This window comes from Ascaphus truei, chromosome 3, assembly GCF_040206685.1.
Source record: "Ascaphus truei isolate aAscTru1 chromosome 3, aAscTru1.hap1, whole genome shotgun sequence".
NCBI lineage: Eukaryota > Metazoa > Chordata > Amphibia > Anura > Ascaphidae > Ascaphus > Ascaphus truei.
The window spans coordinates 180,542,629-180,614,717 of NC_134485.1; positions in this window are offsets into that span (position 1 = coordinate 180,542,629).

Below are 72,089 nucleotides of genomic sequence, written 5' to 3' on the forward strand. Positions count from 1 at the left end.
TTTCTACCTCCGGGTGGTTCAGTAGGTAGTCGTTCAGCTTCCAAGTGTAGGCGGTTAATTTATGAAATGGGGTGGATAGGGTTAATGTGATGGGGGCGTGATCTGACCATGTAATGGGGCCTAAGTCCGAATTTGTGCAGGCTTCCAGAATATATTTGGTAGCAAAAAAATAGTCTATACAAGAGTATGACTGGTGGGGTGCGGAATAGAATGTGTAATCTTTTTGGCCCTGGTGTTAGATTCTCCAGATGTCCATTAAGGATTATTCCTTGGTGATCGTTTTAAATTGTTTCTCCATCCTCTGAGGTGGAGCTCTTTGTTGGCCTGAGGTTCTGTCCTCCGCAGAGTTTATGGCCATATTAAAGTCTCCGCCCACAATCAACGAAGATAGGTAGGTAGGGTCAACCTTTTCTAACACTGCTTTCAGGAATTCCGTTTGATTATCATTTGGCGCGTAGATGTTGATCAGAGCGACCGGCGAGCCAGCCAGTGAGCCATATACCATTAGAAATCTACCCTCTGGTTTTGGTGATATTGAATGGGGTTCCTTGTCGGAGCAGGATCGCTACTCCCCGCTTTTTACTGTTAAATGACGAGAAGAAACCCATAGGGAATACATTGCTAATCAATTTGGGCAGCTCTTGGGATGTAAAGTGCGTCTCTTGGAGGAAGATGATATCTCCCTTGGACTTTTTCATCTCTTGGAGCGCCAGTCGTCTTTTTCTATTATTATTCAGGCCCTTTACGTTTAGTGATACAAGTTTAATTGCGGACTGACTAGCCATTTGGGTGAGAGAGTTTAGTGTCCATCGGGGTCTCACCCTTCCCACCGGGGAGATCCTGGTTCGTTGGTTCAGAGAACCTTTTTAATGCTTCTTGATGGTGCTGTTTGAGTATGGGTGTCAGGCCCGCCCGACGAGGGTTTGGGTGGGAGGAGGCAGGGAAGGTCGAGAGGGGGGGGGGGGGAATAGGCTGCTGGGACAGGGTCAGCAGCAAGAGGCAAAGTGGGACGAGGTCAGCTAAGGACCTCCAATAAGTACGGCCGGGATTGGCTACCGGCATTTGGGCTTAAGGCCCAATGGGGGGGGGGGGGGAATCCGATGGTTCAGGCATGGGCGTGCAGGGAAGGTGCGGACCCTTGTACTTGCTTAGTGTAAGCTCTACCTTAATTTAAGAGGGGGGGGAAGGCGGGGGGGGGGGGGGGAGGGGTCAAAGGGACGCAGGTCCCGAAACGCGTCAGAGTTACTATGTACTCCTTTTGACCACTTAATAAACCTGTTTATATCCGATACTGGTTTGCAGCCCCCATTGTTTGCACGGTTGTGCTCCGCCACTGTACCCTATGGGACTACTCTGCAATTACGTCTGGCGTGACGCACCCACTAATCAAGGACTGAGCTGTGCTTCAAGGGAGTTCCTCACATTGATCGTTTGATTGGTATGTACATTTGTTTTGCTGGGGGTCTATACAGGACCTTTATGGTATATATAGAGATCTGTGTTAGCCATCCAGCGTAACTAGTACACTCCTATGTTTATATCATCCTAATGAGTCTCCTTAGCTCTTATACATGCTCTAATGCCTTGGTTACATATTTTAGTACTCTGAATATGCATGTATGTTCCTAGGACAGCAGAGCCCTGAATATTGGGATAATATCCCTCACCGACTACGGTCAAGCTTATAGGTTTTGGACATGGGGAAGGCGTGGGGAGGGAGGGAAAACTCCTAGCATAGCCATAACATGGAGATCTTTCTGACAATCCTTAAAACCAGTGTAATAAACGTGAGAACAACTCTTAACAAGCTCAGTACATGAAAAGCATTATAACCTCTCTTTTTGTCAGTCGGTCAAGCTTATAGGTTTTGGACCTGGGAAAAGGGGGGAGATGGGGGGGTGGGGAGATAAGAGGGAGGGGGGGGGGAGGGGGAGACCTGGGTTGACAGGTAACACAACAGCACATTGCATTAATGTTTTTAAGTATCATGCTGAACATAAACGGAATACTTCCTACGCTTGCTGGTCGGGGAAGAGGGGGGGGGAGGGATGGGGCTCTTACATTTAGTGAAGTTAATATCCGAGGATCCTTATGACATTTCTATTTGATCTATGTGGCCCGCCGTGTGCCTTCCTCAGAGGGTTTGACAACGTATTTTATTACTGCAGGCAGCATCATTAGTATGGGGCCGTGCGGCCATATCTTCTGCGGCGGAAGGGCAGGCTTATGGGCTTTGGTGCGTGAGGGGTGGAGGGGGAAGGGGGGGAGAGAAAAGGGAGTACATTATATTATAACACATACAACTTTTCTCAACTTCAACATTCATCAACTGAGGAACAGGTTTTTTTTTTTTACATAACTCAACTGTGGCATAGGGACGGCTTAGCACTAGATCCATGTGGCCAGCTAATCTAGACTGCCAGTTACTGTAATAGTGTCACTGCCGCTGCTTCCATTATCGAAGTCATTTGGGCTTCCTGTCTTGTGCAGGGCTCATTAGGCAGCTTCACAGTTAACTAGTATTTCCTAGTCCGGGCGGTGGGGAGGGTAGCAACAGTCGTGCGAACCGAGCCTGGGGTCCATAGTCCTGTACCCGGGCCTTAGACAGATTAAATCCGTTATTTCTTTTTTTAATAGATTGGATAACGATCCAATATTTCTATTGCCGGACACGTCCACATAATGTGGACCATATCGCTTCTCTGCCCACAACCCCTCCAGCACAGATCAGACACCACAGGGTAGATTTGCTTCAGCCGCCATGGCGTGAGGTACCAATGAATACAATTTTATATATATTTTCTTTAGTTGCTGTGCATATGGAAGTTTTTGCAGCAAACTCCCATATATCCTCCCAATCATCCCTGTCAATTTCTATTTTCAAATCCGCTGCCCATTTGAGCATGCAGTCATGATCATGTGAATTGACCAAGGCCTCCAAACTGGCTTTTATTCTAGTTATCAAACCTTTTTGATAACTACCTCCTACATAGTGCTTCAAAACTTGTGAAGGGAGTAAATTCTAATTTTGGGGGACATTTTTGGAAAAAAATTCTGATCTGTAGATATTTAAACATACTAAGGTCTGGTGCCTCATACCTAGTTAGGAACTCTTGGAAACTAGAAAGTTTTCCTTTATGCACTAGGTCGGCAACTACTCTAATATGTTTAGCTTTAATTTGGTCGAATTGTTTATAATCACAGCCTGGGGGGAAATTGGGATTATTAAAAAGCGGAGTGAGTTGCGAAACGGGAGACACAAGATTAAATTTGCCCTTAGACGGAGACCCCGCCCCCAGAGTGAGACGGATGGCAGCTTAAGCCTTGAGCTCCATCCCTCATCCCCGACAATACACTCATAAAGCAAGCAAAACGAACCTTTATCACCCCTAACTACTTTCACAATACCATTAAAACATTAGAGATGGCACCGATGCAGGCAAAAAAGAAGGAGACCTCCGCAAATATCTGGGCCGATCGAGCTCACGGAGCGTGGCAGCAACAATGGCGCCGGATTCAAATGCAGGATCAGAGTCAGAACGCGACGAAGACACAGCGGAGGGACCGGAGCAATTACCTGTCCGCCGCTGTGATTTTGAGAGGTTGTATAGAGACATGAAAGCCCTTATACACCTGGAAATGCAGGACTTAAAAAAGGAGGTGCAGGGGCTCGTGAGTGCACCTGAGCCCTGGAAGAGAAAGTCAGCACCAATACAAAACTGATTAAAAAAGCTGACAAACGATCCACATACTTACAAGTACAACTTTCGGAATTGGCTGACAGACAGGAAGATGCGGAGAACAGGGACCGCAGGAATAACATTAGGGTACGGGGGATCCCTGAAACCGTCACCAATGTGGAGGATTTCATCTCAAGATGGATGGCGGAGTTACTCCCTGACTGCCCACCCAATGAAAGAATAATGGATCGCTGCCATCGTGCCCTAAGAAGCAAACCAGCAGCAACAGAGCAGCCGAGAGATGTAATAGCCCGGCTGCACCATTATCGCACCAGAGATGCTATCCTACAGAAGGCCAGAGTGGCAGAAGCCTGCAGATTCGAGGAGATCACAATGCAACTCTTCCAAGATCTCTCACCGCTTACCCTGGCCAGGAGAAGGAAACTCCAGCCCATCACCCGCACACTGAGGGACAGAGCCATCAGATATAGGTGGACCTTTCCGTTTGGCCTGCTGGTCATCCGCAACGGAAGGGCCATCTCCATGAAGGAGATAGAAGAGGGAGCTGAGTTCCTACAAAAACTAGGGATCAAGGAGAACTCACCCACGAGCCCTAGAGGAGAAAAGCCCAAAGAAACGGATTGGCAAGTGGTGGGGGCTGTGGGCGAAAGCCGGGAAGCTCTCACATGAGCTCGCTTAAAGTCTCGTATCTTGAAGTTACCTCATGGTTAGAGGCTAGTTAGTAAAGTTATATGTTGCTCCTGAACTGTCTCCCCCCTTGATTAACCCCGAGTGTGACGAACAAGGAGCTGGCTGCTTACGTGGCTATAGCCGGACTCAACACTGCACATTATGGGACCCTGCAACCCTCCAAGGCATTCCTGCAAGAAACACCAACTAAAAAGTGGAAAATCGTACCTGCATACATCATGGCGGTGGGCGGTGGAACACAAGCTGCCCATCATGGCGGAAGAGCTCGATGGAGTCCACAAGGCGGCTTTACGGAAGTGCTGCAAGTTTCGGCGGGAGAGCTATGGGAGTGGCGACCTTCCTCGCGGGCTTCAGGTGAGAAAATGGCGTTCCCCGGAACAGCGTCACCGGAAGTGTGCTGGGCGCCATCTTGTAGGAGGCTAAAGAGAGATTACCGCTGACGTCATCTCGGAGCGCCGAACACCATCTAGTCTCGCGAGAAGAGACTCTGACTCATAAACCGGGTAAGGAAGAGGATAAAGTACCAGGAATGCAGCAGAGGGACAACTCTCTACCTGATGGCGGAGGAAGAAGAGAAGGCGTGGACAACATCCTACAGCGATCCGGAAGGAGGGCCCACGAACCACCACACCACCACGTTGCAAGCAAGCAAGGCCCATCATGCAAGCAGCGGAGTAGCAGAGATAATAAACACTGTCCCCAGGCAAATGTAGCTGTGTGCCCATTCATTCCCCTAGGGGCTAATCCCCCCACCCAAAGACACGATACCAAATTGGGGGTGTTGGGAGGGTCATAAAGCCACACTAGCTTATTAAAGTGGCAGTCCCCCTTGAAAAAAAAAGGGGGGGGAGAAAAAAATAATAATAAAAAAAAAAATAATAAAAAAAAGGGGGGAATAAAAACAAATATATAAAGAAAAGACTCGGGACCGAGAAGGGGGGGGGGGGAGGGGGAGAAAAAGTTGCAGTATCTCAGTTAAACTGCCAAAAGAAGGGTTCTGTTTTTCTGTTTGTTCATTTATCTATATTATCTATAATGAAGATGAATCACCTAATGTTGTCGGGGGGAGGGTGGAGTGCCCTCCAGTCTCAACGAGGGCATGAGCCTCCACATGGGCGCGGGGGGTAACTCCGTCCGGCGGCCCATGAAAGTCCTCACTGAACCAGCAACGAGGAGCGGTAGAGGGGGATGGAGGTCCATCCCGGACTACGCTCGTGCTGTACGTTTAGGAGAGGCAGAGAAGGCACTTGGGGAGGACTTGTCTCGCCCTATTGCCGGATGTGCTAATTTTGTGTTTTTATGTTTCGTTACATGTGTTTATCTGTTCCCCCAGTGTACTTTCCCTTGTTCTTCCCGGCTGCAGTCCGAATCCTCGGAAAGAAATAGAAGATTCTCGACGCTGACACCATGGGCTCGGACGGTTGATTACAAACGAGTAAAGGTTTGGAAATACACTCATGAGTAAAGAGATCACTATTATTTCACACAATGTGAAAGGCTTTAACAGTCCAGGGAAGCGCAGGCTAGCTATGGCAGACTATAAGAAAACAGACCCTGACATAATTCTATTACAAGAAACACACTTTTCGAAATCCAGTTCCCCGAAATATATTGACTATAGGTTTAGGAATTGGTTCTCAGCTTCATCCAACAAAAAAAAAGAGGAGTAGCCATTCTACTACATAACCGTTTGCCCTATGCGATTAAAACCATTAAAAAAGACAACAACGGCCGATTTCTGATTATAAGCGGCGAAATAAGAGGTCAGCCGATCACATTGGCAAACGTTTATGCTCCAAGTGAAGGCACAGAGGCTTTCCTGGAAAGGTTCTTCTCCATCCTCCAGAGGATGGCACAGGGATGCGTAATACTAGGGGGTGACTTTAATCAGACACTAGATCCAGTAATGGATAGATGCACCCCGAGCGGTAAAGCTAACTCAAAGGTTAGACAAACCTGGAATAGAGGGCTGAGAACTAATAATCTTTTAGATATATGGCGGGAACAGCACCGCCAGGACAAAGGATTTACATTTTACTCCCACTCGCAAGACAGATATAGTAGGATAGACTACCTCTTTGTATCCAGTAGAATGGTTTCACAGATCTCCCACTCGGGCATCCACGATATTTCGTGGTCAGATCATGCGCCGATAGAGTTGCGGTGCTCCGATTTTATTCTGGACAGACCAGGAGCGAACTGGAAACTTAACGAAGTTTTACTAAAAATCCCCGAAATTGCACAAAATGTGGGGGATAGAATCAGGGAATATTTTCAGGAGAATATGGGAAGTGTGACTTCGCAGGCTACCCTATGGGAAGCCCATAAGGCGACTCTGAGAGGAGAGCTCATAAGGATTGCAAGCAGGCGAAAGAGGGAGAAGGACAAAAAAATCAATCAGTTACAGAAGGAATTGGCAGTCCTCTCAGCTCGACATAAAAATAACAAAGATGGAATGACCCTTAAGGAGTTGCTAGACACCAAAACCAAACTTAATATCTTGCTGACCTCCCGTGCTGAAAAGGAGCTGACATGGTCTATACTGTAGTTTATGACATACGAGAAAGAAACCACAGACGGGTTCATAACCCTGATGACTCATTATGGGAAGTATTTTTGTACTATGAATTATTTATTCCAGGAGAGGTTTATACAACAAATTGGGAACTGCTTAATTTTGGACACTTAACACACACAGGTTCTTATTTCGCAAGGGTACAGGTTGCTCAACCATTTCAGTACATGTCTGTGAAATGTGATCGTGAATTTTTCATCAGCACTAGAAGATGTGTTGATAGAGGTTATTTAATTTGTGATGACATTATACAGCACATGCCTTGCAATGATCAAATGCAAGGTAGCAACTGCCCGATAACTGCAACACCCATTCAAACTCCTTTTACATTAATTCACAGCTTAGATAATGGGAGTTACATAGTATTATCTACAGAAGAGGATTGCGATATTCCTCCTTTTCAGGCATCACTTGTCACGGTTAATGTATACAGTGTTATGGTACTACACTTATTCCACCTCTGTTACATCAGACACTCACATCTGGAGTACATTTCCAGGTACCAGCTATCACACTGATCCTTCCTCACATGACAGCCTATTTGGCACATTTAAAGAAAATGAAGGTTACTATAGGGTTCACACATGATATAGTACATACCCTTTGACAGAGAGTTCACAGTGAATTACTACGTGTTGATTTACACCCGGGTGATTTTCCCCAGTGGTTGACTACACTAGGTGAATCATTGAAAACTTTTTGGCCAATGACAGGTAATTTTTTGACAAAAATAGGCACTAGCCTACAAACTACTGGTAAAAGTATTTTTAGTGGACTAGGAAATGCGTTTGGAATCCTAGGTTATTTGAAACCACTATTGTTTTTTATTTTAGGGATAATAATCCTTGTTATTTTGCTTTGTATTTTCTCTTTTCTTCCGAAGAAGAAGAGGCGTTCAGCTTAATCACATTTTGCTTTCTAGCATATATTCTTATATTTTTACCTAGATACTAATATACTGTTTTAAGCACACAGGTCAAATCTAACCTGCTGCAGTATGCTTTGTTGCAAGGACACAGACGAAAAGAAAGATACTTCACAAATCTTGCGTCTACCACGGTCCTATCAAACTTCCATGAGGATGTACTTACTGTAGATGAACTGGTTTTACCACATCGGAAACCACGCAAAGTGCATGCAGTTCACAACACGATGAGAGACTTTATGTATCAGAACTCTCTTGCTTCCTCAGGACAGTTTTCAGTTTTAACACCTAATGGGACATTGCTACCGCGTAGCTTGCTAATGTTATGTAATTTTTGGCAAGTGAAATCTTTGCTATCTCTTGGTGATCAACCCAACTTCAAGTGTAGAGACATTCACCGTCAAATATTTCAAATGTCTTTTTATACAATTGAAGAAGGTCATATCAGCATTGTTAGCCACGGGTCATATAATTGTACCACTTTGTTTGCATGTTCAGGTAATAAACATCAACATTGTTTTGGGGCCCGTTGGGATACTACGCTTTTAAGTATGTATGAACGTCAACATCAACCCGCTTTACAATTGGGTGATTTTTACAAATTGATACCTTCCCATCGTGGAATAACTTGTGCACATATGCGCAGTTGTGGGTGTTTTGGCGATCAATCACATACTCCTGTGAGTTCAAGCTCATCAACATCAGAGAGCGGTGACACTGTCTTCCAAAAGTACACATAATGAATATTTTCTGCTTTGATAGTTTTTCTGCATTTGCAAACATATGATAATTATGTGTAGGAGAGGGTGTTATGGATTACAGGTATTTTCTGGCATATAACGCATAATGAATACAGGTCACAGGTACATATATACATAGTATCATTATAAGGCCTTGTATAGCTTAGAGTATACTGTTAAAATCCTGGTTTTTCTTGTCTTAGAAATAATAGCTTGTTTTGCTCAGAAGTGGCAGGATATTGGGACAGGTTACATAGACATAAAAGGGGAACTAACACCGGTAAACAGGCCGTGGTTTAAAGGTAACTTACGACATATATCATACGTCACTAACTGTAAATTCTGATGGTAAACATCATACGTCACAAACCACAGAGCATGGACACATGACACGTGTCACACGTACGCAGCAAACAATGAACACTATAATAGGTTTGCACGACTCCATGTTAAACCAGAACCGAACTTAGGTGTGAAGTCACACAGATGAGACTTGAGCTGGGACTGGCTGACCTATCGTAATATCTTTTGGTTTGTGAGTATTGACAATGCATATACTGTATAGTTATAATCTCTGCATAGTTAGGAATGGATTGGTAACATACTGTAACTGCTAGCCATCAGCTTATAAGAAGCTTGTTGTGATATTTCTGATATTTCTGAATATTGTTGTGATACAATAAATGATAAACCTTATCTTATACAAACTCTAAGTGACCTTTCTTTATAATAATCTCACAATACTCTCTGTCATGATAATGTCATGAGATATTGGGTATTTTTAATCCCTCTGGTGCTTGAGGGGTTAATGAGCTACATTTTTAAGGAAAATACAAAATGCTGAGTCTGAAACAGGTCAGAACTGTTTCTTTGAACTGCTCTGAATTTCAAAGGGATTTACTTGGGGAGGGGGGTCCGTGTGGATGGCCCACTCAAGGTGTCAATTGAATTAATCAAGGTCTACAGACAGGGTTGGGGGAGAACAGCTTCAAGGTATTTTGTAGAAGGGGTGGGCTCATGAAGGGGCCCTAAAAAAGAATTGTACTTAAGTCTGGGGGAGGTTGTTACAAGTCAGATCTGTCCAGGGGCATGCTTGGAAAAGCATAGCAGACCTCTTTTTCTGAACCAGTGCCTCTCTGGGAAAAATCCATAGCATGTGGTAACGTACTGTATAGGATTTTCTGTTTTACCCCTTTTATTTTAAGAAGCTGCTCTGCCTTATATTGTAATTGTATGTTTATTTTGTAATACCTTTTCTGTAATTCAAGCACTGTATTTTTATATATATTAAACCATTTAATAAGTAATGCTTTGGGCTCTGAATGAACTTTGTGCACGCTGGAGAGAATAACTTGCTAAATTCAGGCACATGTTACTACAACTGATTGTGTGTTAGAGTGCATAGTGTTTCCTATAATAAACAGGGACCTGAGGCCCTGGCGGATATTTTAGTCTAAGATCTTTTATCATATCTGCATAACCTCAGGTGGTGGCAGTGGATGGTTATGATGTGCAATTGAGTAGGGGGTTAATGCTAACTCGCTGGTTCTTTGCAGAGGAGAAAGGGGGGTTGCTAGAGAAGCCTTTGTGTATTAACCCTGGGTGCATATCTAAAGTCACGTGCTCACTTGTGTGCTGTTCGTGGCGGTGGTATATTGGGACGGTTTGAGGAGAGATATAACCCATTTGAGGGACCCCTGAGTGGGTGAAGAGTGGGTACGCTTGCGAGCGTCGGTATTAACCCTTGTCCCGTATGCAGGTCGTGTGCTAGCAGTGGGTCTTACGTGACAAATGGTGGCATAGCGGTGGGATAACAATTTGTAATTTTGTTAATATCAGAGCTTTTTAGTGGTTTGCGTTTACGCCTGTGGGATAAACGAAACATTAAAAAGTGACTGACCTGTGTGAGTCTTGCGAGAGATCACAGCTCAGTACCCCAAAGCTATTACTCAGTGCTATTTTTATAAAACATACAAGCAGACAGTTTCGTCCCCCCCCCCTCTTGTTTTTCTTTTGCTATCTTTTTATTTTGAGTAAAGTGTAGTGACTATGGCTACTTTATACCGACGCCAGACAAAAGAGGCACTGATGGCTCTGTGTGAGGAGCGTGATCTCCAATGTCTGGGTAAAAATAAAGAAGAGCTCGTACAAATCTTGCTGGAGAAAGATACTGAGCAAGATGCTACACTGGGCCAGGACGACCACAGCAGCGGAACGGAGGGTGGCTTAGCCCTGGAAATTGCCCATGGGTCAAGGAACCCAGGACTATCATATTCTGAGGACTCCAGCAGTTCTCAGCCTGCCAGTGTCTTGGATGTGTACTTGCAAACTACTCTCAAGTACCTAGGACCAGCAGATGACGCAACACGATTGCAGCTCATCCTCCAGTTCCAAGAACGCGAAGCAGAAAGAGAAAGGCAAGCTGCAGAAAGAGAAAGACAAGCTGCAGAACGTGACACAGCGAGATATGCTGCAGAATGTGACGCAGCGAGATATGCTGCAGAACGTGACGCAGCGAGATATGCTGCAGAACGGGAGGATGCGAGATATGCTGCAGAACGTGACGCAGAAAGAGAAAGACAAGCTGCAGAACGTGACGCAGCGAGATATGCTGCAGAACGGGAGGATGCGAGATACGCGGCGGACCTAAGACACCAGCTGGAACTTGCCAAGCTCCAGAGGGAATCGCCAGCCCCCAGCAGCGGAGATTCCAGCCCGTCCAGGCCACGGATGGAGCATTTCCCAAGCCTGGCGAAAGATGGGGATCTGGACACTTTCCTGCGGGGGTTTGAAAAAACCTGCAGGCAGCATCAGTTGCCGCGTGCCCGGTGGGCGGCATATCTTACACCCACCCTGAATGAAAGAGCCATGAATGTCGTCGCAGATTTGCCGGAGCACCTGGACCAAGATTACGAGGCCATCAAAGCTGCATTGCTGCACCGTTTCAACGTCACCCCTGAAACCCACAGGCAAAAGTTCAGGGCCCTTCAGCACGAGGGTCCCGGCGGCTTTTCTGAGCTGGTGGGGCGTCTGACATCTCTGTGCAAGCAGTGGGTTGGAGGGCTGGAAGTGGAAAGCTTTGAGGGGTTATTGGATCTTGTGGTTCATGAGCAATTTTTAACCCTTTGCCCACTTGAAGTGAGAAAGTGGGTTAAGGACCGAGATCCTAAGTCAGCCACCGAGGCTGGCAAGCTTGCAGATTCATATGTGGCTAACCGGAATCCAGCGGTTAACAAGGGGGTCCCGGGATGGAAGAGGGGTGAATCCTGTGAAACCCCACAACGACCGCCCTTTAAGCCTCCTGGGGCTTCATCTGGGGGGGGGATCCGCCCACCTGGGCAGGGAGATACCCGCCAGTGTTTTACCTGTCAAAAGCAGGGGCACATCAGCCTCGACTGCCCAGACCGGATGAAGCCCGCCGCGGCCTCTGGAGAGGATCACCCCTCGGGAGTACGCCTAGGGGCTTGTGTGGTATCTGGGTCGCGAGAAAACAGAGGTGCCCACTTGCAATCAGTCCTGGTGGGTCAGAAACTCACCCAAGGACTGAGAGACTCTGGCGCTACCCTTACCCTGAGTGCGGCCAGGACTGGTGCGGCCTGAGGAAATCATTCCTGGGAGGGTTCTGCATATGGGGGTGGCGGGAGGAGGCCGCCACGTTTTGCCGGTGGCAAAGGTATACTTGAATTGGGGTGCTGGGCAGGGTGTACGCGAGGTGGGAGTAATGAATGATATTCCTGCTAATGTGTTGCTAGGTAATGATCTTGGAAAGATGGTTACCTACTATGAGACCGCTGAGACCCAACCAGATCAGGTACTCGCCGAACAGTTCCAGGTACTAACGCACACTGGGGACTGGGGAAGGGTGACTGACAGGTGTCGCACCAGAGTGGGGGGGGTGTGGGAGCCTCCCTGTACAATCCCTCCACACCAACCAGACCGTCCACCAGGGAAATGGAGAGAGAGGCTTGGAGAGACATATAAAGCAAGACTACGAGGCACAGGGACCGTCCGCCGAGGGAAGAGAGAGCGAGTCTGGGAGAGGTATATACAGCAAGGCCCCGAGGCACAGGGACAGTCAGCCGAGGGAAGAGAGAACCAAGCTGGGGAAGCGATGTACAGCAGGCCAACGAGGCACAGGGACCGTCCGCAGAGGGACGAGGGAGCAAGGCGGGGAGAGAGATATAACGCAGGACAGCGAGGCACAGGGACAGCCTGCAGAGGGAAAAGGGAGCGAGGCTGGGAGAGATATATCTACCACAAGAGAAAGCAAGACAGCAAGGCACAAGGACAGTCCACAGAGGGAAGAGAGGGTGAGGCTGGGAGAGATATCTACAGCAAGAAAAAGCAAGGCGAGGCACAGGGCCAGGCCGCAGAGGGAAGAGAGAGCGAGGCGGGGGGAGATATATCCAGCAAGAAAGAGCAAGACAGCGAGGCACAGGGTCAGGCCGCAGAGGGAAGAGAGAGCGAGGCGGGGGGAGATATATCCAGCAAGAAAGAGCAAGACAGCGAGGTAGAGGAACCCAGAGGAAAGGGTGAAGGTTTTATTTGTTTGAACGCGGGACTAGCGTGTAAGCCAGACCCTTCGCTCATTTTAAGGAGGGAGATGTCATGATAATGTCATGAGATATTGGGTATTTTTAATCCCTCTGGTGCTTGAGGGGTTAATGAGCTACATTTTTAAGGAAAATACAAAATGCTGAGTCTGAAACAGGTCAGAACTGTTTCTTTGAACTGCTCTGAATTTCAAAGGGATTTACTTGGGGAGGGGGGTCCGTGTGGATGGCCCACTCAAGGTGTCAATTGAATTAATCAAGGTCTACAGACAGGGTTGGGGGAGAACAGCTTCAAGGTATTTTGTAGAAGGGGTGGGCTCATGAAGGGGCCCTAAAAAAGAATTGTACTTAAGTCTGGGGGAGGTTGTTACAAGTCAGATCTGTCCAGGGGCATGCTTGGAAAAGCATAGCAGACCTCTTTTTCTGAACCAGTGCCTCTCTGGGAAAAATCCATAGCATGTGGTAACGTACTGTATAGGATTTTCTGTTTTACCCCTTTTATTTTAAGAAGCTGCTCTGCCTTATATTGTAATTGTATGTTTATTTTGTAATACCTTTTCTGTAATTCAAGCACTGTATTTTTATATATATTAAACCATTTAATAAGTAATGCTTTGGGCTCTGAATGAACTTTGTGCACGCTGGAGAGAATAACTTGCTAAATTCAGGCACATGTTACTACAACTGATTGTGTGTTAGAGTGCATAGTGTTTCCTATAATAAACAGGGACCTGAGGCCCTGGCGGATATTTTAGTCTAAGATCTTTTATCATATCTGCATAACCTCAGGTGGTGGCAGTGGATGGTTATGATGTGCAATTGAGTAGGGGGTTAATGCTAACTCGCTGGTTCTTTGCAGAGGAGAAAGGGGGGTTGCTAGAGAAGCCTTTGTGTATTAACCCTGGGTGCATATCTAAAGTCACGTGCTCACTTGTGTGCTGTTCGTGGCGGTGGTATATTGGGACGGTTTGAGGAGAGATATAACCCATTTGAGGGACCCCTGAGTGGGTGAAGAGTGGGTACGCTTGCGAGCGTCGGTATTAACCCTTGTCCCGTATGCAGGTCGTGTGCTAGCAGTGGGTCTTACGTGACACTCTCCATAATATTATTAATATGTGAGAGTGTGGCCGAGACTTTGCAAGTACGACATTGTGGTCGGTGCTCTCTGCTTAGTGCAGGACATAACTCACCATAAGGCGATACTTGAAAAAGAAAGGCAGGCTGAGCCCAGATTAACTTCCCGTGCTGAAAAGGAGCTGACATGGTCTAAGCGGAATTTTTTTGAGAAAGCAAACAGGCCAGATACCCTACTTGCCAACAAATTACGAGACAAAAACCACGTCTCCCAAATTCAGATAATTCGAACAGAACAGGGGGATCTGACCTCTGACCCCAAAAAAATAGTTTATGAATTTAAAACATTATGAAACCCTATATGATGGGGCGAAGGTGGCACACACGCCAACCACAAAAGCACGACTAAAGACGTTCTTAACAGAGGCTCAATTGCCTAAAGTGACCAGAGAGGAGAGGGACGCACTACAGGCAGACTTTACTATCGAGGAACACCTCTAGAGGTAATGAAGTCATTAAAAGCAGCCAAGGCCCCAGGCCCAGATGGCTTTTCCAATCTCTATTATAAGAAATTTCGCAAAATATTAGCTCCTCATCTACTAAAACTGTGTAATTCTTTCCTGGATGGTGCCCCCATCCCGAGCTCGATGCTCCAGGCGTCTATCTCAGTAATCCACAAACAAGGAAAAGACCCAGCGGACTGTAAAAGCTATAGGCCCATCTCTTTAATAAACTCTGATACAAAAATCTTTTCCAAACTTTTAGCTAACCGCCTTAACCAGGTGTTGTCCAAGTTGGTCCATCCTGATCAAGTGGGGTTCATATGTGGTTGACAAGCAGCTGATAACACCAGCCGGATTATAGATTTGATTGATCTGGCGCAAAAAAAACATATCCCGTCTATGGTGCTTAGTTTAGATGCAGAAAAAGCGTTCGACAGAATTGATTGGCCCTACTTGAGGGAGACGCTATGAGCGTTCGGCTTGGGTGGGAGAATGATAGAGGCAATTCTCGCTCTGTATCGGGGACCGACGGCGAAGGTCAGGCACCAGGGCTTCCCCTCGGATGAATTCCTGATTAAGAGCGGCACCAGACAAGGCTGTCCTCTGTCACCCCTTCTCTTTGCGCTATGCATCGAACCCCTAGCGGCGCACATCCGCCTCAGCCCGAATATAGCAGGAATCCAAATTAGTGACCAGCCACATAAGGTGGCCCTATACGCTGATGACGTGATACTCACGTTATCACAGCCCCTCACCTCTCTGCCGAACGTCTTTCAATTGCTAGGGGAATTTAATGCGATATCTGGGTTCAAAATTAACCAGGCAAAATCAGAAGCCCTAAATATCAACTTACCTAAGGCCACCGAGAAACTGATCACGGTGAACTTTGAATTCAAATGGCAAACCTCCTCCATAAAATATTTAGGGATAAATATCACGAAGCAATCAGGCACCCTTTATAAGGCGAATTACCCCAGACTAATACGGACACTGAAGGAAGATCTACGGAAATGGGCAGGGTACAACATATCCTGGATTGGCAGGATTCAGTCTCTAAAAATGAATCTACTTCCCAGAATTCTGTACCTATTTCAGACTCTTCCGGTCCCTATAATCAGGGAAGAGATCCTTCGGTTACAGTCCGCAATGGTGAAGTTTGTCTGGGGTAATAAAACCCCCCGCATCAAAACTAGCACACTAATTCGGCCCACAACAAGAGGAGGATTAGCGGTACCTTACCTGTTATCATACTTCAGAGCGGCCCAATTGACCCAAATTATCCAGTGGCACACCCACCCTAGTCGGAGGCGATGGGTGGAACTGGAGGCGGCCTGCTGTGCCCCGGTGGCATTGCAGGACCTGATCTGGCTCCCAAATAAGGTTCGCAAGGACTTCAAACACCCGCTCCCCGCGATTGCCAGCTCTTTGGCAGTATGGGACAAAAGCAAATATAAGCACGTATTAATGAGACAACACTCCTTGATGACCCCAATTTTGGGAAACCCTGATTTCGCTCTGGGCCTGCAGAAGAAAGATTTAACTATATGGACACAGAAGGGCTACACTCGCCTTTTACACCTGGAGGGTAGAATATCTACAGTATCAAACCGTTTGAGCAAATTAAGTCTGAAAAATCAGTTCCAAATTCAGAATTTTTTAGATACCTCCAGCTAAGAGCTTTCTATGATAAATTTCCCATTCGAGCTCAACGCACTAATTTTAAACAGCTGTGTTCTACTGGAACAGGAACCAAGGGACTTATCTCTACGATGTACAAAGCGGTAGTCTGTCCGACTCCTGACGCCGACGTGACACTAAAATATAAGAATAGATGGGAAAGAGATCTGGGGGACACACTAGAGGACGAGGACTGGGACTATATTGTCTTGGCGGCAGCTAAGAGCTCAATCTGCACGACATTGAAGGAGAACGCGTATAAGGTCCTGATGAGGTGGTATTTGACCCCATTACGATTATCAAAGTTTGTCTGGGGCTACCCTCCATTGTGCCCTAAACAATGTGGGGAGCAGGCAGACTTGCTGCACATGCTGTGGGGTTGCACCAAGATACTGTACTCCCAATCTGGGAAGATATCAGAAATTGGCTCCAGAGAATTCTCGATTGCGCGATCCCTTTGGACCGACCCCTGGTTGTTTCTGCTGGCCAGACGCACCCCGGGGTTAAACAGGTCGGAGCACAAATTAATTTGAAAATAGAAATTGACAGGGATGATTGGGAGGATATATGGGAGTTTGCTGCAAAAACTTCCATATGCAGAGCAACTAAAGAAAAAATATATAAAATTTTATAACCCTCACTATCGTCACAGTTACATATTTTATTACTCTGAATATGCATGTATGTTCCTAGGACAGCAGAGCCCTGAATATTGGGATAATATCCCTCACCCACTACGGTCAATCTTATAGGTTTTGGATATGGGGAAGGCGTGGGGAGGGGAGGGAAAACTCCTAGCATAGCCATAAGATGGAGATCTATCTGACAATCCTTAAAACCAGCGTAATAAACGTGAGAACAACTCTTAACAAGCTCAGTACATGAAAAGCATTATAACCTCTCTTTTTGTCAGTCGGTCAAGCTTATAGGTTTTGGACCTGGGAAAAGGGGGTGGAGATGAGGGGGGGGGGTGGGGAGATAGGGGGGAGGGGGAGACCTGGGTTGACAGGTAACACAACAGCACATTGCATTAATGTTTTTAGGTATCATGCTGAACATAAATGGAATACTTCCTACGCTTGCTGGTCGGGGAAGAGGGGGGGGAGGGATGGGGCTCTTAGCATAGGAACCTTCCTGACTAACCTCACAACCATAGCATAAAACATGGGGGTAACATTTAGTGAAGTTAATATCCGAGGATCCTTATGACATTTCTATTTGATCTATGTGGCCCGCCGTGTGCCTTCCTCAGAGGGTTTGACAACGTATTTTATTACTGCAGGCAGCATCATTAGAATGGGGCCGTGCGGCCATATCTTCTGCGGCGGAAGGGCAGGCTTATGGGATTTGGAGCGTGAGGGGGTGGAGGGGAAAGGGGGGGGGGGAGAAAAGGGAGTACATTATATTATAACACATACAACTTTTCTCAACTTCAACATTCATCAACTGAGGAACAGGTTTTTTTTTTTTACATAACTCAACTGTGGCACAGGGACGGCTTAGCACTAGATCCATGTGGCCAGCTAATCTAGACTGCCAGTTACTGTAATAGTGTCACTGCCGCTGCTTCCATTATCGAAGTCATTTGGGCTTCCTGTCTTGTGCAGGGCTCATTAGGCAGCTTCCCAGTTAACTAGTATTTCCTAGTCCGGGGGGGTGGGGAGGGTAGCAACAGTCGTGCGAACCGAGCCTGGGGTCCATAGTCCTGTACCCGGGCCTTAGACAGATTAAATTTTGCTACTTACAGTTAGTAGATCGCAGTGCTGTTGTCGGAGCATCGCGCTCCCATCCTATCCCACCCACTAATCCCCCCGCCAACCCCCAAAGCCCAGCCGGACCTCAGCACTCTTCAACTGCCATCCGGTCAGCGGCAAAAGTTATAGTAGCTTCAGCTGGGGGCTGCCTCCGATCGTCAGGGGTCGGATTCTGAAGCTATGCGTCTGGCTGGGTCTGGTGTGGTTCTTGAGCCGTCATGTGCTCCCGTCTTCACTGTGGACTACGGTGCTTCTAATCTGTTCTTAGACTGCCTTGGCGCCGCCGTTCTCCTCGTGGGACGGGTGCTGCGTGGTTCCGCGTCCTCCCGGTGCGGTGGGTCTTGTAGTTGCTCCGTTGTCCAGGAAAGCGGCGGGGGCAGACCCAGGGCTTTCACGAATGGGACCATGTCCTCAGGGCGGCGGATGGTTAGGAATTTGCCGTCATAGCTTACCGTAAGCTTGAACGGAAAGCCCCAGCGGTACTTCTCCTTCTCCCGGAGGAATGAGGTCAAGGGCTTCATTTCTCTCCTTCGGTCGACTGTTATCCGTGACAGGTCGTTGAAAATTTGGAGAGTTTCATTTTGGAAAGGTAGTGACTCTTTCCCTCTGCAGGCGGTGATGATCTTCTCCTTTACTGTATAGCTGTGTAATCTTATGATTACATCGCGTCGCCAGTTGGGATCTTCTGATCTGGGAGCTACCCCCGGTGGGCCCTATTCATGTCTAGGTCCATGTCCTCTAGCGGGCCGCAGAGCGATGTGAACAGTTCCGCAAGATAGGGACGAAGCTGGCCAGGTAAGACCGTCTCCGGTACATTTCTTATGCGCAGATTCTGGCGCCTGTCCCTATTTTCTTGGTCTTCCTGCCCGTCTTTGAGACGGGAGATCTCCTCTCCTAGCCGGATGATTTCTTCCTCGGCTGCTGTTTGTCTTGCCAGGGACTCCTCCAGTCCACCTTCCAGAGTCGTTGTCCTCTCTGTTAGGCCAGACCTCTCCTGTTTAATCTCCGCTACTGCTGCTTTGATTTCTGCCTGCAGGGATGTTTGGAGCTTGACATGCATGGTGGAGAATTGGCTCTCCAGGTAGGATCGGGTGATCGGTTCCTCTATCTCCATTTCAAGAGTTGCATGGGCTTTCGTACCCATATTTAGAGCTGCTTGCGGCTCTTGTGAGCCTCGTGGTCCGCCACCCTCTTGGTTTGCTGGACTCTTCTGTGTCGGGGAGAAGAACCGTGACACCGCCGGTGCTGCGGGCTTCTTTGTGTGTTTGGACATGCTCCGATCTCTCCAAGTAATGGGGGTATGTTTTTGAGCCTTGAATTTCTGGTTTGGGAGCGTTATTTATTAAGTTTTAGCCGGTGGGTCCACGGAGCTCCCCTCCTACACCCCCATTCCTGATGACATCATCGGAAACCCATCCCTTTAGCACATTTTTAATGGATCATCAATATTCAGGCACCTTTGTGTGGTGGTGGTGCTTCCACGTGGTGGTGCTCCCCCAATATGGCCGCCTCCTCCCTCACCACGCTACTGAGGCCTATGGCTCCCTTCACTAGTGGGTCCCCTCCCGGTGTTCTTCACTCCCAGCAGGGTCCTAGGTCAGGTTTGTACCTTTTATTTACGTGTGCCGTCCTGGGGGGGGGAGCTGGACCCGTAACGGGGGGTCTCCGCTCGCGCCTTTCCTCACGGCCTCAGGCGGCCACAGCGGGCGCTTCTCTTACCCCACACGGGGTCGGGGGTTCCGTCCCCGATCACCGCTGATTCCCCTCTATTCTTGGCTCCTCGGTGCGCGCGGAGTCCCATCGCCTCTCGTCTCCGGAGTCTCTCCGTCAGATTTGAATTTTGCGGGCTGCAGAGGGGAAAGTCCCGCACCGGGGGCAGGGGGTCTCCGACACAGCTCTCCGGGACGCCGGAGCCAGCCACTTCGGAGCCCAGCTAGTCACCGGAGCAAAGTCTTTGGGGGTTCACTTAGGGATTCCTCCGCTTCTCCTGATTATTTTATTATTTAATATGCTTCGTTAGTGCTATTCATTCAGAGGGGGTCGGGAGCGTCTCTTTCAAGCTGCCATTCCCCTTGACGTCACCGGAAGTCTCCGGCTTTTGAGATTTTTAATGTTTTTATTGCGTCCGCCAGCTCTTTTTTGGTAATTTTTGCGTTAAGCATTTGATTCTCCTCCTCTGTCAGTGTTGGTAGGAGGCAATCGGACAGGTAATTACTAATAGGTTCAGTGGTTGATGTCCCCGTGTTCCCACCCTGAGCCTTGAGGTTATAAAGTTTAATATAAAATGCGGTAAATTCCTCCGCTATTTTCTGTTCGTTATAGATTATTTCTCACGATTAAATTTTTATCGCTGTGATCTGGGAACGCTTCTGTATACCTCTTAGTTTGCTCGCCAAAAGTCTGTCAGCCTTATTGCCCTTGTCAGAGTATTTCTGACAAGTCCATGTAAGAGCTTTTTCTACTTCTTCCATTTGGGCTTGTTTTAGCTCATTCCTGGCTGCGGTCAAGGTTTTATAAATCTTTTTCGAGGGGTTGGGTTTGTGCTGTTGTTCCAGCTTAATTATTTTAGTTGTAACAACTAGTGACATACCGCTCACCTCAATATTGAATACCAACTCTATGATAGGGATGACAGACATACATATATAAGGAGACAAAGGATGCTCCTAAAAAGATCCCACTTTAATGCACAGCAAAGCCGAAAATAGTCCACAGGTATAGTAACCCACTAGAGTAATGGTAAGGCTATAAGGGTACAATTAAGTAACCGCTCCCAACACTGTGGGAGGACAATTACCACTAAAATGCCCTAGGGCAAAAATAATAAATGATTTATTGATATTCAGAAGTCGACGCAGTAACACACACTCAAAATAACCATAAAAACAATTAAAACATAAATCACGGGTGAGGCAGGGTAAGGGGATATTATTATAAGATGAATTCCCAAATATTAGTGTATGTCCCCTTACCAGTACCAGGTGGTAGTGTGAGACACAATGGTAAATACAAATGATAGGCAATAGAGAATGCTAGAGCCTCTGGTCTCAGGGTATGGTGGAGGTTGCACTAATCATTGCATGCTGTGATTGATCTGCTCAGTATCAATAGTTGGATATCACACTGACAGTAGGTAGTGATGCATGCAGAGTAGTGAATGCAAATAAATGTGCCACTGTCATATATCACAAAACCTATATAGGTACTAGGTCACATGATCAATGATTCAGTAAATCATTAGTGCACATTATACCACATTATATAAATGAACCGCGGCATGTGCATCAAAAACCGGACCTGATATATGCATAAACTACCTCTGCTAGGCAGTTAACAACTCGAACAACCCCACACAAACTACCAGGAACAGTCTCACCCGTGACTCCTCCTACACGACGTCAACGTGGTGACGTCATGCTGACGATCGTTTCGCGCATAAGGGGCTGGCGCTTTCTCAAGGTTCAGCCTCACCCGTGATTTATGTTTTAATTGTTTTTATGGTTATTTTGAGTGTGTGTTACTGCGTCGACTTCTGAATATCAATAAATCATTTATTATTTTTGCCCTAGGGCATTTTAGTGGTAATTGTCCTCCCACGGTGTTGGGAGCGGTTACTTAATTGTACCCTTATAGCCTTACCATTACTCTAGTGGGTTACTATACCTGTGGACTATTTTCGGCTTTGCTGTGCATTAAAGTGGGATCTTTTTAGGAGCATCCTTTGTCTCCTTATATATGTATAATTATTTTAGTTGTCAGATCTGTTATTAATTTCACCTTGGCCTTTCTGTGGGATGCAATTGAAATAAAAGTTCCCCTAATTGCTGCCCTATGGGCTTCCCACAGAACCGCCGGAGAATCTACTATGCCCCAGTTGAGAGCGAAGTACTCCCTAAGAGCCTTTTTAATTTCTTTTTCTACCTCCGGGTGGTTCAGTAGGGAGTCGTTCAGCTTCCAAGTGTAGGCGGTTAATTTATGAAATGGGGTGGATAGGGTTAATGTGATGGGGGCGTGATCTGACCATGTAATGGGGCCTAAGTCCGAATTTGTGCAGGCTTCCAGGATATATTTGGTAGCAAAAAAATAGTCTATACGAGAGTATGACTGGTGGGGTGCGGAATAGAATGTGTAATCTTTTTGGCCCTGGTGTTGGATTCTCCAGATGTCCATTAAGGAATATTCCTTGGTGATTGTTTTAAATTGTTTCTCCATCCTCTGAGGTGGAGCTCTGTGTTAGCCCTGTTGGCCTGAGGTTCTGTCCTCCGCAGAGTTTATGGCCATATTAAAGTCTCCGCCCACAATCAACGAAGATAGGTAGGTAGGGTCAACCTTTTCGAACACTGCTTTCAGGAATTCCGTTTGATTATCATTTGGCGCGTAGATGTTGATCAGAGCGAACGGCGAGCCAGCCAGTGAGCCATATACCATTAGAAATCTACCCTCTGGGTCTGAAGTGGTTTTGGTGATATTGAATGGGGTTCCTTGTCGGAGCAGGATCGCTACTCCCCGCTTTTTACTGTTAAATGACGAGAAGAAACCCATAGGGAATACATTGCTAATCAATTTGGGCAGCTCTTGGGATGTAAAGTGCGTCTCTTGGAGGAAGATGATATCTCCCTTGGACTTTTTCAGCTCTTGGAGCGCCAGTCGTCTTTTTCTATTATTATTCAGGCCCTTTACGTTTAGTGATACAAGTTTAATTGCGGACTGACTAGCCATTTGGGCGAGAGAGTTTAGTGTCCATCGGGGTCTCGCCCTTCCCACCGGGGAGATCCTGGTTCGTTGGTTCAGAGAACCTTTTTAACGCTTCTTGATGGTGCTGTTTGAGTATGGGTGTCAGGCCCGCCCGACGAGGGGTTGGGTGGGAGGAGGGCAGGGAAGGTCGAGAGGGGGGGGGGGGAATAGGCTGCTGGGACAGGGTCAGCAGCAAGAGGCAAAGTGGGACGAGGTCAGCTAAGGACCTCCAATAAATACGGCCGGGATTGGCTACCGGCATTAGGGCTTAAGGCCCAATGGGGGGGGAATCCGATGGTTCAGGCATGGGCGTGCAGGGAAGGTGCGGACCCTTGTACTTGCTTAGTGTAAGCTCTACCTTAGTTTAAGAGGGGGGGGAGGGAGGGAAATGGGAGGGTTGGAAAGGGGTCAAAGGGACGCAGGTCCCGAAACGCGTCAGAGTTACTATGTACTCCTTTTGACCACTTAATAAACCTTTTTATATCCGATACTGGTTTGCAGCCCCCATTGTTTGCACGGTTGTGCTCCGCCACTGTACCCTATGGGACTTCTCTCTGCAATTACGTCTGGCGTGACGCACACACTAATCAAGGACTGAGCTGTGCTTCAAGGGAGTTCCTCACATTGATCGTTTGATTGGTATGTACTTTTGTTTTGCTGGGGGTCTATACAGGACCTTTATGGTATATATAGAGATCTGTGTTAGCCGTCCAGCGTAACTAGTACACTCCTACAGTATGTTTATATCATCCTAATGAGTCTCCTTAGCTCTTATACATGCTCTAATGCCTTGGTTACATATTTTATTACTCTGAATATGCATGTATGTTCCTAGGACAGCAGAGCCCTGAATATTGGGATAATATCCCTCACCCACTACGGTCAAGCTTATAGGTTTTGGACATGGGGAAGGCGTGGGGAGGGGAGGGAAAACTCCTAGCATAGCCATAACATGGAGATCTTTCTGACAATCCTTAAAACCAGTGTAATAAACGTGAGAACAACTCTTAACAAGCTCAGTACATGAAAAGCATTATAACCTCTCTTTTTGTCAGACGGTCAAGCTTATAGGTTTTGGACCTGGGAAAAGGGGGGGAGATGGGGGGGTGGGGAGATAGGGGGGAGGGGGAGACCTGGGTTGACAGGTAACACAACAGCACATTGCATTAATGTTTTTAGGTATCATGCTGAACATAAACGGAATACTTCCTACGCTTGCTGGTCGGGGAAGAGGGGGGGAGGGATGGGGCTCTTACATTTAGTGAAGTTAATATCCGAGGATCCTTATGACATTTCTATTTGATCTATGTGGCCCGCCGTGTGCCTTCCTCAGAGGGTTTGACAACGTATTTTATTACTGCAGGCAGCATCATTAGTATGGGGCCGTGCGGCCATATCTTCTGCGGCGGAAGGGCAGGCTTATGGGATTTGGAGCGTGAGGGGGTGGAGGGGAAAGGGGTGGGAGAGAAAAGGGAGTACATTATATTATAACACATACAACTTTTCTCAACTTACACATTCATCAACTGAGGAACAGGTTTTTTTTTTTACATAACTCAACTGTGGCATAGGGACGGCTTAGCACTAGATCCATGTGGCCAGCTAATCTAGACTGCCAGTTACTGTAATAGTGTCACTGCCGCTGCTTCCATTATCGAAGTCATTTGGGCTTCCTGTCTTGTGCAGGGCTCATTAGGCAGCTTCCCAGTTAACTAGTAATTCCTAGTCCGGGGGGGTGGGGAGGGTAGCAACAGTCGTGCGAACCGAGCCTGGGGTCCATAGTCCTGTACCCGGGCCTTAGACAGATTACATTTTGCTACTTACAGTTAGTAGATCGCAGTGCTGTTGTCGGAGCATCGCGCTCCCCTCCTATCCCACCCACAAATCCCCCCGCCAACCCCTAAAGCCCAGCCGGACCTCAGCACTCTTCAACTGCCATCCGGTCAGCGGCAAAAGTTATAGTAGCTTCAGCTGGGGGCTGCCTCCGATCGTCAGGGGTCGGATTCTGAAGCTATGCGTCTGGCTGGGTCTGGTGTGGTTCTTGAGCCGTCATGTGCTCCCGTCTTCGCTGTGGACTACGGTGCTTCTCATCTGTTCTTAGACTGCCTTGGCGCCGCCGTTCTCCTCGCGGGACGGGTGCTGCGTGGTTCCGCGTCCTCCCGGTGCGGTAGGTCTTGTAGTTGCTCCGTTGTCCAGGAAAGCGGCGGGGGCAGACCAGGGCTTTCACGAATGGGGCCATGTCCTCAGGGCGGCGGATGGTTAGGAATTTGCCGTCATAGCTTACCGTAAGCTTGAACGGAAAGCCCCAGCGGTACTTCACCTCCTTGTCCCGGAGGAATGAGGTCAAGGGCTTCATTTCTCTCCTTCGGTCGACTGTTATCCGTGACAGGTCGTTAAAAATTTGGAGAGTTTCATTTTGGAAAGGTAGTGACTCTTTCCCTCTGCAGGCGGTGATGATCTTCTCCTTTACTGTATAGCTGTGTAATCTTATGATTACATCGCGTCGCCGGTTGGGATCTTCTGATCTGGGAGCTACCCCCGGTGGGCCCTATCCATCTCTAGGTCCATGTCCTCTAGCGGGCCGCAGAGCGATGTGAACAGTTCCGCAAGATAGGGACGAAGCTGGCCAGGTAAGACCGTCTCCGGTACATTTCTTATGCGCAGATTCTGGCGCCTGTCCCTATTTTCTTGGTCTTCCTGCCCGTCTTTGAGACGGGAGATCTCCTCTCCTAGCCGGATGATTTCTTCTTCGGCTGCTGTTTGTCTTGCCAGGGACTCCTCCAGTCCACCTTCCAGAGTCGTTGTCCTCTCTGTTAGGCCAGACATCTCCTGTTTAATCTCCGCTACTGCTGCTTTGATTTCTGCCTGCAGGGATGTTTGGAGCTTGACATGCATGGTGGAGAATAGGCTCTCCAGGTAGGATCGGGTGATCGGTTCCTCTATCTCCATTTCAAGAGTTGCATGGGCTTTCGTACCCATATCTAGAGCTGCTTGCGGCTCTTGTGAGCCTCGTGGTCCGCCACCCTCTTGGTTTGCTGGACTCTTCTGTGTCGGAGAGAAGAACCGTGACACCGCCGGTGCTGCGGGCTTCTTTGTGTGTTTGGACATGCTCCGATCTCTCCAAGTAATGGGGGTATGTTTTTGAGCCTTGAATTTCTGGTTTGGGAGCGTAATTTATTAAGTTTTAGCCGGTGGGTCCGCGGAGCTCCCCTCCTACACCCCCACTCCTGATGACATCATCGGAAACCCATCCCTTTAGCACATTTTTAATGGATCATCAATATTCAGGCACCTTTGTGTGGTGGTGGTGGTGCTTCCACGTGGTGGTGCTCCCCCAAGATGGCCGCCTCCTCCCTCACCACGCTACTGAGGCCTATGGCTCCCTTCACTAGTGGGTCCCCTCCCGGTGTTCTTCACTCCCAGCAGGGTCCTAGGTCAGGTTTGTACCTTTTATTTACGTGTGCCGTCCTGGGGGGGGGAGCTGGACCCGTAACGGGGGGTCTCCGCTCGCGCCTTTCCTCACGGCCTCAGGCGGCCACAGCGGGCGCTTCTCTTACCCCACACGGGGTCGGGGGTTCCGTCCCCGATCACCGCTGATTCCCCTCTATTCTTGGCTCCTCGGGGCGCGCGGAGTCCCGTCGCCTCTCGTCTCCGGAGTCTCTCCGTCAGATTTGAATTTTGCGGGCTGCAGAGGGGAAAGTCCCGCACCGGGGGCAGGGGGTCTCCGACACAGCTCTCCGGGACGCCGGAGCCAGCCACTTCGGAGCCCAGCTAGTCACCGGAGCAAAGTCTTTGGGGGTTCACTTAGGGATTCCTCCGCTTCTCCTGATTATTTTATTATTTAATATGCTTCGTTAGTGCTATTCATTCAGAGGGGGTCGGGAGCGTCTCTTTCAAGCTGCCATTCCCCTTGACGTCACCGGAAGTCTCCGGCTTTTGAGATTTTTAATGTTTTTATTGCGTCCGCCAGCTCTTTTTGGGTAATTTTTGCGTTAAGCATTTGATTCTCCTCCTCTGTCAGTGTTGGTAGGAGGCAATCGGACAGGTAATTACTAATAGGTTCAGTGGTTGGTGTCCCCGTGTTCCCACCCTGAGCCTTGAGGTTATAAAGTTTAATATAAAATGCGGTAAATTCCTCCGCTATTTTCTGTTCGTTATAGATTATTTCTCACGATTAATTTTTTATCGCTGTGATCTGGGAACGCTTCTGTATACCTCTTAGTTTGCTCGCCAAAAGTCTGTCAGCCTTATTGCCCTTGTCAGAGTATTTCTGACAAGTCCATGTAAGAGCTTTTTCTACTTCTTCCATTTGGGCTTGTTTTAGCTCATTCCTGGCTGCGGTCAAGGTTTTATAAATCTTTTTCGAGGGGTTGGGTTTGTGCTGTTGTTCCAGCTTAATTATTTTAGTTGTAACAACTAGTGACATACCGCTCACCTCAATATTGAATACCAACTCTATGATAGGGATGACAGACATACATATATAAGGAGACAAAGGATGCTCCTAAAAAGATCCCACTTTTATGCACAGCAAAGCCGAAAATAGTCCACAGGTATAGTAACCCACTAGAGTAATGGTAAGGCTATAAGGGTACAATTAAGTAACCGCTCCCAACACTGTGGGAGGACAATTACCACTAAAATGCCCTAGGGCAAAAATAATAAATGATTTATTGATATTCAGAAGTCGACGCAGTAACACACACTCAAAATAACCATAAAAACAATTAAAACATAAATCACGGGTGAGGCAGGGTAAGGGGATATTATTATAAGATGAATTCCCAAATATTAGTGTATGTCCCCTTACCAGTACCAGGTGGTAGTGTGAGACACAATGGTAAATACAAATGATAGGCAATAGAGAATGCTAGAGCCTCTGGTCTCAGGGTATGGTGGAGGTTGCACTAATCATTGCATGCTGTGATTGATCTGCTCAGTATCAATAGTTGGATATCACACTGACAGTAGGTAGTGATGCATGCAGAGTAGTGAATGCAAATAAATGTGCCACTGTCATATATCACAAAACCTATATAGGTACTAGGTCACATGATCAATGATTCAGTAAATCATTAGTGCACATTATACCACATTATATAAATGAACCGCGGCATGTGCATCAAAAACCGGACCTGATATATGCATAAACTACCTCTGCTAGGCAGTTAACAACTCGAACAACCCCACACAAACTACCAGGAACAGTCTCACCCGTGACTCCTCCTACACGACGTCAACGTGGTGACGTCATGCTGACGATCGTTTCGCGCATAAGGGGCTGGCGCTTTCTCAAGGTTCAGCCTCACCCGTGATTTATGTTTTAATTGTTTTTATGGTTATTTTGAGTGTGTGTTACTGCGTCGACTTCTGAATATCAATAAATCATTTATTATTTTTGCCCTAGGGCATTTTAGTGGTAATTGTCCTCCCACGGTGTTGGGAGCGGTTACTTAATTGTACCCTTATAGCCTTACCATTACTCTAGTGGGTTACTATACCTGTGGACTATTTTCGGCTTTGCTGTGCATTAAAGTGGGATCTTTTTAGGAGCATCCTTTGTCTCCTTATATATGTATAATTATTTTAGTTGTCAGATCTGTTATTAATTTCACCTTGGCCTTTCTGTGGGATGCAATTGAAATAAAAGTTCCCCTAATTGCTGCCCTATGGGCTTCCCACAGAACCGCCGGAGAGTCTACTATGCCCCAGTTGAGAGCGAAGTACTCCCTAAGAGCCTTTTTAATTTCTTTTTCTACCTCCGGGTGGTTCAGTAGGGAGTCGTTCAGCTTCCAAGTGTAGGCGGTTAATTTATGAAATGGGGTGGATAGGGTTAATGTGATGGGGGCGTGATCTGACCATGTAATGGGGCCTAAGTCCGAATTTGTGCAGGCTTCCAGGATATATTTGGTAGCAAAAAAATAGTCTATACGAGAGTATGACTGGTGGGGTGCGGAATAGAATGTGTAATCTTTTTGGCCCTGGTGTTGGATTCTCCAGATGTCCATTAAGGAATATTCCTTGGTGATTGTTTTAAATTGTTTCTCCATCCTCTGAGGTGGAGCTCTGTGTTAGCCCTGTTGGCCTGAGGTTCTGTCCTCCGCAGAGTTTATGGCCATATTAAAGTCTCCGCCCACAATCAACGAAGATAGGTAGGTAGGGTCAACCTTTTCTAACACTGCTTTCAGGAATTCCGTTTGATTATCATTTGGCGCGTAGATGTTGATCAGAGCGAACGGCGAGCCAGCCAGTGAGCCATATACCATTAGAAATCTACCCTCTGGGTCTGAAGTGGTTTTGGTGATATTGAATGGGGTTCCTTGTCGGAGCAGGATCGCTACTCCCCGCTTTTTACTGTTAAATGACGAGAAGAAACCCATAGGGAATACATTGCTAATCAATTTGGGCAGCTCTTGGGATGTAAAGTGCGTCTCTTGGAGGAAGATGATATCTCCCTTGGACTTTTTCAGCTCTTGGAGCGCCAGTCGTCTTTTTCTATTATTATTCAGGCCCTTTACGTTTAGTGATACAAGTTTAATTGCGGACTGACTAGCCATTTGGGCGAGAGAGTTTAGTGTGCATCGGGGTCTCGCCCTTCCCACCGGGGAGATCCTGGTTCGTTGGTTCAGAGAACCTTTTTAACGCTTCTTGATGGTGCTGTTTGAGTATGGGTGTCAGGCCCGCCCGACGAGGGGTTGGGTGGGAGGAGGGCAGGGAAGGTCGAGAGGGGGGGGGGGGAATAGGCTGCTGGGACAGGGTCAGCAGCAAGAGGCAAAGTGGGACGAGGTCAGCTAAGGACCTCCAATAAATACGGCCGGGATTGGCTACCGGCATTAGGGCTTAAGGCCCAATGGGGGGGGAATCCGATGGTTCAGGCATGGGCGTGCAGGGAAGGTGCGGACCCTTGTACTTGCTTAGTGTAAGCTCTACCTTAGTTTAAGAGGGGGGGGAGGGGGGGAAATGGGAGGGGGGGGGAAAGGGGTCAAAGGGACGCAGGTCCCGAAACGCGTCAGAGTTACTATGTACTCCTTTTGACCACTTAATAAACCTTTTTATATCCGATACTGGTTTGCAGCCCCCATTGTTTGCACGGTTGTGCTCCGCCACTGTACCCTATGGGACTACTCTCTGCAATTACGTCTGGCGTGACGCACACACTAATCAAGGACTGAGCTGTGCTTCAAGGGAGTTCCTCACATTGATCGTTTGATTGGTATGTACTTTTGTTTTGCTGGGGGTCTATACAGGACCTTTATGGTATATATAGAGATCTGTGTTAGCCGTCCAGCGTAACTAGTACACTCCTACAGTATGTTTATATCATCCTAATGAGTCTCCTTAGCTCTTATACATGCTCTAATGCCTTGGTTACATATTTTATTACTCTGAATATGCATGTATGTTCCTAGGACAGCAGAGCCCTGAATATTGGGATAATATCCCTCACCCACTACGGTCAAGCTTATAGGTTTTGGACATGGGGAAGGCGTGGGGAGGGGAGGGAAAACTCCTAGCATAGGGAGATCTTTCTGACATATACTTAAAACCAGTGTAATAAACGTGAGAACAACTCTTAACAAGCTCAGTACATGAAAAGCATTATAACCTCTCTTTTTGTCAGTCGGTCAAGCTTATAGGTTTTGGACCTGGGAAAAGGGGGGGAGATAGGGGGGTGGGGAGATAAGAGGGAGGGGGGAGGGGGAGACCTGGGTTGACAGGTAACACAACAGCACATTGCATTAATGTTTTTAGGTATCATGCTGAACATAAACGGAATACTTCCTACGCTTGCTGGTCGGGGAAGAGGGGGGGGGGAGGGATGGGGCTCTTACATTTAGTGAAGTTAATATCCGAGGATCCTTATGACATTTCTATTTGATCTATGTGGCCCGCCGTGTGCCTTCCTCAGAGGGTTTGACAACGTATTTTATTACTGCAGGCAGCATCATTAGTATGGGGCCGTGCGGCCATATCTTCTGCGGCGGAAGAGCAGGCTTATGGGATTTGGAGCGTGAGGGGGTGGAGGGGAAAGGGGTGGGAGAGAAAAGGGAGTACATTATATTATAACACATACAACTTTTCTCAACTTACACATTCATCAACTGAGGAACAGGTTTTTTTTTTTACATAACTCAACTGTGGCATAGGGACGGCTTAGCACTAGATCCATGTGGCCAGCTCATCTAGACTGCCAGTTACTGTAATAGTGTCACTGCCGCTGCTTCCATTATCGAATTCATTTGGGCTTCCTGTCTTGTGCAGGGCTCATTAGGCAGCTTCCCAGTTAACTAGTAATTCCTAGTCCGGGGGGGTGGGGAGGGTAGCAACAGTCGTGCGAACCGAGCCTGGGGTCCATAGTCCTGTACCCGGGCCTTAGACAGATTACATTTTGCTACTTACAGTTAGTAGATCGCAGTGCTGTTGTCGGAGCATCGCGCTCCCCTCCTATCCCACCCACAAATCCCCCCGCCAACCCCTAAAGCCCAGCCGGACCTCAGCACTCTTCAACTGCCATCCGGTCAGCGGCAAAAGTTATAGTAGCTTCAGCTGGGGGCTGCCTCCGATCGTCAGGGGTCGGATTCTGAAGCTATGCGTCTGGCTGGGTCTGGTGTGGTTCTTGAGCCGTCATGTGCTCCCGTCTTCGCTGTGGACTACGGTGCTTCTCATCTGTTCTTAGACTGCCTTGGCGCCGCCGTTCTCCTCGCGGGACGGGTGCTGCGTGGTTCCGCGTCCTCCCGGTGCGGTAGGTCTTGTAGTTGCTCCGTTGTCCAGGAAAGCGGCGGGGGCAGACCAGGGCTTTCACGAATGGGGCCATGTCCTCAGGGCGGCGGATGGTTAGGAATTTGCCGTCATAGCTTACCGTAAGCTTGAACGGAAAGCCCCAGCGGTACTTCACCTCCTTGTCCCGGAGGAATGAGGTCAAGGGCTTCATTTCTCTCCTTCGGTCGACTGTTATCCGTGACAGGTCGTTAAAAATTTGGAGAGTTTCATTTTGGAAAGGTAGTGACTCTTTCCCTCTGCAGGCGGTGATGATCTTCTCCTTTACTGTATAGCTGTGTAATCTTATGATTACATCGCGTCGCCGGTTGGGATCTTCTGATCTGGGAGCTACCCCCGGTGGGCCCTATCCATCTCTAGGTCCATGTCCTCTAGCGGGCCGCAGAGCGATGTGAACAGTTCCGCAAGATAGGGACGAAGCTGGCCAGGTAAGACCGTCTCCGGTACATTTCTTATGCGCAGATTCTGGCGCCTGTCCCTATTTTCTTGGTCTTCCTGCCCGTCTTTGAGACGGGAGATCTCCTCTCCTAGCCGGATGATTTCTTCTTCGGCTGCTGTTTGTCTTGCCAGGGACTCCTCCAGTCCACCTTCCAGAGTCGTTGTCCTCTCTGTTAGGCCAGACATCTCCTGTTTAATCTCCGCTACTGCTGCTTTGATTTCTGCCTGCAGGGATGTTTGGAGCTTGACATGCATGGTGGAGAATAGGCTCTCCAGGTAGGATCGGGTGATCGGTTCCTCTATCTCCATTTCAAGAGTTGCATGGGCTTTCGTACCCATATCTAGAGCTGCTTGCGGCTCTTGTGAGCCTCGTGGTCCGCCACCCTCTTGGTTTGCTGGACTCTTCTGTGTCGGAGAGAAGAACCGTGACACCGCCGGTGCTGCGGGCTTCTTTGTGTGTTTGGACATGCTCCGATCTCTCCAAGTAATGGGGGTATGTTTTTGAGCCTTGAATTTCTGGTTTGGGAGCGTAATTTATTAAGTTTTAGCCGGTGGGTCCGCGGAGCTCCCCTCCTACACCCCCACTCCTGATGACATCATCGGAAACCCATCCCTTTAGCACATTTTTAATGGATCATCAATATTCAGGCACCTTTGTGTGGTGGTGGTGGTGCTTCCACGTGGTGGTGCTCCCCCAAGATGGCCGCCTCCTCCCTCACCACGCTACTGAGGCCTATGGCTCCCTTCACTAGTGGGTCCCCTCCCGGTGTTCTTCACTCCCAGCAGGGTCCTAGGTCAGGTTTGTACCTTTTATTTACGTGTGCCGTCCTGGGGGGGGGAGCTGGACCCGTAACGGGGGGTCTCCGCTCGCGCCTTTCCTCACGGCCTCAGGCGGCCACAGCGGGCGCTTCTCTTACCCCACACGGGGTCGGGGGTTCCGTCCCCGATCACCGCTGATTCCCCTCTATTCTTGGCTCCTCGGGGCACGCGGAGTCCCGTCGCCTCTCGTCTCCGGAGTCTCTCCGTCAGATTTGAATTTTGCGGGCTGCAGAGGGGAAAGTCCCGCACCGGGGGCAGGGGGTCTCCGACACAGCTCTCCGGGACGCCGGAGCCAGCCACTTCGGAGCCCAGCTAGTCACCGGAGCAAAGTCTTTGGGGGTTCACTTAGGGATTCCTCCGCTTCTCCTGATTATTTTATTATTTAATATGCTTCGTTAGTGCTATTCATTCAGAGGGGGTCGGGAGCGTCTCTTTCAAGCTGCCATTCCCCTTGACGTCACCGGAAGTCTCCGGCTTTTGAGATTTTTAATGTTTTTATTGCGTCCGCCAGCTCTTTTTGGGTAATTTTTGCGTTAAGCATTTGATTCTCCTCCTCTGTCAGTGTTGGTAGGAGGCAATCGGACAGGTAATTACTAATAGGTTCAGTGGCTGGTGTCCCCGTGTTCCCACCCTGAGCCTTGAGGTTATAAAGTTTAATATAAAATGCGGTAAATTCCTCCGCTATTTTCTGTTCGTTATAGATTATTTCTCACGATTATTTTTTTATCGCTGTGATCTGGGAACGCTTCTGTATACCTCCTAGTTTGCTCGCCAAAAGTCTGTCAGCCTTATTGCCCTTGTCATAGTATTTCTGACAAGTCCATGTAAGAGCTTTTTCTACTTCTTCCATTTGGGCTTGTTTTAGCTCATTCCTGGCTGCGGTCAAGGTTTTATAAATCTTTTTCGAGGGGTTGGGTTTGTGCTGTTGTTCCAGCTTAATTATTTTAGTTGTAACAACTAGTGACATACCGCTCACCTCAATATTGAATACCAACTCTATGATAGGGATGACAGACATACATATATAAGGAGACAAAGGATGCTCCTAAAAAGATCCCACTTTAATGCACAGCAAAGCCGAAAATAGTCCACAGGTATAGTAACCCACTAGAGTAATGGTAAGGCTATAAGGGTACAATTAAGTAACCGCTCCCAACACTGTGGGAGGACAATTACCACTAAAATGCCCTAGGGCAAAAATAATAAATGATTTATTGATATTCAGAAGTCGACGCAGTAACACACACTCAAAATAACCATAAAAACAATTAAAACATAAATCACGGGTGAGGCAGGGTAAGGGGATATTATTATAAGATGAATTCCCAAATATTAGTGTATGTCCCCTTACCAGTACCAGGTGGTAGTGTGAGACACAATGGTAAATACAAATGATAGGCAATAGAGAATGCTAGAGTCTCTGGTCTCAGGGTATGGTGGAGGTTGCACTAATCATTGCATGCTGTGATTGATCTGCTCAGTATCAATAGTTGGATATCACACTGACAGTAGGTAGTGATGCATGCAGAGTAGTGAATGCAAATAAATGTGCCACTGTCATATATCACAAAACCTATATAGGTACTAGGTCACATGATCAATGATTCAGTAAATCATTAGTGCACATTATACCACATTATATAAATGAACCGCGGCATGTGCATCAAAAACCGGACCTGATATATGCATAAACTACCTCTGCTAGGCAGTTAACAACTCGAACAACCCCACACAAACTACCAGGAACAGTCTCACCCGTGACTCCTCCTACACGACGTCAACGTGGTGACGTCATGCTGACGATCGTTTCGCGCATAAGGGGCTGGCGCTTTTTCAAGGTTCAGCCTCACCCGTGATTTATGTTTTAATTGTTTTTATGGTTATTTTGAGTGTGTGTTACTGCGTCGACTTCTGAATATCAATAAATCATTTATTATTTTTGTCCTAGGGCATTTTAGTGCTAATTGTCCTCCCACAGTGTTGGGAGCGGTTACTTAATTGTACCCTTATAGCCTTACCATTACTCTAGTGGGTTACTATACCTGTGGACTATTTTCGGCTTTGCTGTGCATTAAAGTGGGATCTTTTTAGGAGCATCCTTTGTCTCCTTATATATGTATAATTATTTTAGTTGTCAGATCTGTTATTAATTTCACCTTGGCCTTTCTGTGGGATGCAATTGAAATAAAAGTTCCCCTAATTGCTGCCCTATGGGCTTCCCACAGAACCGCCGGAGAGTCTACTATGCCCCAGTTGAGAGCGAAGTACTCCCTAAGAGCCTTTTTAATTTCTTTTTCTACCTCCGGGTGGTTCAGTAGGGAGTCGTTCAGCTTCCAAGTGTAGGCGGTTAATTTATGAAATGGGGTGGATAGGGTTAATGTGATGGGGGCGTGATCTGACCATGTAATGGGGCCTAAGTCCGAATTTGTGCAGGCTTCCAGGATATATTTGGTAGCAAAAAAATAGTCTATACGAGAGTATGACTGGTGGGGTGCGGAATAGAATGTGTAATCTTTTTGGCCCTGGTGTTGGATTCTCCAGATGTCCATTAAGGAATATTCCTTGGTGATTGTTTTAAATTGTTTCTCCATCCTCTGAGGTGGAGCTCTGTGTTGGCCTTGTTGGCCTGAGGTTCTGTCCTCCGCAGAGTTTATGGCCATATTAAAGTCTCCGCCCACAATCAACGAAGATAGGTAGGTAGGGTCAACCTTTTCTAACACTGCTTTCAGGAATTCCGTTTGATTATCATTTGGCGCGTAGATGTTAATCAGAGCGAACGGCGAGCCAGCCAGTGAGCCATATACCATTAGAAATCTACCCTCTGGGTCTGAAGTGGTTTTGGTGATATTGAATGGGGTTCCTTGTCGGAGCAGGATCGCTACTCCCCGCTTTTTACTGTTAAATGACGAGAAGAAACCCGTAGGGAATACATTGCTAATCAATTTGGGCAGCTCTTGGGATGTAAAGTGCGTCTCTTGGAGGAAGATGATATCTCCCTTGGACTTTTTCAGCTCTTGGAGCGCCAGTCGTCTTTTTCTATTATTATTCAGGCCCTTTACGTTTAGTGATACAAGTTTAATTGCGGACTGACTAGCCATTTGGGCGAGAGAGTTTAGTGTCCATCGGGGTCTCGCCCTTTCCACCGGGGAGATCCTGGTTCGTTGGTTCAGAGAACCTTTTTAACGCTTCTTGATGGTGCTGTTTGAGTATGGGTGTCAGGCCCGCCCGACGAGGGGTTGGGTGGGAGGAGGGCAGGGAAGGTCGAGAGGGGGGGGGGAATAGGCTGCTGGGACAGGGTCAGCAGCAAGAGGCAAAGTGGGACGAGGTCAGCTAAGGACCTCCAATAAGTACGGCCGGGATTGGCTACCGGCATTAGGGCTTAAGGCCCAATGGGGGGGGGAATCCGATGGTTCAGGCATGGGCGTGCAGGGAAGGTGCGGACCCTTGTACTTGCTTAGTGTAAGCTCTACCTTAGTTTAAGAGGGGGGGGAGGGGGGGAAAGGGGTCAAAGGGACGCAGGTCCCGAAACGCTTCAGAGTTACTATGTACTCCTTTTGACCACTTAATAAACCTTTTTATATCCGATACTGGTTTGCAGCCCCCATTGTTTGCACGGTTGTGCTCCGCCACTGTACCCTATGGGACCACTCTCTGCAATTACGTCTGGCGTGACGCACACACTAATCAAGGACTGAGCTGTGCTTCAAGGGAGTTCCTCACATTGATCGTTTGATTGGTATGTACTTTTGTTTTGCTGGGGGTCTATACAGGACCTTTATGGTATATATAGAGATCTGTGTTAGCCGTCCAGCGTAACTAGTACACTCCTATGTTTATATCATCCTAATGAGTCTCCTTAGCTCTTATACTGTACATGCTCTAATGCCTTGGTTACATATTTTATTACTCTGAATATGCATGTATGTTCCTAGGACAGCAGAGCCCTGAATATTGGGATAATATCCCTCACCCACTACGGTCAAGCTTATAGGTTTTGGACATGGGGAAGGCGTGGGGAGGGGAGGGAAAACTCCTAGCATAGGGAGATCTTTCTGACAATTACTTAAAACCAGTGTAATAAACGTGAGAACAACTCTTAACAAGCTCAGTACATGAAAAGCATTATAACCTCTCTTTTTGTCAGTCGGTCAAGCTTATAGGTTTTGGACCTGGGAAAAGGGGGGGAGATAGGGGGGTGGGGAGATAAGAGGGAGGGGGGAGGGGGAGACCTGGGTTGACAGGTAACACAACAGCACATTGCATTAATGTTTTTAGGTATCATGCTGAACATAAACGGAATACTTCCTACGCTTGCTGGTCGGGGAAGAGGGGGGGGGGGGGAGGGATGGGGCTCTTACATTTAGTGAAGTTAATATCCGAGGATCCTTATGACATTTCTATTTGATCTATGTGGCCCGCCGTGTGCCTTCCTCAGAGGGTTTGACAACGTATTTTATTACTGCAGGCAGCATCATTAGTATGGGGCCGTGCGGCCATATCTTCTGCGGCGGAAGGGCAGGCTTATTGTCTTTGGAGCGTGAGGGGGGGAGGGGGAAGGGGGGGAGAGAAAAGGGAGTACATTATATTATAACACATACAACTTTTCTCAACTTCAACATTCATCAACTGAGGAACAGGGTTTTTTTTTTTTACATAACTCAACTGTGGCATAGGGACGGCTTAGCACTAGATCCATGTGGCCAGCTAATCTAGACTGCCAGTTACTGTAATAGTGTCACTGCCGCTGCTTTCATTATCGAAGTCATTTGGGCTTCCTGTCTTGTGCAGGGCTCATTAGGCAGCTTCCCAGTTAACTAGTATTTCCTAGTCCGGGGGGGTGGGGAGGGTAGCAACAGTCGTGCGAACCGAGCCTGGGGTCCATAGTCCTGTACCCGGGCCTTAGACAGATTAAATTTTGCTACTTACAGTTAGTAGAGCGCAGTGCTGTTGTCGGAGCATCGTGCTCCCCTCCTATCCCACCCACAAATCCCCCCGCCAACCCCTAAAGCCCAGCCGGACCTCAGCACTCTTCAACTGCCATCCGGTCAGCGGCAAAAGTTATAGTAGCTTCAGCTGGGGGCTGCCTCCGATCGTCAGGGGTCGGATTCTGAAGCTATGCGTCTGGCTGGGTCTGGTGTGGTTCTTGAGCCGTCATGTGCTCCCGTCTTCGCTGTGGACTACGGTGCTTCTCATCTGTTCTTAGACTGCCTTGGCGCCACCGTTCTCCTCGCGGGACGGGTGCTGCGTGGTTCCGCGTCCTCCCGGTGCGGTGGGTCTTGTAGTTGCTCCGTTGTCCAGGAAAGCGGCGGGGGCAGACCCAGGGCTTTCACGAATGGGGCCATGTCCTCAGGGCGGCGGATGGTTAGGAATTTGCCGTCATAGCTTACCGTAAGCTTGAATGGAAAGCCCCAGCGGTACTTCACCTCCTCCCGGAGGAATGAGGTCAAGGGCTTCATTTCTCTCCTTCGGTCGACTGTTATCCGTGACAGGTCGTTGAAAATTTGGAGAGTTTCATTTTGGAAAGGTAGTGACTCTTTCCCTCTGCAGGCGGTGATGATCTTCTCCTTTACTGTATAGCTGTGTAATCTTATGATTACATCGCGTCGCCGGTTGGGATCTTCTGATCTGGGAGCTACCGCCCGGTGGGCCCTATCCATCTCTAGGTCCATGTCCTCTAGCGGGCCGCAGAGCGATGTGAACAGTTCCGCAAGATAGGGACGAAGCTGGCCAGGTAAGACCGTCTCTGGTACATTTCTTATGGGCAGATTCTGGCGCCTGTCCCTATTTTCTTGGTCTTCCTGCCCGTCTTTGAGACGGGAGATCTCCTCTCCTAGCCGGATGATTTCTTCCTCGGCTGCTGTTTGTCTTGCCAGGGACTCCTCCAGTCCACCTTCCAGAGTCGTTGTCCTCTCTGTTAGGCCAGACATCTCCTGTTTAATCTCCGCTACTGCTGCTTTGATTTCTGCCTGCAGGGATGTTTGGAGCTTGACATGCATGGTGGAGAATAGGCTCTCCAGGTAGGATCGGGTGATCGGTTCCTCTACTGTATCTCCATTTCAAGAGTTGCATGGGCTTTCGTCCCCATATTTAGAGCTGCTTGCGGCTCTTGTGAGCCTCGTGGTCCGCCACCCTCTTGGTTTGCTGGACTCTTCTGTGTCGGGGAGAAGAACCGTGACACCGCCGGTGCTGCGGGCTTCTTTGTGTGTTTGGACATGCTCCGATCTCTCCAAGTAATGGGGGTATGTTTTTGAGCCGTGAATTTCTGGTTTGGGAGCGTTATTTATTAAGTTTTAGCTGGTGGGTCTGCGGAGCTCCCCTCCTACACCCCCACTCCTGATGACATCATCGGAAACCCATCCCTTTAGCACATTTTTAATGGATCATCAATATTCAGTATTGTCATAGACAACTTAGGATCTGGCTGTGGTTTTTTTTTTTTTGGGAAGCTTTGTCTTTAACTGAAACGGGAGGTGCCATCTTGGATCCAGATGGAACGCAGGCTGAAACACATGAAGATAGCTCCTACTCAGAAATCTCTTATTCAGACCACAGCTCTGATCAGACCCTCTCTTCACAGTGGGGGCGCAGGCAGGCTCAGGAGGGATCAGGTAGGGCGCAAGAAGGCGGGCAGCCAATATCTTCAACTGGTTTAGCCAACAAAATAGTCAGTGGGTCCATAGAAATGGACACATCCGTTATTTCTTTTTTTAATAGATTGGATAACGATCCAATATTTCTATTGCCGGACACGTCCACCAAATGTGGACCATATCGCTTCTCTGCCCACAACCCCTCCAGCACAGATCAGACACCACAGGGTAGATTTGCTTCAGCGGCCATGGCGTGAGGTACCAATGAATACAATTTTATATATATTTTCTTTAGTTGCTGTGCATATGGAAGTTTTTGCAGCAAACTCCCATATATCCTCCCAATCATCCCTGTCAATTTCTATTTTCAAATCCGCTGCCCATTTGAGCATGCAGTCATGATCATGTGAATTGACCAAGGCCTCCAAACTGGCTTTTATTCTAGTTATCAAACCTTTTTGATAACTACCTCTCCTACATAGTGCTTCAAAACTTGTGAAGGGAGTAAATTCTAATTTTGGGGACATTTTTGGAAAAAAATTCTGATCTGTAGATATTTAAACATACTAAGGTCTGGTGCCTCATACCTAGTTAGGAACTCTTGGAAACTAGAAAGTTTTCCTTTATGCACTAGGTCGGCAACTACTCTAATATGTTTAGCTTTAATTTGGTCGAATTGTTTATAATCACAGCCTGGGGGGAAATTGGGATTATTAAAAAGCGGAGTGAGTTGCGAAACGGGAGACACAAGATTAAATTTGCCCTTAGACGGAGACCCCGCCCCCAGAGTGAGACGGATGGCAGCTTAAGCCTTGAGCTCCATCCCTCATCCCCGACAATACACTCATAAAGCAAGCAAAACGAACCTTTATCACCCCTAACTACTTTCACAATACCATTAAAACATTAGAGATGGCACCGATGCAGGCAAAAAAGAAGGAGACCTCCGCAAATATCTGGGCCGATCGAGCTCACGGAGCGTGGCAGCAACAATGGCGCCGGATTCAAATGCAGGATCAGAGTCAGAACGCGACGAAGACACAGCGGAGGGACGGAGCAATTACCTGTCCGCCGCTGTGATTTTGAGAGGTTGTATAGAGACATGAAAGCCCTTATACACCTGGAAATGCAGGACTTAAAAAAGGAGGTGCAGGGGCTCGTGAGTGCACCTGAGCCCTGGAAGAGAAAGTCAGCACCAATACAAAACTGATTAAAAAAGCTGACAAACGATCCACATACTTACAAGTACAACTTTCGGAATTGGCTGACAGACAGGAAGATGCGGAGAACAGGGACCGCAGGAATAACATTAGGGTACGGGGGATCCCTGAAACCGTCACCAATGTGGAGGATTTCATCTCAAGATGGATGGCGGAGTTACTCCCTGACTGCCCACCCAATGAAAGAATAATGGATCGCTGCCATCGTGCCCTAAGAAGCAAACCAGCAGCAACAGAGCAGCCGAGAGATGTAATAGCCCGGCTGCACCATTATCGCACCAGAGATGCTATCCTACAGAAGGCCAGAGTGGCAGAAGCCTGCAGATTCGAGGAGATCACAATGCAACTCTTCCAAGATCTCTCACCGCTTACCCTGGCCAGGAGAAGGAAACTCCAGCCCATCACCCGCACACTGAGGGACAGAGCCATCAGATATAGGTGGACCTTTCCGTTTGGCCTGCTGGTCATCCGCAACGGAAGGGCCATCTCCATGAAGGAGATAGAAGAGGGAGCTGAGTTCCTACAAAAACTAGGGATCAAGGAGAACTCACCCACGAGCCCTAGAGGAGAAAAGCCCAAAGAAACGGATTGGCAAGTGGTGGGGGCTGTGGGCGAAAGCCGGGAAGCTCTCACATGAGCTCGCTTAAAGTCTCGTATCTTGAAGTTACCTCATGGTTAGAGGCTAGTTAGTAAAGTTATATGTTGCTCCTGAACTGTCTCCCCCCTTGATTAACCCCGAGTGTGACGAACAAGGAGCTGGCTGCTTACGTGGCTATAGCCGGACTCAACACTACACGTTATGGGACCCTGCAACCCTCCAAGGCATTCCTGCAAGAAACACCAACTAAAAAGTGGAAAATCGTACCTGCATACATCATGGCGGCGGGCGGTGGAACACAAGCTGCCCATCATGGCGGAAGAGCTCGATGGAGTCCACAAGGCGGCTTTACGGAAGTGCTGCAAGTTTCGGCGGGAGAGCTATGGGAGTGGCGACCTTCCTCGCGGGCTTCAGGTGAGAAAATGGCGTTCCCCGGAACAGCGTCACCGGAAGTGTGCTGGGCGCCATCTTGTAGGAGGCTAAAGAGAGATTACCGCTGACGTCATCTCGGAGCGCCGAACACCATCTAGTCTCGCGAGAAGAGACTCTGACTCATAAACCGGGTAAGGAAGAGGATAAAGTACCAGGAATGCAGCAGAGGGACAACTCTCTACCTGATGGCAGAGGAAGAAGAGAAGGCGTGGACAACATCCTACAGCGATCCGGAAGGAGGGCCCACGAACCACCACACCACCACGTTGCAAGCAAGCAAGGCCCATCATGCAAGCAGCGGAGTAGCGGAGATAATAAACACTGTCCCCAGGCAAATGTAGCTGTGTGCCCATTCATTCCCCTAGGGGCTAATCCCCCCACCCAAAGACACGATACCAAATTGGGGGTGTTGGGAGGGTCATAAAGCCACACTAGCTTATTAAAGTGGCAGTCCCCCTTGAAAAAAAAAGGGGGGGGAGAAAAAAAAAATAATAAAAAAAAAAAAGGGGGAATAAAAACAAATATATAAAGAAAAGACTCGGGACCGAGAAGGGGGGGGGGGGGGGAGGGGGAGAAAAAGTTGCAGTATCTCAGTTAAACTGCCAAAAGAAGGGTTCTGTTTTTCTGTTTGTTCATTTATCTATATTATCTATAATGAAGATGAATCACCTAATGTTGTCGGGGGGAGGGTGGAGTGCCCTCCAGTCTCAACGAGGGCATGAGCCTCCACATGGGCACGGGGGGTAACTCCGTCCGGCGGCCCATGAAAGTCCTCACTGAACCAGCAACGAGGAGCGATAGAGGGGGATGGAGGTCCATCCCGGACTACGCTCGTGCTGTACGTTTAGGAGAGGCAGAGAAGGCACTTGGGGAGGACTGGTCTCGCCCTATTGCCGGATGTGCTAATTTTGTGTTTTTATGTTTCGTTACATGTGTTTATCTGTTCCCCCAGTGTACTTTCCCTTGTTCTTCCCGGCTGCAGTCAGAATCCTCGGAAAGAAATAGAAGATTCTCGACGCTGACACCATGGGCTCGGACGGTTGATTACAAACGAGTAAAGGTTTGGAAATACACTCATGAGTAAAGAGATCACTATTATTTCACACAATGTGAAAGGCTTTAACAGTCCAGGGAAGCGCAGGCTAGCTATGGCGGACTATAAGAAAACAGACCCTGACATAATTCTATTACAAGAAACACACTTTTCGAAATCCAGTTCCCCGAAATATATTGACTATAGGTTTAGGAATTGGTTCTCAGCTTTATCCAACATAAAAAAAGAGGAGTAGCCATTCTACTACATAACCGTTTGCCCTTTGCGATTAAGACCATTAAAAAAGACAACAACGGCCGATTTCTGAATATAAGCGGCGAAATAAGAGGTCAGCCGATCACATTGGCAAACGTTTATGCTCCAAGTGAAGGCACAGAGGCTTTCCTGGAAAGGTTCTTCTCCATCCGCCAGAGGATGGCACAGGGATGCGTAATACTAGGGGGCGACTTTAATCAGACACTAGATCCAGTAATGGATAGATGCACCCCGAGCGGTAAAGCTAACTCAAAGGTTAGACAAACCTGGAATAGAGGGCTGAGAACTAATAATCTTTTAGATATATGGCGGGAACAGCACCGCCAGGACAAAGGATTTACATTTTACTCCCACCCGCATGACAGATATAGTAGGATAGACTACCTCTTTGTATCCAGTAGAATGGTTTCACAGATCTCCCACTCGGGCATCCACGATATTTCGTGGTCAGATCATGCGCCGATAGAGCTGCGGTGCTCCGATTTTATTCTGGACAGACCAGGAGCGAACTGGAAACTTAACGAAGTTTTACTAAAAATCCCCGAAATTGCACAAAATGTGGGGGATAGAATCAGGGAATATTTTCAGGAGAATATGGGAAGTGTGACTTCGCAGGCTACCCTATGGGAAGCCCATAAGGTGACTCTGAGAGGAGAGCTCATAAGGATTGCAAGCAGGCGAAAGAGGGAGAAGGACAAAAAATCAATCTAGTTACAGAAGGAATTGGCAGTCCTCTCAGCTCGACATAAAAATAACAAAGATGGAATGACCCTTAAGGAGTTGCTAGACACCAAAACCAAACTTAATATCTTGCTGACCTCCCGTGCTGAAAAGGAGCTGACATGGTCTAAGCGGAAATTTTTTGAGAAAGCAAACAGGCCAGATACCCTACTTGCCAACAAATTATGAGACAAAAACCACGTCTCCCAAATTCAGATAATTCGAACAGAACAGGGGGATCTGACCTCTGACCCCAAAAAAATAGTTTATGAATTTAAAACATATTATGAAACCCTATATGATGGGGCGAAGGTGGCACACACGCCAACCACAAAAGCACGACTAAAGACGTTCTTAACAGAGGCTCAATTGCCTAAAGTGACCAGAGAGGAGAGGGCAGACTTTACTATCGAGGAACTCCTAGAGGTAATGAAGTCATTAAAAGCAGCCAAGGCCCCAGGCCCCAGGCCCAGATGGCTTTTCCAATCTCTATTATAAGAAATTTCGCAAAATATTAGCTCCTCATCTACTAAAACTGTGTAATTCTTTCCTGGATGGTGCCCCCATCCCGAGCTCGATGCTCCAGGCGTCTATCTCAGTAATCCACAAACAAGGAAAAGACCCAGCGGACTGTAAAAGCTATAGGCCCATCTCTTTAATAAACTCTGATACAAAAATCTTTTCCAAACTTTTAGCTAACCGCCTTAACCAGGTGTTGTCCAAGTTGGTCCATCCTGATCAAGTGGGGTTCATATGTGGTCGACAAGCAGCTGATAACACCAGCCGGATTATAGATTTGATTGATCTGGCGCAAAAAAAACATATCCCGTCTATGGTGCTTAGTTTAGATGCAGAAAAAGTGTTCGACAGAATTGATTGGCCCTACTTGAGGGAGATGCTGGGAGCGTTCGGCTTGGGTGGGAGAATGATAGAGGCAATTCTCGCTCTGTATCGGGGACCGACGGTGAAGGTCAGGCACCAGGGCTTCCCCTCGGATGAATTCCTGATTAAGAGCGGCACCAGGCAAGGCTGTCCTCTGTCACCCCTTCTCTTTGCGCTATGCATCGAACCCCTAGCGGCGCACATCCGCCTCAGCCCGAATATAGCAGGAATCCAAATTAGTGACCAGCCACATAAGGTGGCCCTGTACGCTGATGACGTGATACTCACGTTATCACAGCCCATCACCACTCTGCCGAACGTCTTTCAATTGCTAGGGGAATTTAATGCGATATCTGGGTTCAAAATTAACCAGGCAAAATCAGAAGCCCTAAATATCAACTTACCTAAGGCCACCGAAAAACTGATCACGGTGAACTTTGAATTCAAATGGCAAACCTCCTCCATAAAATATTTAGGGATAAATATCACGAAGCAATCAGGCACCCTTTATAAGGCGAATTACCCCAGACTAATACGGACACTGAAGGAAGATCTACGGAAATGGGCAGGGTACAACATATCCTGGATTGGCAGGATTCAGTCTCTAAAAATGAATCTCCTTCCCAGAATTCTGTACCTATTTCAGACTCTTCCGGTGCCTATAATCAGGGAAGAGATCCTTCGGTTACAGTCCGCAATGGTGAAGTTTGTCTGCGGTAATAAAACCCCTCGCATCTAAACTAGCACACTAATTCGGCCCACAACAAGAGGAGGATTAGCGGTACCTTACCTGTTATCATACTTCAGAGCGGCCCAATTGACCCAAATTATCCAGTGGCACACCCACCCTAGTCGGAGGCGATGGGTGGAACTGGAGGCGGTCTGCTGTGCCCCGGTGGCATTGCAGGACCTGATCTGGCTCCCAAATAAGGTTTGCAAGGACTTCAAACTCCTGCTCCCCACGATTGCCAGCTCTTTGGCAGTATGGGACAAAAGCAAATATAAGCACGTATTAATGAGACAACACTCCTTGATGACCCCAATTTTGGGAAACCCTGATTTCGCTCCGGGCCTGCAGAAGAAAGATTTCACTATATGGACACAGAAGGGCTACACTCGCCTTTTACACCTGGAGGGTAGAATATCTATCAAACCGTTTGAGCAAATTAAGTCTGAAAAATCAGTTCCAAATTCAGAATTTTTTAGATACCTCTAGCTAAGAGCTTTCTATGATAAATTTCCCATTCGAGCTCAACGCACTAATTTTGAACAGCTCTGTTCTACTGGAACAGGAACCAAGGGACTTATCTCTACGATGTACAAAGCGGTAGTCTGTCCGACTCCTGACGCCGACGTGACACTAAAATATAAGAATAGATGGGAAAGAGATCTGGGGGACACACTAGAGGACGAGGACTGGGACTATATTGTCTTGGCGGCAGCTAAGAGCTCAATCTGCACGACATTGAAGGAGAACGCGTATAAGGTCCTGATGAGGTGGTATTTGACCCCATTACGATTATCAAAGTTTGTCAGGGGCTACCCTCCATTGTGCCCTAAACAATGTGGGGAGCAGGCAGACTTGCTGCACATGCTGTGGGGTTGCACCAAGATACTCCCAATCTGGGAAGATATCAGAAATTGGCTCCAGAGAATTCTCGATTGAGCGATCCCTTTGGACCGACCCCTGGTTGTTTCTGCTGGCCAGACGCACCCCGGGGTTAAACAGGTCGGAGCACAAATTAATTGCACATTTTGCAACTGCCCTGAGGTGCGAAATAGCATCATTGTGGAAGCAGCCCGAATTACCAAATATCCCAAAAATCAGAAATAGAATTTGGCATGTTTGCTGGATGGAACAGTTAACGAGTCTGGTTAATGACACCAGCACAAACTTTCTAAAAGTCTGGGCTCCATGGTTAGCCCTGAACGATATCCCAGGGGTCAATGCCTCCAATATACTGCTTTAATAGCTCTAGACGCGTTCTCCTTGGATGAGTGTGGCTGGCGGGGAGACATAGAATACAGACAGCGGAGAGGGACAACTAAATTCGGTAGTAGAGTGAGTGAGCAGGTTTAAGTGTACACATCCGCGGACGTACGCAAACATTAAGATAGAAGCTAGCCCGAGATCTGACGGACCTGAAGTCTCCAAAAAGAGCCCAGATGATTCGGAGCCTTTCTGTGGCAGCCTCACCCTCTGTGCGTATCCCCGGTATGTCTTTTGTGAGTCCAAATACAAAATGAGTTGACATGTGTACTGTTATATACGACAATGGGTTGGTAGATTATGTGATGATTGTACCATAAACTCAATAAAAACTTTTTTGGTTGAAAAAAAAAATTTGCCCTTAGACTTGCTCCAAATCTCCCAGGTAAATCTCGTCGGATCTAGCTCAAACATTTTGGCGTACACCTCCTTATCCAGTGCCCATAGGGACACTGGCAGAGAAGACGTTCTAGCATATTGGGATTCTATGGCTAACCAACAATATTGTGTTGGATCAGCGTGCCACATAACCACCTGCCTTAGTTGGGCAGCTTGGTAGTATTTCGAGATATCTGGGACACCCAAACCTCCTCTTGTCTTTAAAGCCATCATCACAGATCTAGCTGTTCTAGGCCTTTTACCTTGCCAAATAAAATTAAATATTCTCTTTGGGAAATTTTTCAGTTCGGATCCCGGTATCCGGACTGGGAGAGTCTGGAAATGATATAATAACCTAGGGAGTATATTCATCTTGACTGATACTATTCTCCCAATCCATGACACCTGATATCCTTCCCACTTTGCCAGATCCCTTTTAATCTTATCAAACAATGGTGGATAGTTGCCTTGATATAGGGAGTGGTAGTTCCTAGACACATTTACTCCCAGATATTTAATATGTGAGGAACTCCATCTGTAGCTGAAATTCAGTTTTGGTAATTTTATCTCTGGATCTGAAAGATTCAGATTAAAAGACTGTGACTTGTCGCTGTTCATTTTATATCCAGAGATTTTTCCAAAGTCTGATAGCGCCTTTTGGAGGTTGGGTAAAGAAGTCTGAGGGCTTGCTAAAGTCAGAATAATATCGTCTGCGAATAATGAGATTTTATCATTTGTTTTCCCAATCACTATATACCATGTATATCACTATTTGCTCTTATTTTAGCAGCCAATGGCTCAATCGTTAGAGCGAAGAGAGGAGGAGATAATGGGTACCCTTGTCTCATACCATTTAAAAAAAAAAAAATTTCCCAAACATTTTTATTAGGCATAATCATCTTTACAGACATTGGTTTTACATTATCAGTGTTGGCCTAATACAGTTGTATTTTCCTTGTTCATGTGGTTTTACATTATCAGTGTTGGCCTAATACAGTTGTATTTTCCTTGTTCATGTGGGGGGAGAGAGAAAGAAAGGAAAGATCCCCTAAGGCCACGTCATGGTCTCTGGGGTGTGGAAAAAGAAAGAGAGGAGGGGGGGGGGGAGAGAGGGAGTCAATCCACCCTCGTCCGGCCGGGTCCCGGCATCCATCCTTCACGGCTCTACTGTGGTTCAGATCCGTCTGGGGTTGTATCCTGATTTGGTTCGGATTAATGGGTTAACCAGGGTTCCCAGATTTTATAGAAACCTTCAGTTGAGCAGTTCAAGAAGGCCGTGAGTTTTTCCAAACTCATAACATCGTTAACTCTTTTTTTCACTAGCTGTTTGGTGGGGGGCGCTATCTTCTTCCAAGAGTATGCGACTGAACACCTTGCTGCTGTTAGAATAAAGGAGATTAATTTCCATACTGGGCGATCGATGTCCTCTATCGGCCTGCCCAGTAGGAAGGTCAGTGGATCTATAGGAATTGTGAGGCCTGTGACCTCTTTTATCAAATCTTGTACCGTAAGCCAGTATTTCTGAATTTCTGGACATGACCACCAGATATGGGCCATGTCCCCTCTATGTCCACAGCCTCTCCAGCATAGATCTGAGGCCAGAGGGTAGATTTGTTTTAACCTCACTGGGGTAAGATACCAATGATACATTATTTTATAGATGTTTTCCTTCACCGTGGTACAGATGGAAGTTCCTGAGGCCGCGTCTCATATTTCCTCCCAGTCCTCTCTGTCAATAACTATGTCCAATTCCGCTTCCCATTTAAGCATATAGTCATGAGCGGTAGAGTTATCCGGATTCTCCATGCCGGCATATATTTGTGTTATTAGACCTTTTTGATGTACTCCTTCGCGACAGAGTTTCTCAAATTTTGTGAGAGGGGGGAATTTCAATGATGGGGACATTTTTTGTAGAAAGTGTCAAATTTGGAGAAACTTAAATGTATCCAGGTGGGGTAATTTTAATTTGGTTCGCAATTCTTGGAGACTCAGGAACTGTCCATCGCTCAGCAGGTCCGCGATCGCTCTGATCCCCATTGTTTTAAATAGGTCGAATTGTCGGGTTTCACACCCTGGTGGGAATTTAGGGTTGTCAAATATTGGAATGAGCTGAGAGCAAGGGGACGAGAGTAAGAATTTAGTTTTAGTTTTTGCCCATATGTCCCAAGTATGTTTCATTGCCCAAAGCCCGAATTTGGGCGCCATGTCATTTCCCCTGTCACCGCTCCAGAGAAAAGCTGGTAGAGAAGGCGTTCTGGAGTAATGAGATTCAATTGTTAGCCAACATAGCTTGTCTGGGTCCGAGTTCCACATTACCGCCTGTTTTAATTGGGCAGCTTGGTAATATCTATTAATGTCTGGGACCCCCAGTCCTCCTTTTGTCCTAGACGCCATAAGAACCGACCTAGCTACCCGGGGTCTCCTTCCGTTCCAAATAAATTGGAGGATTTTATTTTAGATAGTTTTTAATTCAGAACCAGGGACATGGATCGGGAGCGCCTGGAAATAATATAATAATCGGGGGAGTATATTCATTTTAACTGAGATCATTCTCCCGATCCATGAGATCTGGTATTTTTCCCATTTATCCAGATCTTTTTTAATTTTCCTAAATAGGTTGGGATAATTATTTTGGTATAGGGAGCAATAGTGCCTCGATACATGTACTCCCAGGTATTTGATGTATATAGGGCTCCACTTATAATTAAAGTTTGATTTCAATGTCCGCATCTCTGGTTCTGATACAGTAGATTTAAGTTGAGGGCTTCTGACTTATCACTGTTACTGTACTTTTGTATCCTGATATTTTGCCAAATTCCTTTAATTCTTTGTGTAAGTTGGGAAGGGAGATCTGGGTCTGCGTTAATGTTAATATGATATCGTCTGCGAACAATGAGACTTTATAGTTTATTCCGCCAATTGGTACCCCCTGTATATTTATATTGTCTCGTATTTTAGACGCTAGTGGTTCGATTGTTAGGGCGAAGAGGAGAGGGGACAAAGGGCATCCCTGTCTCGTTCCATTTTTAATTTCAAATTTTTTTGCTGTACCCCCCGGGAGTTTCACCACTGCAGACGGGCAGCAGTACAGCGCTCGGACTCCCGCTAGATACGCATCTTTTAAGCCGAATTTCTGCATTGTTTTGTCAAGAAATAGCCAATCAATTCTATCGAACGTCTTCTCTGCGTCCAGGCTTAACAGAACCGCTTTGGTAGCTGTGAGGTGGGCATGATCAACTATATTTATAATTTTGCGGGTGTTGTCTGAGGCTTGTCTGCCAGATACAAACCCCACCTGGTCGTTGTGAATTAATCTCGGTAGGATGGGATTCAGTCTATTTGCCAGGATTTTGCTGTATAGCTTAAGATCGTTATTTAGTAGGTAGATTAGTCGGTAGCTCCCACATAGCAGTGGGTCCCTACCCTCTTTGTGGATGATGGCGAGATTGGCCTGGGTCATTGATGGGGGGATTGGGCTGCCCTCCATGAATGAATTGAATAAGCTGAGTAGGTGTTTAGTTAGGATCGGGGAGAATCTTTTGTAATAAACATTGGAGAAGCCGTCGGGGCCAGGGGCTTTTGAAATTTTTAATGTTTTTATTGCGTCCGCCAGCTCTTTTTGGGTAATTTTTGCGTTAAGCATTTGATTCTCCTCCTCTGTCAGTGTTGGTAGGAGGCAATCGGACAGGTAATTACTAATAGGTTCAGTGGCTGGTATCCCCGTGTTCCCACCCTGAGCCTTGAGGTTATAAAGTTTAATATAAAATGCGGTAAATTCCTCCGCTATTTTCTGTTTGTTATAGATTATTTCTCACGATTAATTTTTTATCGCTGTGATCTGGGAACGCTTCTGTATACCTCTTAGTTTGCTCGCCAAAAGTCTGTCAGCCTTATTGCCCTTGTCATAGTATTTCTGACTAGTCCATGTAAGAGCTTTTTCTACTTCTTCCATTTGGGCTTGTTTTAGCTCATTCCTGGCTGCGGTCAAGGTTTTATAAATCTTTTTCGAGGGGTTGGGTTTGTGCTGTTGTTCCAGCTTAATTATTTTAGTTGTAACAACTAGTGACATACCGCTCACCTCAATATTGAATACCAACTCTATGATATCAGCTGGTGCAAAGGGGATAGGAATGACAGACATACATATATAAGGAGACAAAGGATGCTCCTATAAAGATCCCACTTTAATGCACAGCAAAGCCTAAAATAGTCCACAGGTATAGTAACCCACTAGAGTAATGGTAAGGCTACAAGGGAACAATTAAGTAACCGCTCCCAACACTGTGGGAGGACAATTACCACTAAAATGCCCTAGGGCAAAAATAATAAATGATTTATTGATATTCAGAAGGCGACGCAGTAACACACACTCAAAATAACCATAAAAACAATTAAAACATAAATCACGGGTGAGGCAGGGTAAGGGGATATTATTATAAGGTGAATTCCCAAATATTAGTGTATGTCCCCTTACCAGTACCAGGTGGTAGTGTGAGACACAATGGTAAATACAAATGATAGGCAATAGAGAATGCTAGAGCCTCTGGTCTCAGGGTATGGTGGAGGTTGCACTAATCATTGCATGCTGTGATTGATCTGCTCAGTATCAATAGTTGGATATCACACTGACAGTAGTTAGTGATGCATGCAGAGTAGTGAATGCAAATAAATGTGCCACTGTCATATACCACAAAACCTATATAGGTACTAGGTCACACGATCAATGATTCAGTAAATCATTAGTGCACATTATACCACATTATATAAATGAACCGCGGCATGTGCATCAAAAACCGGACCTGATTTATGCATAAACTACCTCTGCTAGGCAGTTAACAACTCGAACAACCCCACACAAACTACCAGGAACAGTCTCACCCGTGACTCCTCCTACACAACGTCAACGTGGTGACGTCATGCCGACGATCGTTTCGCGCATAAGGGGCTGGCGCTTTCTCAAGGTTCAGGTATCCAACTATTGATACTGAGCAGATCAATCACAGCATGCAATGATTAGTGCAACCTCCACCATACCCTGAGACCAGAGGCTCTAGCATTCTCTATTGCCTATCATTTGTATTTACCATTGTGTCTCACACTACCACCTGGTACTGGTAAGGGGACATACACTAATATTTGGGAATTCACCTTATAATAATATCCCCTTACCCTGCCTCACCCGTGATTTATGTTTTAATAGTTTTTATGGTTATTTTGAGTGTGTGTTACTTCGTTGACTTCAGAATATTAATAAATAAATAAATCATTTATTATTTTTGCCCTAGGGCATTTTAGTGGTAATTGTCCTCCCACAGTGTTGGGAGCGGTTACTTAATTGTACCCTTATAGCCTTACCATTACTCTAGTGGGTTACTATACCTGTGGACTATTTTCGGCTTTGCTGTGCATTAAAGTGGGATCTTTTTAGGAGCATCCTTTGTCTCCTTATATATGTATAATTATTTTAGTTGTCAGATCTGTTATTAATTTCACCTTGGCCTTTCTGTGGGATGCAATTGAAATAAAAGTTCCCGTAATTGCTGCCCTATGGGCTTCCCACAGAACCGCCGGAGAGTCTACTATGCCCCAGTTGAGAGCGAAGTACTCCCTAAGAGCCTTTTTACTTTCTTTTTCTACCTCCGGGTGGTTCAGTAGGTAGTCGTTCAGCTTCCAAGTGTAGGCGGTTAATTTATGAAATGGGGTGGATAGGGTTAATGTGATGGGGGCGTGATCTGACCATGTAATGGGGCCTAAGTCCGAATTTGTGCAGGCTTCCAGAATATATTTGGTAGCAAAAAAATAGTCTATACAAGAGTATGACTGGTGGGGTGCGGAATAGAATGTGTAATCTTTTTGGCCCTGGTGTTAGATTCTCCAGATGTCCATTAAGGAATATTCCTTGGTGATCGTTTTAAATTGTTTCTCCATCCTCTGAGGTGGAGCTCTTTGTTGGCCTGAGGTTCTGTCCTCCGCAGAGTTTATGGCCATATTAAAGTCTCCGCCCACAATCAACGAAGATAGGTAGGTAGGGTCAACCTTTTCTAACACTGCTTTCAGGAATTCCGTTTGATTATCATTTGGTGCGTAGATGTTGATCAGAGCGACCGGCGAGCCAGCCAGTGAGCCATATACCATTAGAAATCTACCCTCTGGTTTTGGTGATATTGAATGGGGTTCCTTGTCGGAGCAGGATCGCTACTCCCCGCTTTTTACTGTTAAATGACGAGAAGAAACCCATAGGGAATACATTGCTAATCAATTTGGGCAGCTCTTGGGATGTAAAGTGCGTCTCTTGGAGGAAGATGATATCTCCCTTGGACTTTTTCATCTCTTGGAGCGCCAGTCGTCTTTTTCTATTATTATTCAGGCCCTTTACGTTTAGTGATACAAGTTTAATTGCGGACTGACTAGCCATTTGGGTGAGAGAGTTTAGTGTCCATCGGGGTCTCACCCTTCCCACCGGGGAGATCCTGATTCGTTGGTTCAGAGAACCTTTTTAATGCTTCTTGATGGTGCTGTTTGAGTATGGGTGTCAGGCCCGCCCGACGAGGGTTTGGGTGGGAGGAGGCAAGGAAGGTCGAGAGTGGGGGGGGAATAGGCTGCTGGGACAGGGTCAGCAGCAAGAGGCAAAGTGGGACGAGGTCAGCTAAGGACCTCCAATAAGTACGGCCGGGATTGGCTACCGGCATTTGGGCTTAAGGCCCAATGGGGGGGGGGGGAATCCGATGGTTCAGGCATGGGCGTGCAGGGAAGGTGCGGACCCTTGTACTTGCTTAGTGTAAGCTCTACCTTAATTTAAGAGGGGGGGGAAGGCGGGGGGTGGGGGGGAAAGGGGTCAAAGGGACGCAGGTCCCGAAACGCGTCAGAGTTACTATGTACTCCTTTTGACCACTTAATAAACCTGTTTATATCCGATACTGGTTTGCAGCCCCCATTGTTTGCACGGTTGTGCTCCGCCACTGTACCCTATGGGACTACTCTGCAATTACGTCTGGCGTGACGCACCCACTAATCAAGGACTGAGCTGTGCTTCAAGGGAGTTCCTCACATTGATCGTTTGATTGGTATGTACTTTTGTTTTGCTGGGGGTCTATACAGGACCTTTATGGTATATATAGAGATCTGTGTTAGCCGTCCAGCGTAACTAGTACACTCCTATGTTTATATCATCCTAATGAGTCTCCTTAGCTCTTATACATGCTCTAATGCCTTGGTTACATATTTTAGTACTCTGAATATGCATGTATGTTCCTAGGACAGCAGAGCCCTGAATATTGGGATAATATCCCTCACCGACTACGGTCAAGCTTATAGGTTTTGGACATGGGGAAGGCGTGGGGAGGGAGGGAAAACTCCTAGCATAGCCATAACATGGAGATCTTTCTGACAATCCTTAAAACCAGTGTAATAAACGTGAGAACAACTCTTAACAAGCTCAGTACATGAAAAGCATTATAACCTCTCTTTTTGTCAGTCGGTCAAGCTTATAGGTTTTGGACCTGGGAAAAGGGGGGGAGATGGGGGGGTGGGGAGATAAGAGGGAGGGGGGAGGGGGTGACCTGGGTTGACAGGTAACACAACAGCACATTGCATTAATGTTTTTAAGTATCATGCTGAACATAAACGGAAAACTTCCTACGCTTGCTGGTCGGGGAAGAGGGGGGGGGAGGGATGGGGCTCTTACATTTAGTGAAGTTAATATCCGAGGATCCTTATGACATTTCTATTTGATCTATGTGGCCCGCCGTGTGCCTTCCTCAGAGGGTTTGACAATGTATTTTATTACTGCAGGCAGCATCATTAGTATGGGGCCGTGCGGCCATATCTTCTGCGGCGGAAGGGCAGGCTTATGGGCTTTGGTGCGTGAGGGGTGGAGGGGGAAGGGGGGGAGAGAAAAGGGAGTACATTATATTATAACACATACAACTTTTCTCAACTTCAACATTCATCAACTGAGGAACAGGTTTTTTTTTTTTACATAACTCAACTGTGGCATAGGGACGGCTTAGCACTAGATCCATGTGGCCAGCTCATCTAGACTGCCAGTTACTGTAATAGTGTCACTGCCGCTGCTTCCATTATCGAAGTCATTTGGGCTTCCTGTCTTGTGCAGGGCTCATTAGGCAGCTTCACAGTTAACTAGTATTTCCTAGTCCGGGCGGTGGGGAGGGTAGCAACAGTCGTGCGAACCGAGCCTGGGGTCCATAGTCCTGTACCCGGGCCTTAGACAGATTAAATCCGTTATTTCTTTTTTTAATAGATTGGATAACGATCCAATATTTCTATTGCCGGACACGTCCACATAATGTGGACCATATCGCTTCTCTGCCCACAACCCCTCCAGCACAGATCAGACACCACAGGGTAGATTTGCTTCAGCCGCCATGGCGTGAGGTACCAATGAATACAATTTTATATATATTTTCTTTAGTTGCTGTGCATATGGAAGTTTTTGCAGCAAACTCCCATATATCCTCCCAATCATCCCTGTCAATTTCTATTTTCAAATCCGCTGCCCATTTGAGCATGCAGTCATGATCATGTGAATTGACCAAGGCCTCCAAACTGGCTTTTATTCTAGTTATCAAACCTTTTTGATAACTACCTCCTACATAGTGCTTCAAAACTTGTGAAGGGAGTAAATTCTAATTTTGGGGGACATTTTTGGAAAAAATTTCTGATCTGTAGATATTTAAACATACTAAGGTCTGGTGCCTCATACCTAGTTAGGAACTCTTGGAAACTAGAAAGTTTTCCTTTATGCACTAGGTCGGCAACTACTCTAATATGTTTAGCTTTAATTTGGTCGAATTGTTTATAATCACAGCCTGGGGGGAAATTGGGATTATTAAAAAGCGGAGTGAGTTGCGAAACGGGAGACACAAGATTAAATTTGCCCTTAGACGGAGACCCCGCCCCCAGAGTGAGACGGATGGCAGCTTAAGCCTTGAGCTCCATCCCTCATCCCCGACAATACACTCATAAAGCAAGCAAAACGAACCTTTATCACCCCTAACTACTTTCACAATACCATTAAAACATTAGAGATGGCACCGATGCAGGCAAAAAAGAAGGAGACCTCCGCAAATATCTGGGCCGATCGAGCTCACGGAGCGTGGCAGCAACAATGGCGCCGGATTCAAATGCAGGATCAGAGTCAGAACGCGACGAAGACACAGCGGAGGGACCGGAGCAATTACCTGTCCGCCGCTGTGATTTTGAGAGGTTGTATAGAGACATGAAAGCCCTTATACACCTGGAAATGCAGGACTTAAAAAAGGAGGTGCAGGGGCTCGTGAGTGCACCTGAGCCCTGGAAGAGAAAGTCAGCACCAATACAAAACTGATTAAAAAAGCTGACAAACGATCCACATACTTACAAGTACAACTTTCGGAATTGGCTGACAGACAGGAAGATGCGGAGAACAGGGACCGCAGGAATAACATTAGGGTACGGGGGATCCCTGAAACCGTCACCAATGTGGAGGATTTCATCTCAAGATGGATGGCGGAGTTACTCCCTGACTGCCCACCCAATGAAAGAATAATGGATCGCTGCCATCGTGCCCTAAGAAGCAAACCAGCAGCAACAGAGCAGCCGAGAGATGTAATAGCCCGGCTGCACCATTATCGCACCAGAGATGCTATCCTACAGAAGGCCAGAGTGGCAGAAGCCTGCAGATTCGAGGAGATCACAATGCAACTCTTCCAAGATCTCTCACCGCTTACCCTGGCCAGGAGAAGGAAACTCCAGCCCATCACCCGCACACTGAGGGACAGAGCCATCAGATATAGGTGGACCTTTCCGTTTGGCCTGCTGGTCATCCGCAACGGAAGGGCCATCTCCATGAAGGAGATAGAAGAGGGAGCTGAGTTCCTACAAAAACTAGGGATCAAGGAGAACTCACCCACGAGCCCTAGAGGAGAAAAGCCCAAAGAAACGGATTGGCAAGTGGTGGGGGCTGTGGGCGAAAGCCGGGAAGCTCTCACATGAGCTCGCTTAAAGTCTCGTATCTTGAAGTTACCTCATGGTTAGAGGCTAGTTAGTAAAGTTATATGTTGCTCCTGAACTGTCTCCCCCCTTGATTAACCCCGAGTGTGACGAACAAGGAGCTGGCTGCTTACGTGGCTATAGCCGGACTCAACACTGCACATTATGGGACCCTGCAACCCTCCAAGGCATTCCTGCAAGAAACACCAACTAAAAAGTGGAAAATCGTACCTGCATACATCATGGCGGCGGGCGGTGGAACACAAGCTGCCCATCATGGCGGAAGAGCTCGATGGAGTCCACAAGGCGGCTTTACGGAAGTGCTGCAAGTTTCGGCGGGAGAGCTATGGGAGTGGCGACCTTCCTCGCGGGCTTCAGGTGAGAAAATGGCGTTCCCCGGAACAGCGTCACCGGAAGTGTGCTGGGCGCCATCTTGTAGGAGGCTAAAGAGAGATTACCGCTGACGTCATCTCGGAGCGCCGAACACCATCTAGTCTCGCGAGAAGAGACTCTGACTCATAAACCGGGTAAGGAAGAGGATAAAGTACCAGGAATGCAGCAGAGGGACAACTCTCTACCTGATGGCGGAGGAAGAAGAGAAGGCGTGGACAACATCCTACAGCGATCCGGAAGGAGGGCCCACGAACCACCACACCACCACGTTGCAAGCAAGCAAGGCCCATCATGCAAGCAGCGGAGTAGCAGAGATAATAAACACTGTCCCCAGGCAAATGTAGCTGTGTGCCCATTCATTCCCCTAGGGGCTAATCCCCCCACCCAAAGACACGATACCAAATTGGGGGTGTTGGGAGGGTCATAAAGCCACACTAGCTTATTAAAGTGGCAGTCCCCCTTGAAAAAAAAAGGGGGGGGAGAAAAAAATAATAATAAAAAAAAAAATAATAAAAAAAAGGGGGGAATAAAAACAAATATATAAAGAAAAGACTCGGGACCGAGAAGGGGGGGGGGGGAGGGGGAGAAAAAGTTGCAGTATCTCAGTTAAACTGCCAAAAGAAGGGTTCTGTTTTTCTGTTTGTTCATTTATCTATATTATCTATAATGAAGATGAATCACCTAATGTTGTCGGGGGGAGTGGGGAGTGCCCTCCAGTCTCAACGAGGGCATGAGCCTCCACATGGGCGCGGGGGGTAACTCCGTCCGGCGGCCCATGAAAGTCCTCACTGAACCAGCAACGAGGAGCGGTAGAGGGGGATGGAGGTCCATCCCGGACTACGCTCGTGCTGTACGTTTAGGAGAGGCAGAGAAGGCACTTGGGGAGGACTTGTCTCGCCCTATTGCCGGATGTGCTAATTTTGTGTTTTTATGTTTCGTTACATGTGTTTATCTGTTCCCCCAGTGTACTTTCCCTTGTTCTTCCCGGCTGCAGTCCGAATCCTCGGAAAGAAATAGAAGATTCTCGACGCTGACACCATGGGCTCGGACGGTTGATTACAAACGAGTAAAGGTTTGGAAATACACTCATGAGTAAAGAGATCACTATTATTTCACACAATGTGAAAGGCTTTAACAGTCCAGGGAAGCGCAGGCTAGCTATGGCAGACTATAAGAAAACAGACCCTGACATAATTCTATTACAAGAAACACACTTTTCGAAATCCAGTTCCCCGAAATATATTGACTATAGGTTTAGGAATTGGTTCTCAGCTTCATCCAACAAAAAAAAAGAGGAGTAGCCATTCTACTACATAACCGTTTGCCCTATGCGATTAAAACCATTAAAAAAGACAACAACGGCCGATTTCTGATTATAAGCGGCGAAATAAGAGGTCAGCCGATCACATTGGCAAACGTTTATGCTCCAAGTGAAGGCACAGAGGCTTTCCTGGAAAGGTTCTTCTCCATCCTCCAGAGGATGGCACAGGGATGCGTAATACTAGGGGGTGACTTTAATCAGACACTAGATCCAGTAATGGATAGATGCACCCCGAGCGGTAAAGCTAACTCAAAGGTTAGACAAACCTGGAATAGAGGGCTGAGAACTAATAATCTTTTAGATATATGGCGGGAACAGCACCGCCAGGACAAAGGATTTACATTTTACTCCCACCCGCAAGACAGATATAGTAGGATAGACTACCTCTTTGTATCCAGTAGAATGGTTTCACAGATCTCCCACTCGGGCATCCACGATATTTCGTGGTCAGATCATGCGCCGATAGAGTTGCGGTGCTCCGATTTTATTCTGGACAGACCAGGAGCGAACTGGAAACTTAACGAAGTTTTACTAAAAATCCCCGAAATTGCACAAAATGTGGGGGATAGAATCAGGGAATATTTTCAGGAGAATATGGGAAGTGTGACTTCGCAGGCTACCCTATGGGAAGCCCATAAGGCGACTCTGAGAGGAGAGCTCATAAGGATTGCAAGCAGGCGAAAGAGGGAGAAGGACAAAAAAATCAATCAGTTACAGAAGGAATTGGCAGTCCTCTCAGCTCGACATAAAAATAACAAAGATGGAATGACCCTTAAGGAGTTGCTAGACACCAAAACCAAACTTAATATCTTGCTGACCTCCCGTGCTGAAAAGGAGCTGACATGGTCTATACTGTAGTTTATGACATACGAGAAAGAAACCACAGACGGGTTCATAACCCTGATGACTCATTATGGGAAGTATTTTTGTACTATGAATTATTTATTCCAGGAGAGGTTTATACAACAAATTGGGAACTGCTTAATTTTGGACACTTAACACACACAGGTTCTTATTTCGCAAGGGTACAGGTTGCTCAACCATTTCAGTACATGTCTGTGAAATGTGATCGTGAATTTTTCATCAGCACTAGAAGATGTGTTGATAGAGGTTATTTAATTTGTGATGACATTATACAGCACATGCCTTGCAATGATCAAATGCAAGGTAGCAACTGCCCGATAACTGCAACACCCATTCAAACTCCTTTTACATTAATTCACAGCTTAGATAATGGGAGTTACATAGTATTATCTACAGAAGAGGATTGCGATATTCCTCCTTTTCAGGCATCACTTGTCACGGTTAATGTATACAGTGTTATGGTACTACACTTATTCCACCTCTGTTAAATCAGACACTCACATCTGGAGTACATTTCCAGGTACCAGCTATCACACTGATCCTTCCTCACATGACAGCCTATTTGGCACATTTAAAGAAAATGAAGGTTACTATAGGGTTCACACATGATATAGTACATACCCTTTGACAGAGAGTTCACAGTGAATTACTACGTGTTGATTTACACCCGGGTGATTTTCCCCAGTGGTTGACTACACTAGGTGAATCATTGAAAACTTTTTGGCCAATGACAGGTAATTTTTTGACAAAAATAGGCACTAGCCTACAAACTACTGGTAAAAGTATTTTTAGTGGACTAGGAAATGCGTTTGGAATCCTAGGTTATTTGAAACCACTATTGTTTTTTATTTTAGGGATAATAATCCTTGTTATTTTGCTTTGTATTTTCTCTTTTCTTCCGAAGAAGAAGAGACGTTCAGCTTAATCACATTTTGCTTTCTAGCATATATTCTTATATTTTTACCTAGATACTAATATACTGTTTTAAGCACACAGGTCAAATCTAACCTGCTGCAGTATGCTTTGTTGCAAGGACACAGACGAAAAGAAAGATACTTCACAAATCTTGCGTCTACCACGGTCCTATCAAACTTCCATGAGGATGTACTTACTGTAGATGAACTGGTTTTACCACATCGGAAACCACGCAAAGTGCATGCAGTTCACAACACGATGAGAGACTTTATGTATCAGAACTCTCTTGCTTCCTCAGGACAGTTTTCAGTTTTAACACCTAATGGGACATTGCTACCGCGTAGCTTGCTAATGTTATGTAATTTTTGGCAAGTGAAATCTTTGCTATCTCTTGGTGATCAACCCAACTTCAAGTGTAGAGACATTCACCGTCAAATATTTCAAATGTCTTTTTATACAATTGAAGAAGGTCATATCAGCATTGTTAGCCACGGGTCATATAATTGTACCACTTTGTTTGCATGTTCAGGTAATAAACATCAACATTGTTTTGGGGCCCGTTGGGATACTACGCTTTTAAGTATGTATGAACGTCAACATCAACCCGCTTTACAATTGGGTGATTTTTACAAATTGATACCTTCCCATCGTGGAATAACTTGTGCACATATGCGCAGTTGTGGGTGTTTTGGCGATCAATCACATACTCCTGTGAGTTCAAGCTCATCAACATCAGAGAGCGGTGACACTGTCTTCCAAAAGTACACATAATGAATATTTTCTGCTTTGATAGTTTTTCTGCATTTGCAAACATATGATAATTATGTGTAGGAGAGGGTGTTATGGATTACAGGTATTTTCTGGCATATAACGCATAATGAATACAGGTCACAGGTACATATATACATAGTATCATTATAAGGCCTTGTATAGCTTAGAGTATACTGTTAAAATCCTGGTTTTTCTTGTCTTAGAAATAATAGCTTGTTTTGCTCAGAAGTGGCAGGATATTGGGACAGGTTACATAGACATAAAAGGGGAACTAACACCGGTAAACAGGCCGTGGTTTAAAGGTAACTTACGACATATATCATACGTCACTAACTGTAAATTCTGATGGTAAACATCATACGTCACAAACCACAGAGCATGGACACATGACACGTGTCACACGTACGCAGCAAACAATGAACACTATAATAGGTTTGCACGACTCCATGTTAAACCAGAACCGAACTTAGGTGTGAAGTCACACAGATGAGACTTGAGCTGGGACTGGCTGACCTATCGTAATATCTTTTGGTTTGTGAGTATTGACAATGCATATACTGTATAGTTATAATCTCTGCATAGTTAGGAATGGATTGGTAACATACTGTAACTGCTAGCCATCAGCTTATAAGAAGCTTGTTGTGATATTTCTGATATTTCTGAATATTGTTGTGATACAATAAATGATAAACCTTATCTTATACAAACTCTAAGTGACCTTTCTTTATAATAATCTCACAATACTCTCTGTCATGATAATGTCATGAGATATTGGGTATTTTTAATCCCTCTGGTGCTTGAGGGGTTAATGAGCTACATTTTTAAGGAAAATACAAAATGCTGAGTCTGAAACAGGTCAGAACTGTTTCTTTGAACTGCTCTGAATTTCAAAGGGATTTACTTGGGGAGGGGGGTCCGTGTGGATGGCCCACTCAAGGTGTCAATTGAATTAATCAAGGTCTACAGACAGGGTTGGGGGAGAACAGCTTCAAGGTATTTTGTAGAAGGGGTGGGCTCATGAAGGGGCCCTAAAAAAGAATTGTACTTAAGTCTGGGGGAGGTTGTTACAAGTCAGATCTGTCCAGGGGCATGCTTGGAAAAGCATAGCAGACCTCTTTTTCTGAACCAGTGCCTCTCTGGGAAAAATCCATAGCATGTGGTAACGTACTGTATAGGATTTTCTGTTTTACCCCTTTTATTTTAAGAAGCTGCTCTGCCTTATATTGTAATTGTATGTTTATTTTGTAATACCTTTTCTGTAATTCAAGCACTGTATTTTTATATATATTAAACCATTTAATAAGTAATGCTTTGGGCTCTGAATGAACTTTGTGCACGCTGGAGAGAATAACTTGCTAAATTCAGGCACATGTTACTACAACTGATTGTGTGTTAGAGTGCATAGTGTTTCCTATAATAAACAGGGACCTGAGGCCCTGGCGGATATTTTAGTCTAAGATCTTTTATCATATCTGCATAACCTCAGGTGGTGGCAGTGGATGGTTATGATGTGCAATTGAGTAGGGGGTTAATGCTAACTCGCTGGTTCTTTGCAGAGGAGAAAGGGGGGTTGCTAGAGAAGCCTTTGTGTATTAACCCTGGGTGCATATCTAAAGTCACGTGCTCACTTGTGTGCTGTTCATGGCGGTGGTATATTGGGACGGTTTGAGGAGAGATATAACCCATTTGAGGGACCCCTGAGTGGGTGAAGAGTGGGTACGCTTGCGAGCGTCGGTATTAACCCTTGTCCCGTATGCAGGTCGTGTGCTAGCAGTGGGTCTTACGTGACACTCTCCATAATATTATTAATATGTGAGAGTGTGGCCGAGACTTTGCAAGTACGACATTGTGGTCGGTGCTCTCTGCTTAGTGCAGGACATAACTCACCATAAGGCGATACTTGAAAAAGAAAGGCAGGCTGAGCCCAGATTAACTTCCCGTGCTGAAAAGGAGCTGACATGGTCTAAGCGGAATTTTTTTGAGAAAGCAAACAGGCCAGATACCCTACTTGCCAACAAATTACGAGACAAAAACCACGTCTCCCAAATTCAGATAATTCGAACAGAACAGGGGGATCTGACTTCTGACCCCAAAAAAATAGTTTATGAATTTAAAACATTATGAAACCCTATATGATGGGGCGAAGGTGGCACACACGCCAACCACAAAAGCACGACTAAAGACGTTCTTAACAGAGGCTCAATTGCCTAAAGTGACCAGAGAGGAGAGGGACGCACTACAGGCAGACTTTACTATCGAGGAACACCTCTAGAGGTAATGAAGTCATTAAAAGCAGCCAAGGCCCCAGGCCCAGATGGCTTTTCCAATCTCTATTATAAGAAATTTCGCAAAATATTAGCTCCTCATCTACTAAAACTGTGTAATTCTTTCCTGGATGGTGCCCCCATCCCGAGCTCGATGCTCCAGGCGTCTATCTCAGTAATCCACAAACAAGGAAAAGACCCAGCGGACTGTAAAAGCTATAGGCCCATCTCTTTAATAAACTCTGATACAAAAATCTTTTCCAAACTTTTAGCTAACCGCCTTAACCAGGTGTTGTCCAAGTTGGTCCATCCTGATCAAGTGGGGTTCATATGTGGTTGACAAGCAGCTGATAACACCAGCCGGATTATAGATTTGATTGATCTGGCGCAAAAAAAACATATCCCGTCTATGGTGCTTAGTTTAGATGCAGAAAAAGCGTTCGACAGAATTGATTGGCCCTACTTGAGGGAGACGCTATGAGCGTTCGGCTTGGGTGGGAGAATGATAGAGGCAATTCTCGCTCTGTATCGGGGACCGACGGCGAAGGTCAGGCACCAGGGCTTCCCCTCGGATGAATTCCTGATTAAGAGCGGCACCAGACAAGGCTGTCCTCTATCACCCCTTCTCTTTGCGCTATGCATCGAACCCCTAGCGGCGCACATCCGCCTCAGCCCGAATATAGCAGGAATCCAAATTAGTGACCAGCCACATAAGGTGGCCCTATACGCTGATGACGTGATACTCACGTTATCACAGCCCCTCACCTCTCTGCCGAACGTCTTTCAATTGCTAGGGGAATTTAATGCGATATCTGGGTTCAAAATTAACCAGGCAAAATCAGAAGCCCTAAATATCAACTTACCTAAGGCCACCGAGAAACTGATCACGGTGAACTTTGAATTCAAATGGCAAACCTCCTCCATAAAATATTTAGGGATAAATATCACGAAGCAATCAGGCACCCTTTATAAGGCGAATTACCCCAGACTAATACGGACACTGAAGGAAGATCTACGGAAATGGGCAGGGTACAACATAACCTGGATTGGCAGGATTCAGTCTCTAAAAATGAATCTACTTCCCAGAATTCTGTACCTATTTCAGACTCTTCCGGTCCCTATAATCAGGGAAGAGATCCTTCGGTTACAGTCCGCAATGGTGAAGTTTGTCTGGGGTAATAAAACCCCCCGCATCAAAACTAGCACACTAATTCGGCCCACAACAAGAGGAGGATTAGCGGTACCTTACCTGTTATCATACTTCAGAGCGGCCCAATTGACCCAAATTATCCAGTGGCACACCCACCCTAGTCGGAGGCGATGGGTGGAACTGGAGGCGGCCTGCTGTGCCCCGGTGGCATTGCAGGACCTGATCTGGCTCCCAAATAAGGTTCGCAAGGACTTCAAACACCCGCTCCCCGCGATTGCCAGCTCTTTGGCAGTATGGGACAAAAGCAAATATAAGCACGTATTAATGAGACAACACTCCTTGATGACCCCAATTTTGGGAAACCCTGATTTCGCTCTGGGCCTGCAGAAGAAAGATTTAACTATATGGACACAGAAGGGCTACACTCGCCTTTTACACCTGGAGGGTAGAATATCTACAGTATCAAACCGTTTGAGCAAATTAAGTCTGAAAAATCAGTTCCAAATTCAGAATTTTTTAGATACCTCCAGCTAAGAGCTTTCTATGATAAATTTCCCATTCGAGCTCAACGCACTAATTTTAAACAGCTGTGTTCTACTGGAACAGGAACCAAGGGACTTATCTCTACGATGTACAAAGCGGTAGTCTGTCCGACTCCTGACGCCGACGTGACACTAAAATATAAGAATAGATGGGAAAGAGATCTGGGGGACACACTAGAGGACGAGGACTGGGACTATATTGTCTTGGCGGCAGCTAAGAGCTCAATCTGCACGACATTGAAGGAGAACGCGTATAAGGTCCTGATGAGGTGGTATTTGACCCCATTACGATTATCAAAGTTTGTCTGGGGCTACCCTCCATTGTGCCCTAAACAATGTGGGGAGCAGGCAGACTTGCTGCACATGCTGTGGGGTTGCACCAAGATACTGTACTCCCAATCTGGGAAGATATCAGAAATTGGCTCCAGAGAATTCTCGATTGCGCGATCCCTTTGGACCGACCCCTGGTTGTTTCTGCTGGCCAGACGCACCCCGGGGTTAAACAGGTCGGAGCACAAATTAATTTGAAAATAGAAATTGACAGGGATGATTGGGAGGATATATGGGAGTTTGCTGCAAAAACTTCCATATGCAGAGCAACTAAAGAAAAAATATATAAAATTTTATAACCCTCACTATCGTCACAGTTACATATTTTATTACTCTGAATATGCATGTATGTTCCTAGGACAGCAGAGCCCTGAATATTGGGATAATATCCCTCACCCACTACGGTCAATCTTATAGGTTTTGGATATGGGGAAGGCGTGGGGAGGGGAGGGAAAACTCCTAGCATAGCCATAAGATGGAGATCTATCTGACAATCCTTAAAACCAGCGTAATAAACGTGAGAACAACTCTTAACAAGCTCAGTACATGAAAAGCATTATAACCTCTCTTTTTGTCAGTCGGTCAAGCTTATAGGTTTTGGACCTGGGAAAAGGGGGTGGAGATGAGGGGGGGGGTGGGGAGATAGGGGGGAGGGGGAGACCTGGGTTGACAGGTAACACAACAGCACATTGCATTAATGTTTTTAGGTATCATGCTGAACATAAATGGAATACTTCCTACGCTTGCTGGTCGGGGAAGAGGGGGGAAGGGATGGGGCTCTTACATTTAGTGAAGTTAATATCCGAGGATCCTTATGACATTTCTATTTGATCTATGTGGCCCGCCGTGTGCCTTCCTCAGAGGGTTTGACAACGTATTTTATTACTGCAGGCAGCATCATTAGTATGGGGCCGTGCGGCCATATCTTCTGCGGCGGAAGGGCAGGCTTATGGGATTTGGAGCGTGAGGGGGTGGAGGGGAAAGGGGGGGGGGGAGAAAAGGGAGTACATTATATTATAACACATACAACTTTTCTCAACTTCAACATTCATCAACTGAGGAACAGGTTTTTTTTTTTTACATAACTCAACTGTGGCATAGGGACGGCTTAGCACTAGATCCATGTGGCCAGCTAATCTAGACTGCCAGTTACTGTAATAGTGTCACTGCCGCTGCTTCCATTATCGAAGTCATTTGGGCTTCCTGTCTTGTGCAGGGCTCATTAGGCAGCTTCCCAGTTAACTAGTATTTCCTAGTCCGGGGGGGTGGGGAGGGTAGCAACAGTCGTGCGAACCGAGCCTGGGGTCCATAGTCCTGTACCCGGGCCTTAGACAGATTAAATTTTGCTACTTACAGTTAGTAGATCGCAGTGCTGTTGTCGGAGCATCGCGCTCCCCTCCTATCCCACCCACAAATCCCCCCGCCAACCCCCAAAGCCCAGCCGGACCTCAGCACTCTTCAACTGCCATCCGGTCAGCGGCAAAAGTTATAGTAGCTTCAGCTGGGGGCTGCCTCCGATCGTCAGGGGTCGGATTCTGAAGCTATGCGTCTGGCTGGGTCTGGTGTGGTTCTTGAGCCGTCATGTGCTCCCGTCTTCGCTGTGGACTACGGTGCTTCTCATCTGTTCTTAGACTGCCTTGGCGCCGCCGTTCTCCTCGTGGGACGGGTGCTGCGTGGTTCCGCGTCCTCCCGGTCCGGTGGGTCTTGTAGTTGCTCCGTTGTCCAGGAAAGCGGCGGGGGCAGACCCAGGGCTTTCACGAATGGGACCATGTCCTCAGGGCGGCGGATGGTTAGGAATTTGCCGTCATAGCTTACCGTAAGCTTGAACGGAAAGCCCCAGCGGTACTTCTCCTTCTCCCGGAGGAATGAGGTCAAGGGCTTCATTTCTCTCCTTCGGTCGACTGTTATCCGTGACAGGTCGTTGAAAATTTGGAGAGTTTCATTTTGGAAAGGTAGTGACTCTTTCCCTCTGCAGGCGGTGATGATCTTCTCCTTTACTGTATAGCTGTGTAATCTTATGATTACATCGCGTCGCCAGTTGGGATCTTCTGATCTGGGAGCTACCCCCGGTGGGCCCTATCCATGTCTAGGTCCATGTCCTCTAGCGGGCCACAGAGCGATGTGAACAGTTCCGCAAGATAGGGACGAAGCTGGCCAGGTAAGACCGTCTCCGGTACATTTCTTATGCGCAGATTCTGGCGCCTGTCCCTATTTTCTTGGTCTTCCTGCCCGTCTTTGAGACAGGAGATCTCCTCTCCTAGCCGGATGATTTCTTCCTCGGCTGCTGTTTGTCTTGCCAGGGACTCCTCCAGTCCACCTTCCAGAGTCGTTGTCCTCTCTGTTAGGCCAGACCTCTCCTGTTTAATCTCCGCTACTGCTGCTTTGATTTCTGCCTGCAGGGATGTTTGGAGCTTGACATGCATGGTGGAGAATTGGCTCTCCAGGTAGGATCGGGTGATCGGTTCCTCTATCTCCATTTCAAGAGTTGCATGGGCTTTCGTACCCATATTTAGAGCTGCTTGCGGCTCTTGTGAGCCTCGTGGTCCGCCACCCTCTTGGTTTGCTGGACTCTTCTGTGTCGGGGAGAAGAACCGTGACACCGCCGGTGCTGCGGGCTTCTTTGTGTGTTTGGACATGCTCCGATCTCTCCAAGTAATGGGGGTATGTTTTTGAGCCTTGAATTTCTGGTTTGGGAGCGTTATTTATTAAGTTTTAGCCGGTGGGTCCACGGAGCTCCCCTCCTACACCCCCATTCCTGATGACATCATCGGAAACCCATCCCTTTAGCACATTTTTAATGGATCATCAATATTCAGGCACCTTTGTGTGGTGGTGGTGCTTCCACGTGGTGGTGCTCCCCCAATATGGCCGCCTCCTCCCTCACCACGCTACTGAGGCCTATGGCTCCCTTCACTAGTGGGTCCCCTCCCGGTGTTCTTCACTCCCAGCAGGGTCCTAGGTCAGGTTTGTACCTTTTATTTACGTGTGCCGTCCTGGGGGGGGGAGCTGGACCCGTAACGGGGGGTCTCCGCTCGCGCCTTTCCTCACGGCCTCAGGCGGCCACAGCGGGCGCTTCTCTTACCCCACACGGGGTCGGGGGTTCCGTCCCCGATCACCGCTGATTCCCCTCTATTCTTGGCTCCTCGGGGCGCGCGGAGTCCCATCGCCTCTCGTCTCCGGAGTCTCTCCGTCAGATTTGAATTTTGCGGGCTGCAGAGGGGAAAGTCCCGCACCGGGGGCAGGGGGTCTCCGACACAGCTCTCCGGGACGCCGGAGCCAGCCACTTCGGAGCCCAGCTAGTCACCGGAGCAAAGTCTTTGGGGGTTCACTTAGGGATTCCTCCGCTTCTCCTGATTATTTTATTATTTAATATGCTTCGTTAGTGCTATTCATTCAGAGGGGGTCGGGAGCGTCTCTTTCAAGCTGCCATTCCCCTTGACGTCACCGGAAGTCTCCGGCTTTTGAGATTTTTAATGTTTTTATTGCGTCCGCCAGCTCTTTTTTGGTAATTTTTGCGTTAAGCATTTGATTCTCCTCCTCTGCCTCCTACCAACACTGACAATCAGACAGGTAATTACTAATAGGTTCAGTGGTTGATGTCCCCGTGTTCCCACCCTGAGCCTTGAGGTTATAAAGTTTAATATAAAATGCGGTAAATTCCTCCGCTATTTTCTGTTCGTTATAGATTATTTCTCACGATTAATTTTTTATCGCTGTGATCTGGGAACGCTTCTGTATACCTCTTAGTTTGCTCGCCAAAAGTCTGTCAGCCTTATTGCCCTTGTCAGAGTATTTCTGACAAGTCCATGTAAGAGCTTTTTCTACTTCTTCCATTTGGGCTTGTTTTAGCTCATTCCTGGCTGCGGTCAAGGTTTTATAAATCTTTTTCGAGGGGTTGGGTTTGTGCTGTTGTTCCAGCTTAATTATTTTAGTTGTAACAACTAGTGACATACCGCTCACCTCAATATTGAATACCAACTCTATGATAGGGATGACAGACATACATATATAAGGAGACAAAGGATGCTCCTAAAAAGATCCCACTTTAATGCACAGCAAAGCCGAAAATAGTCCACAGGTATAGTAACCCACTAGAGTAATGGTAAGGCTATAAGGGTACAATTAAGTAACCGCTCCCAACACTGTGGGAGGACAATTACCACTAAAATGCCCTAGGGCAAAAATAATAAATGATTTATTGATATTCAGAAGTCGACGCAGTAACACACACTCAAAATAACCATAAAAACAATTAAAACATAAATCACGGGTGAGGCAGGGTAAGGGGATATTATTATAAGATGAATTCCCAAATATTAGTGTATGTCCCCTTACCAGTACCAGGTGGTAGTGTGAGACACAATGGTAAATACAAATGATAGGCAATAGAGAATGCTAGAGCCTCTGGTCTCAGGGTATGGTGGAGGTTGCACTAATCATTGCATGCTGTGATTGATCTGCTCAGTATCAATAGTTGGATATCACACTGACAGTAGGTAGTGATGCATGCAGAGTAGTGAATGCAAATAAATGTGCCACTGTCATATATCACAAAACCTATATAGGTACTAGGTTACATGATCAATGATTCAGTAAATCATTAGTGCACATTATACCACATTATATAAATGAACCGCGGCATGTGCATCAAAAACCGGACCTGATATATGCATAAACTACCTCTGCTAGGCAGTTAACAACTCGAACAACCCCACACAAACTACCAGGAACAGTCTCACCCGTGACTCCTCCTACACGACGTCAACGTGGTGACGTCATGCTGACGATCGTTTCGCGCATAAGGGGCTGGCGCTTTCTCAAGGTTCAGCCTCACCCGTGATTTATGTTTTAATTGTTTTTATGGTTATTTTGAGTGTGTGTTACTGCGTCGACTTCTGAATATCAATAAATCATTTATTATTTTTGCCCTAGGGCATTTTAGTGGTAATTGTCCTCCCACGGTGTTGGGAGCGGTTACTTAATTGTACCCTTATAGCCTTACCATTACTCTAGTGGGTTACTATACCTGTGGACTATTTTCGGCTTTGCTGTGCATTAAAGTGGGATCTTTTTAGGAGCATCCTTTGTCTCCTTATATATGTATAATTATTTTAGTTGTCAGATCTGTTATTAATTTCACCTTGGCCTTTCTGTGGGATGCAATTGAAATAAAAGTTCCCCTAATTGCTGCCCTATGGGCTTCCCACAGAACCGCCGGAGAGTCTACTATGCCCCAGTTGAGAGCGAAGTACTCCCTAAGAGCCTTTTTAATTTCTTTTTCTACCTCCGGGTGGTTCAGTAGGGAGTCGTTCAGCTTCCAAGTGTAGGCGGTTAATTTATGAAATGGGGTGGATAGGGTTAATGTGATGGGGGCGTGATCTGACCATGTAATGGGGCCTAAGTCCGAATTTGTGCAGGCTTCCAGGATATATTTGGTAGCAAAAAAATAGTCTATACGAGAGTATGACTGGTGGGGTGCGGAATAGAATGTGTAATCTTTTTGGCCCTGGTGTTGGATTCTCCAGATGTCCATTAAGGAATATTCCTTGGTGATTGTTTTAAATTGTTTCTCCATCCTCTGAGGTGGAGCTCTGTGTTAGCCCTGTTGGCCTGAGGTTCTGTCCTCCGCAGAGTTTATGGCCATATTAAAGTCTCCGCCCACAATCAACGAAGATAGGTAGGTAGGGTCAACCTTTTCTAACACTGCTTTCAGGAATTCCGTTTGATTATCATTTGGCGCGTAGATGTTGATCAGAGCGAACGGCGAGCCAGCCAGTGAGCCATATACCATTAGAAATCTACCCTCTGGGTCTGAAGTGGTTTTGGTGATATTGAATGGGGTTCCTTGTCGGAGCAGGATCGCTACTCCCCGCTTTTTACTGTTAAATGACGAGAAGAAACCCATAGGGAATACATTGCTAATCAATTTGGGCAGCTCTTGGGATGTAAAGTGCGTCTCTTGGAGGAAGATGATATCTCCCTTGGACTTTTTCAGCTCTTGGAGCGCCAGTCGTCTTTTTCTATTATTATTCAGGCCCTTTACGTTTAGTGATACAAGTTTAATTGCGGACTGACTAGCCATTTGGGCGAGAGAGTTTAGTGTCCATCGGGGTCTCGCCCTTCCCACCGGGGAGATCCTGGTTCGTTGGTTCAGAGAACCTTTTTAACGCTTCTTGATGGTGCTGTTTGAGTATGGGTGTCAGGCCCGCCCGACGAGGGGTTGGGTGGGAGGAGGGCAGGGAAGGTCGAGAGGGGGGGGGGGAATAGGCTGCTGGGACAGGGTCAGCAGCAAGAGGCAAAGTGGGACGAGGTCAGCTAAGGACCTCCAATAAATACGGCCGGGATTGGCTACCGGCATTAGGGCTTAAGGCCCAATGGGGGGGGAATCCGATGGTTCAGGCATGGGCGTGCAGGGAAGGTGCGGACCCTTGTACTTGCTTAGTGTAAGCTCTACCTTAGTTTAAGAGGG